We start from the raw sequence: 72089 nt of genomic DNA on the forward strand, positions 1-72089 counted from the left end.
TCGATTCCGGTCAAGAGCATGTACGTTGGTTGCAGACCCATCCCCAGTAGGAGATGTGCAGGAGGTGGCTGATTGATGTTTCTGTCTCTCTGTCCCTCTCTCTTCCTCTCTGTAAAAAATCAATAAAATATATTCCAAAAAAAAGGTAGTCAAAGTGTTTAGAGGTAGGAAGTGAAGGAAATCATCTTATTTTTCCAATAATCTTTATAAAACTTTATTTTTTTACTTTCTATTTTCTCTAAATATCATATAATATTACTTTCTTCTTTGTAAGTATTTAAATACTTGGAAGGAATATTCATTCTGTCAATACAATGATATACTTTTGAGTACAACTATTAACCTTAGGCTTACCTTTGGAGCTGGATAATATTACTTTGCCCTGATCTTTATTATGTCATTTACCTACTGAAAAACTTCTTGGTTACTTCCAAATTTTGGAAATTATGAATAAAGCTGCCATGAACATCTATATGCAGTTTTTGTATGAACCTAAATTTTCTACTCATTGAGTAATAAGGAGCTCAATTGCTGAATAGTATGGTAAGAGTATGTTTAATTTTGTAAAAAACTATCTTCCCAAGTGGTTAGATCATTTTGCATTAGAATGAAAGTTTTTGTTGCCCATATCATCAGTATTTGGTATTTTAAGTGCTTTAGAGGGTAGTCATTCTAATGAGTCAGTAGTGGTATTGCATTGGTGTTTTAATTTACACCATAGTTTAGTCTTGGTGTTGTACATTTTGCAGGTTTGGACAAATGTATAATGACATATATCTGTTATTATAGTAAACAGCATATTTTTCCTGCCCTAAAAAGTCTGTGCTCTGCCTATTGCACACACCTCCCCACCTCCTGACAACTACTGACCTTTTTACTATTACCATAATTTTGCCTTTTTCATAATGTCATATGGTTGAAATCATAAAGTATGTAAACTTTTTAGATTGGCTTCTTTCACTTAGTAATATGCATCAAAAAATTCATTTTTCCCCCCAAGGATGTTCAGTTGTTCCAGCTTCGTTTGTATTAAGAACCACCCTTTCTCCATTAAGTTGCTTTTGATCCTTTGTCAAAGATTAGGCCACTCCGTTTGTATGGGTCTATTTTTATGCTCTCTATTCTATTGACCTGTCTGTTCTTTCCCCATTACTTTTTATTTTATTTTCTAGAAGGTCATTTCTTTAAAGCATCATTTTTATTATCAGTTTCTGGAATAGTAATGTTCTCATATCAGCACATTTATGGAATGCATTCAGTATGTCCATTTTGGATTTCTTCATCTAGAACCTAAATATAGACACTAAGTAACTAAACTAAAATTACTTTTATTTCACACATCTCTATTTGCAGTAAGTCTAAATCATGATAATTACAGCTTAATATTAATTATAAAAGATAAATACCGTCATTAAGCTCATACAGATTAGCTATTTATTTAGAACAAAAACCCGTTAGATTTTTACTTTATATATTTTTCTAAAATAAATTACAGATAGATTAAATATAATAAATGAAACCAGAAAATTGCTTTTTTAAAATAAATATTTTTATTTATTTCAGAGAGGAAGAAGAGGTAGAGAGAGATAGAAATATCAATGATGAGAGAGAATCATTGATTGGCTGCCTCCTGCACACCCCACACTGGGGATCGAGCCCACAACCTGGGCATGTGCCCTTAACTGGAATCGAACCTGGGACCCTTCAGTCCGCAGGCCAACGCTCTATCCACCGAGCCAAACCGGCTAGGACCAGAAAATTGTTTTTAAAGTGTATAGGAAAATATATATCTGATCTTCCTGGGCAAGTTCTTCCTAAGTATTTCAGCAAGGAAAGACTTAATTATTCTGAAGTAAAAAGAAAAAGATGTCATAAACAAATGGTAAATGTTAGCTGTATATGTTAATTAAAGGCTTTATAATCACCTCCTATAAAACTTTTTAAGAAATGAAAAATCGAGGGATAAAAACCTCAATTAGAAAATTAAAGGAGAGAGACCCATGCAAGCAAAGAAGTATGACTAGTTAATAAATCTATAGAAAATGTGTTTAATGGCAAATAAATGCTAATTAAAACAATAATAAAATAACTTATTTTACTTTTCACATTGAAAAAAATTTTTAGTGTTAAATGTTGGCAAGATTGCAAAGAAGTTAATAAAAGGAGCTGACACTCACTGAGCATTAACTTTGAACCAGGAAATCTTACTTATATTTGGCATAAGTAAAATTTTTTAACTTTATAAAAATATATTTTATTTTTAACTTCATAAATATATATTAGAATGATGCTTGAATTTTTTTAACCCTAGACTTAAGATTCTTTTGATTAGGCATGAACAACATATATTAGTCCTAAGGCTCATAAATTTAACTTCTCCTTTGTAAAGTAGCAGTACTAAATTTAATTTCTACACTGCTATTTGTTTAGTTTCTCTACCTTTAAAACAGAATAAGGTGATGATGTTTCTTCATGTTTCTCTATTTCCATAATGTTTAGTGCCCTAATGAAGTAACTTTTGTGCTTTCTCTCAATCTAAATAATTATACTTTTTGCAATTTCCCAGACTTGTGTCAGAATCTGTATAGTTATAGCGCTAGCCAGTTTGTCTCAGTGGATAGAGTATCGGACTACACACCAAAGGGTCCTGGGTTTGATTTTGATCAAGGGCCCGTGCAGAAGGCAACCAGTGGATGTGTTTTGCTCAGATTGATATTTCTCTCTTTCTTTCCCTCTCTCTTCCACTCTCTAAAAATCAATGAGCCGAAACCGGTTTGGCTCAGTGGATAGAGCGTCGGCCTGCGGACTGAAAGGTCCCAGGTTCGATTCCGGTCAAGGGCATGTACCTTGGTTGCGGGCACATCCCCAGTCGGGTGTGTGCAAGAGGCAGCTGATCAATGTTTCTCTCTCATCAATGTTTCTAACTCTCTATCCTTCTCTCTTCCTCTCTGTAAAAAATCAATAAAATTTTTTAAAAAAAAACAATGAAAAAATATCCTTGGGTGAGGATTAAAAAAAAAAGATTCTGTATAGTTACAACATATAGGACACTGTGTGATATAATCATATAATAAAAATTGAGACAAGGTTGTTTAAAAGAAAAATAGAAAGCTGTAATCTGAAACTTGCTAAATATTTTTATAAGAGGGGCAAGAAAATGTGCTGCAAACAGTGGAGACACATTTACTGTAAATGACTTCCACAGCGGGCTTGTATTTCCTGTCTTCAGTAAGAAAGCATTGCTAATCAGTTCCAACATGGTTTTTAAAACAAAGTTCACTTCTATCTGAGACCCTAAATATGCCTAGGTCACAGTCAACAGTATTTTCTAAACTTACATCATACGAGGAAGCGTTTTATCCTACTGGTTCACTCTGGAACATGAAATATGCTTTTATTAAGAAAAGCCTAGGAGCAGCACAGCCTGACCATGAATTATGTATGTAACTCCGTATGCTTTGTCTTCTTCCACAGAATATTTGAGGGAATTTCATTCATCATTCATAAACTAATATTTATTGAGCACTGATTATGTGTGAATTTACTGTTCTAGGTGCTTAGAAACATCAATGAAACAACAGACCAAAATCCCCTTGTTGATTTTAAATTATAGCAAAGGAATAAAGACTCTCTCTGCACAGAAAATTATCTAGTGTGTTAGAAGGTGATCAGTAGTATGCAAACAAGTATTCCAGGTATGCTTTAGGATCATGGAAAACAGGGTGGCTGGAGCAGGATGTGTGGAGAGAACGAGGTCGGAGAGATAGTGAGGATGGGGGTGTTAAATCATGTTGGACTCTATAGGCCACTCTAAAGACTGGAATTTACTCACTGAAATGTGGAGCCATTAGAGACGTTTGAGTGAAAAATTTAAATATTGATTTTTAAAAGCAATTTCATTTTGTGTTACAAATAAACTGTGGATAGGTGAGGGGGTGAGGTGGAAGGAGGAAAATTGTAGTAACCCAGATAAATGGTCATGGAACATAGTGTCAACCACAGAAATATGGAGAAACTGTTAGATTGTGGATATATTTTTAAGGTAGAGCTAGCATTTTCTGATGGATTGGAGCTGGGGTATGAGAGAGAGAACAGTTATGGATAACCTGTCCTCTGCTGTGGAGAGAGACATTAATTTTATGTTCCAAGGCTGTTCACTACATACACATCTTTGAAAACATACTTTGAAAGAGAGGGCAGTCAGTGCCTTGCTCTCAAGATATGCAAAAATGTGACCCATGGAAAAGTTTCTCTCATCAATGGATTTTCCTCTCATATAATTAACTTTATTTGGCAAAATAGTACTGCTGTATTTCTTTGCATACACATTTCCCAAGTCAGAAACTTGAGTAATTTTTAAGCTCTTCATTTTGCTGGGAATATTGCAGCAACCGTATGCGTTCTTCCTGCTGCAGCTAGCATAAAAGATTCTTGCACCCATGTTGGGACCTTGAGTGAAGCCAGCCTTAAAAGGAAGTCAGCTCTGAGAAGACAAGTAGACAGATGCAGAGTAATTGGACTTTGATAACACTGTTTAACAGGACTTTCAGGCCTCACCCAAAGCCACACTAATCTAAACTTTGTTGTTCCTATACTGCTTATAGATTTGAGTCAGATTTTCAGATTTTTATAATCAAAACTGTACTCTTTTCATTCTTCAGGATAAAACTTAAACTGTACTTCCTCCTATAATATTTTCTTAATCATTAAAAGGCATTTTGATCTTCTTTAACCCATAATGATTGTTTTAGCATAAATTCCATGACAATGTCATAAACCACTTAGCATTCTTAGGTAGAAAATATATCTCTGCTCTGACATAGAAGTGATTATCACTGATAATAATATTTGGTAACTATAAATAAGATTTTTCCATTAATGCTACTTTTTAAAAACTACATCTGCCAAAGTGACGTCTCCAAAATCGTGGAGGAGATGGCAGTGTCCGTCCACTCACAAAGATTACTCCCCAAAATTGTTAAATCAGAAAGCTATTCACAAACAAGAACAGCTCTGGGATTTCTCAGGATTCTAGCTGAGAAATTTCAGCAACATAGTGGAGCAAAAAACAACGCAATAGAGAGAAAGGAAGTATAGCTTAATTCTGCCTGCATCATCCCATCTGCCAGGCCAGAAGAGACTTCCTGAGGAAGAAAGACCCCTCCTCACCTGACAGGGAGAAGAAGGTGAGTGACCAGCTTCCTCGGCCTGTGGGGGTTCATAAAGGACTTGCCCAGAGACTGGCAAAGCTGAGACATAGAGATGGTTCGGAACAAAGAAGAAGAGCTGAGGCTGCCGGTGCCCGCCACACGGCGGGAATGGGTGTGGGACCCAGTGACCCCCTCTGTAGAAGGCCCCACTGCTCTCACCACTGGAGAAACCAATGGGCAGCCCGGCTACTGTAGACCGTCCCCCGTTTTTACCCCCCCAACTGGTATTCTCATTCGTTTGCAGACACCAGCCTTCTGAGCTTCTCCCTGTGCCCTCGCCCTCCCAGGCTGCTGGAGCCAGCCCAGGCTCTGCACCAGCAGACAGCTCAGGCTACTATGGCAGCGTGAGTGCAAGGCACCAACCTAGACCCCCGTGGCTGGTCCCCACTGCTGTGTCTGCACTCGGGGCTAGACCTTCCAGCTGTGCACATGCACACTATAGGCCAGACTCCCATCACTGGGTCCACTGCCACGTGCATGCTTGTGGTGAGATCCTGAAACCACAGAAGTCAAGGCCTGCACAGCTGCGTGTGGGCCTGGATTTCATTCTCTGTCCTGTCACTGGCCTGTACCGCTGAGTCACCTGGAGCAAGTTCCCCAGCTACAAACCCGCACGTCATTGGCCTAATTCCCATCGCCAGCCTCCACTGCCATGGGGATACACTGCCACCTCGGAAATGTACACTGACAGACAGGGCCCCTAAGCTGCTTGTGGGTGCAGATTAGACCCTATTCCCTCTCACTTGTCTGCACCACGGGGCCCACCAGCTTTAAACCTGCACACCCCCATCCAACTTCCTTCACTGGATTTCACTACATGAGCGTGTTCACAGGGAGACCCTGCAGGAATGCATGTTTACTGCGAGGGCCTCCGCAGCTTTTTGTGGGTCCCGCTCTGGCCTTGTCTCCTGTCCCTGGCCTGTGGTGCTGGGGTTGCTTACAGCGAGACCCTGTGGCTGTGTACCTGCTTCTTGCTTGGCCGACTTCTATAGCCAATGCCCATGGCAATACCCTTCATGCCAGAGTCCTTGCAATTGCCAGCGTTACCATAGTTAGCCTGTGCTTTTACTACTGGCCTTGATCCCGCAACTGACCGCTGTCACTACATAAGCATCTATACTGACACGCATAGCAAAATGTGTGCACACCACTGACTCTGAACATCACTGCTGCCTGCCTCAGTCCCAAGCCACTGGTCTTAGAGGACATGCTGAGAACCCCAGTAGCTTTTGCAGCTACTGATGAACCCCTGCAGTGTTCTCCAAGGATCACACACTTGATGTTGTCAATCCCACTGGCCTGAGCTAACAAACATCACAGTCCCCTCCTAGAGCCATCATATGTCTCTTAGCTCCCTGCACCACTAGACCTGGGGTCATAGTACACTCCATTGTGCCCCCACCAGAAGGTGAAGTTGTTCCCCTACCATAGTCAATCCATCAAATCTTGAAAAGATGTCTGCTTATTTAGACGTGCAGACACCAATATAAGGCTATACGGATCTCAAAGAATCAGGGAAACATGATACCATCAAAGGAACACATTCAACTTCCAGTAACTGAAGCTGCCAAAATGGAGATACATGAATTGCCTGACAAAGAATTAAAAATAATTGCTCAGAAGATGCTCAGGGAGCTACAAGAGAACCCAAATATACAGCATGTTAATAGTATCACACACCTTGATCAAATGAGATTTATCCCTGGGAAGCAAGAATAGTTCAATAAAAGCAAATCAATAACTGTGAGAAACTACATTAGTAGAATGAAAGGCAACAATCATAGTCATCTCAATAAATGCAGAAGAGCATCTGATAAAATTCAGTAAACTTTCATTATAAAAATGTTCAACAACTTGAGCCTAAAAGGAATGCAAGTCAACATAATATAGGCAATGTATGACATCCACAGCAAACATCATACTCAGTGGTGAAAGGTTGAAAGCCTTGCCTTAAGATCAGGAACAAGACAAGGATGACCACTCTTCTATTTAATACAGTTCTGGAAGTCCTAGCCAAAGCAAGTAGGCAAAATAATGTAATAAAAGGCATCCAAATTGATTAAAGAAAGAAGTAAAATTGTTCCTTTCTATTGATGACATATCTTGTATATAGAAAATCCTAAAGGCCCACAAAAAAAAAAAAAATGTTAGAACTAATTAACGAGTTAAGTAAAGTTTCAATATAGAAAACCAAAACACAAAAATCAGTTGCATTTCTATTCAGTAACAACAAAAATACCTGAGAAAGTAACATAGGCAACAATCCCGTTTACAATTCATAAAAAAATAGTAACAAACTCCAAGACTTTGATGGGAAAAAATTGAAGAAGATACAAATAAATGAAATAATATCATTTGTTCATGTATCAAAAGAGTTAATATTGTTAAAATGTCCATACTACCCAAAGTAACCTACAGATTTAATGCAACATGGGACCATAAAACAAGCAAAATAAAAGGCATCACACTTTATTATTATGGCAAAATTATAGTAATTAAAGCAACATGGTACTGAAATAAAAACAGAAACAAAGGCAACTGGAACAGAATCAAGAGCCCAGAAGTAAACCCATGCATATACATGGTCAACAATTATTAACAAGGGAGCAAGAATATTCAGTGGAAAGAAAACAATATCTGTAATAAAGTGTTCATTTAAAACTGGGTATTCACATGCAAAAGAATGAAAGTGGACTTCTGTTTTACCCTACTCACAAAAACTGATTAGAAATGCAACGAAGGATTAAACATAGACATGAAACTATAAAACACTTAGAAGAAATAATAGGGGGAAAGCTCCTAGACTACTACAAATCTTGTGCACAGCAAAAGATACTATCAACAAAATGAAAAGGCAACCTACAGAATGGGAGAAAATATTTGCAAAACATATGTCTGATAAGGGGGTCATTATTCTAAATATACAGGAAAAACTCATACATCTCATTGGAAAAACAAACAAAACAAAACAAAAAACCGCATACATAATCCAAGTAAAAATAGGCAGAGAACTTGAATAGACGTTTCCCTCTTTCCCCCCCAAAAAAACAAAACAAAACATGTAAAGGACAACAGTACATGAAAAGGAGTTCAATATCACTAACCCTTAGGGAAATGCTAATCATAACCAGACACCTCGCACCTGTTAGGAAGGCTATTATCAAAAAGGCAAGAGGTGATAAATATTGGGAGGATGTAGAAAAAAGGGAATCCTTTTGCAGTGTTAGTGGAACTGTAAATTGGTGTAGCCACTATGAAGAACAGTATCTAGAGAAAAACAAAAACTTTTTTCCCCCTATCGATCCCTGACAGTCCACGGGCTTAGGATATAAGAATAAAATTTTTAAAAATCAATTTGCAATGTATTCAGGGACAGGAAAAAGTCTCATTTAGTGTACATATGCTCAAAAGTGAATCTACAAAAGTGGCCCGGAGAAAGGAAGTAGTGGAGGACAGGTTGTTGCATTCTCTCTTTAATAAGGGAAGGGTCAACTGTAATTCTAAGTCTGGAAAACTATGAAGAAATGGTAGCTTATTTTTTAATGGCATGTTTCCAAATGCCAGGTATTGTTCTTTCTCAACACATACTGACTCAGTTAATCCTTAGCACAGCATCATGAGTTAGGCATGTTTGTTAGACCGGATCACTAAGACACCAGGAGGAAGTCAGTCAGGGTTGTGCAAAATTCACGCCCAGGGTCCCTGCTTCAACCCCTCCATGTATTGTCTGTTATCCATCATGGTGCATTCTGCTTCTTCTAATTTCATAAACTAGCTTGAGAGTATTATATCATTGTGTTTTGTTATCACTTTTCATTGCATTTAATTTGTTATGTTTTATACTAGTATGTACCTGCAATGGGAGAAATACATGTCTAAGTGATGGAACACAAGTTTTTATGTTAAAGAAAAAGTGAGAGTTTACCAGCTTTGAGCTTGAACTTTCAATGTACTCAGAGGTATTTTGCAGAAAAGTTTCAATACAAAATAATTATAAGGATTATCTTTTCATTTTGTTGATGGTTTCCTTTGCTGTGCAAAACCTCTTTAGTTTATGTAGTCCCATGTATTTATTTTTTCTTTTGTTTCCCTTGCCTGAGGAGATATATTAGAAATGTTGCTGTGAGAAATGTCTGCGATTTTACTGCCTATGCTTTCTTCTAGGATTTTTATGTTTTCAAGTCTAACATTTAAGTATTTAATCCATTTTTAGTTTATTCTTGTGTATGGTGTAAGAAAGTGGTCTAGTTTCATTTTTTTCATGTATCTGTCCAATTTTCCCAACATTACTTATTGAATAGACTATCTTGAGTTCATTGTATGTTTGTGCCTCTTTTGTCTTTACCCTTTGCGACAGCATGGATGGACCTAGAGAACATTATGCTAAGTGAACTAAGCCTGACAGAGCGGGACAAGTACCATACAATTTCACTCATATGTGAAATGTAATGAACAAACTGAACTATCATGCAAAATAGAGACAGACTCATAGATAGAGAGCAGGCACACAGCTCTGGGGTGAGTGTATGTGTAGGGTATTTGGGGGTGGAGGGATTGAGCAAAAAAAGAAAAAGAGAGAGAACTCATAGACGTGGACAACAGTGTGGTGATTATGGGGGGGCAGGGTGTGGGTGGAGGTGGAAGAGGGCATAGAGGGGATAAATGGTGATGGAAAAAAATAAAATAAAAATAGTTATAAGGATTAAGATGAGACTCCAGAGTGGGTCTCATGGTTACAGTACACTATCAGGCTATTCTATCAGTAGAGTAACACTGACAATCCTCACAGGAAACAGCTAACATTTTTGTGCCTGTCAAATGAATGGGAAACTTAGAAGCCAAAGAAATGAAATCACAGAATGATAAGAGAATTCTGACAACCTGTGTTTATCATTGATGTGAATTTAAGACTCTATAAAGCAACGATATTCTCTCATCCATACACCCAATGTTGCCTGTATCACTGCAATAAATGTATATTAGTGATTTAAAATATCTGAAGAATAGACTAAAAAATAATTGGCGACACTGTATTACCAGCTTTCAGTTTTGCCTGGAGTTAATAGTGAGCACATAAACCTTATTTGTGTCCTTCTAGAACCTCTCACCTAAGGGAAATAATAACACGTTGCAGGTTGCAACTCCTTTTATCTTTTAAACCACCCTGTCTCAGTTGTTATTATATCATAGTATTGTATCTCCCTTAATGACACAGCTCCTGACATTACTTGAGGAAACAGAAATAACTGTATAATTATTTGGTTTTGAAGACAAAAGCCCTGGAGGCTATTTTATTAAGAAATTTTAAGTTAAAGGTGTGGAGAGCGTGATTAGCTTATCATAAAAGAGTTAAATTGTGGTTAACAAGCAATACAAAACACATATTTACACAGGCAAAAAGGTTAGTGAAATCACTACACAAAAGCAGACAGAAGAGGCGCAGTGCTGATGCTGTGTCAGTACCTAGCAGTGGGGCCAAACAGCCTCCTTTATCTACCTGTTTAGGTCCAGGCTCTACCTCAGAGGCGGAGGCTGCTGCAGCGCTGAATTCAGCTGTTAGATAGAATTTGGGACCATGTGTGAGAGTGTGTGTGTGTGTGTGTGTGTGTGTGTGTGTGTGTGTGTGTTAAATGGAAATCATGAATTGTGATCCTGTGGTAGTATATAATTATAATCTATACCCCAATTTCTTTTTCTTATCATATAAAAGTTCTGATATTTGGAAAACAAAACAAAGCAATTACAACAATAAAAATATAGTTTTTCCTAAACCAACTGCCTATAGATGCCAAAGATTTTTGAAAGAGAAAGATGCAGAATCTGTAGCTAAACAACCTGGTACATTGGCACAAAATATATTTATTTGATTCCATAATATAAATTAAACTTCTTGTGGGAGTGGCTATAACTTGAGGGAGTTGGTGCTGGAAATAAGGTCTGTTGCAGCATTGCTAGTTTTCCGAACCTTACTATTATTCCTTTTGTCTCTCTAAAGGTATAAAGCAAAAAGGATAAAGGAGAGGGTACTTCCTTCCAAGTGGAGGTCCTCTGGCCTCCTACTAAGAACAACCAGTGCTCTAGAAAAAAATTCAAGGGGCCAATTCTCAGCCATAGAATAAAAATATCGTGTGTATAGCGTTTTTGCACTTGATGGACATAGTTCTCACTAAGTTTGTGAAGTATAGATTTGAACTAACTGCATTAACCTCAAGATACTGCACATATACTTGAACTGACAAGTTAAGGACATGGGTTTACATTTCTTATCACAGAAGAATTTGCTTTGGTATGCAAATTACAAAATGCATGAATATATGGGTCTTAGCCAAAAAGATTAATCAATAAAACACAACAGGGTGCAATTTTCATAATTACAAGCTGCACTAAGCAGTACAGCAATATTTCAGGTAGTCTTGATTGATAGTTTATGATAAATGCATGCCCTTCCGTTGTCTTTTATGAAGCATAAATACAGTTACTGTGGGGTACATTTTTTTGGTTAAGTTTGTTTGTTTGTTTTTTAGTAACAATAAAACTGGACATTTTGCTTCTCAGACAACATACTAGAAAATATTGAGGAATACGATTTTATTGCTGTAGAATCATTATTACCATCTGTGGTTTTGGCTAAATCATCATGCCAATGAGCAAAGGTGGATTAGAGACAGAGTGGTTCCAGGGAGGCCCACCTATAGATTTTGAGAAGGTTTCTGGGGGAGTGGGCAAGGGCCTGGACCAGGGCATTGACAGTCAGATGGTCCTGAGGCGGGAGCTGTGCAGCATTGGAACGTAGGCGGTGAGCCTAGCACATCACTCCATCCAAGCAGAAAGGCAGTGACTCCTTCCCCAGATAATTTTTCATGGGGACACAAATCTGTTTAGTCTTTTCTGTAGTACAGTATAACAATGATATCAGCACATAAATTATGTATAATCTTTCAACCAGTAATCCTCCTTTAGGAATTTATTCAAGGAAATAAATTGAGGAAATAGAAGTAAAGAGGACTCCAAAATGTGTGATAGGCCCAACCCAATACTGGAGTCCTGAGTTCCTCTTCCATCTTATAGAATAGGGACAGCTCTTGTCTATTGCCTGATGATTTCATTACTGTTATGGAATTGTGCATGTGTGATGTCTGGTCATTTTTTTCAAGTGTGGAAAGAAAGTAAGAAGGTGTCAGTGGCATAGTAAGAATTTATATTCAGAATACAGATGTTAGAGTCAGTCAACATGGGTTGCTAAAGGCATTATAACAAGTAATTATCACAGAGTTTCAGGATTACCTGGTTGGACATTGAGCTGTGGGAAAGCTACACTCAATATTTCCCACAATCTTGCAGAAATTCAGCATGGATAAGTTGAAGCTAAACTCCACTGACTTAAGTGTCTTTCTCATATGGATCTTGAAAAACAGGAGTACTGATTGAGTAACCCAAGTTTAATGTCTTTTTATTACAATGAATCTGCCCAGCTATTGCAGATAACTATCTGATCTAATAATAGACAAATATGCAAATTGACCATACCTCTGACACACCCACAAGCCACGCCCACCATCCAATCAGAACAAGTATGCAAATTAACCCAAACCAAGATGGCTACAGCCACAAAGAGCAAGGTTTCCTAGGTAACAGAGGAAGCCAAGCTTTGCACCTGCCCTGGCCAGGGCTAAGCCTCCACTCAAGCTACAAAGTTTCAATTATACAAGGTAAATAAATTCAAACAAATGGCAGCAGATTGGAGCTTGAGAGAGCAGGCCAGGGTTGCCGGCAGCAACAGGGGAAGCAAAGCTTTCCAAACACCCTGGCCAGGCCCACCCGCTTAAGGCAACAAAGTTTCAATTATAACCCCAACACAAATGGCTACTGGCCTCCTCAGAGGGAGCCCCAGGCTTGGCTCTGCTCCAGGCTACAAAGTTTCAATTGTAGAAGGAAAATAAATTCCAGATACCAGGGCCTCTGCTTGGGTTGCCAGGGGGCGTGGCCGGCCTGCAAACCACCACAGGCCCCTCACTCAGGCCGCCCCACACCCCAAGGGAACCCCCACCTGATCCCGGATGCCCTTCAGGGCAAACCAACTGGCCCCCACCCCTGTACCAGGCCTCTATCCTATCTAATAAAAGAGTACTATGCAGATTGATCATCACTGCAACACACAATATCACTGCCCCCATGTGGTCAAAGATCCTGCCCCCATGTGGACACAAGTTGGCTACCACAAGATGGCCAGCAGGAGAGGGCAGTTGGGAGGCACCTGGCCTGCAAGGGAGGGCAGTTGGAGGTGATCAGCCCTGCAGGAGAGGGCAGTTAGGGGTAACCACGCTGGCAGAGGAGGGAAGTTGGGGGCAAACAGGCTGGCAGCAGAGTGGTTAGGGGGTGATCAGGCTGGCAGGCAGAAGTGGTTAGGGGCAATCAGGAAGGCAGGCAGGCAAGCAGTTGGGAGCCAGCAGTCCTGGATTGTGAGAGGGGTCCCAGATTGGAGAGGGTACAGGCTGGGCTGAGGGACAACCCCCCTCCGTGCACGAATTTCGTGCACCGGGCCTCTAGTTATGTATAAAAGTCCATGTCATAGTGTTTTATGTTTTTCCCAAGGGACATAAAACTATCCTCTGTGGTAACCATATCAAGTATACCTGAAATGTTAAAAACCAAAATATGAATACTTAAATAATATCAATTATCATTGTTTAAAAATGACAATTATAGTCACAGTGGATTTAAAAACAACAATAATAGCAGTTAACATTTATTGAACACACAAGAGCATGCAAAGTTTATATTTTAAAGTTTTTACATACAATAACACATTGAACCCTTATGATAAGCCCTTAAGGTTAGTACTATATCTATCCCTATTTTACAGTGTTTGGGACCAGGTTTGATTCTATGTAGATTGACTTTAAATCCAGGACTTCACTTCATGTCACTCCATTCATTACTAAAGGAGAGCACAATGGACATGTAGTTCTGTAAGTGCTGCTTTGTATCTATACTAGAGGCCCGGTGCACGAAATTCGTGAACTCAGCCCGGCCTACACCCTCTCGCAGTCTAGGAGCCTTTGAGGGATGTCTGACTGACGGCTTAGGCCCGCTTCCCCTAGGAAAATGGGCCTAAGCCGATAGTTGGACATCCTTAGTGCTGCCACAGAGGCAGGAGAGGTTCCTGCCACCACTGCTGTGCTCGCCAGCCTTGAGCCCAGCTTCTGGCTAAGCGGCACTCCCCCTGTGGGAGTACACTGACCACCAGGGGGAAGCTCCTGTGTTGAGCATCTGCCCCCTGGTGGTAAGTTTGTGTCATAGCGACCGGTTGTTAGGTCGATTTGCATATTAGCCTTTTATTATATAGGACTAGAGGCCTGGTGCACGAAATTCTTGCATGGAAGCGGGGGGCCCTCAGCCTGGCCTGTACCATTGACAATCTGGGACCTGTCAGGGGATGTCTGACTGCCGGTTTAGGGATCAGGGCTAAACCGGCAGTCGGACATCCCTCTCGCAATCCAGGACCGCTGGATCCTAACCCCTTGCCTGCCTGCCTGCCTGCCTGATTGCCCCTAACCACCTCTGCCTACCTGTCTGATTGCCTCTAACATCTCTGCCTGTATGCCTGATCCCCCTAACTGCTCTCCCCTGCCGGCCTGGTCCCCCTAACTGCTCTCCCCTGCTGGCCTGATCTCCTAACTGCTCTCCCCTGCCGGCCTGGTCCCCCTAACTGCTCTCCCCTGCTGGGCTGATCACCCCTAACTGCCTCTGCCTTGGCCCCACCACCATGGCTTTGTCTGGAAGGATGTCTGGAAGGTCACCTTGAAGATGGTATAGATTAGAGCACTCACTGTGCTCTTTCTAAATGTTCATGCTTATTTTTATCTTGGACTAGAGGTTCAGTGCACGAAATTCATGCATGGAAGGGCCCTCAGCCCGGCCTGCACCCCTGTTGCAATCCAGGAGCCTGCGGGGATGTCTGACTGCAGTTTAGGCCTGATCCCGCAGGAATTCCTGCGGGATCAGGCCTAAACTGGCAGTCAGACATCCCTCTCGCAATCTGGCATCACTGGGTCCTAACTGCTGGCCTGCATGCCTTCCTGATCACCCCTAACTGCTCACCTGCCAGCCTTATCACCTTTAACCACTCTCCTGCCTGCCTGGTCGCTCCTAACTGCTTACTTGCCTGCCTGATAGCCCCTAACTGCTTGCCTGTCTGCCTGATCACCCCTAACCACTCTGTCTGCCTGCCTCAGCCCCTGCCACCGTGGCTTCGTCTGGAAGGATGTCCAGAATGACGTCTGGAAGGTCATTTGGCTGTCCAGTCTAATTAACATATTATACTTTTATTATTATAGATTACACCCTTTGCTCTCTGAAGGCAAATGTATCACCTAACTTATTTCCACTTCTTCCTGCTTTCAGGGCCAGAGGCCTCATTAGACTTTTTATTTAGTCCATCCTAAGTGAGAGACATTCCCTTCAGCACTGAGTCTGTTCTGGAGAAATCATTCACAGTGATTCACTTGTGTCACATATATGCAGTGCTTGGTTTTGACTAGAGAATAGTGACGTACAATTTTTTTTAGTATATTTTATTGATTTTTTACAGAGAGGAAGGGAGAGGGAATAGAGAGCTAGAAACATCGATGAGAGAGAAACATCGACCAGCTGCCTCCTGCACACCCCCTACCGGGGATGTGCCTGCAACCAATGTACATGCCCTTGACCGGAATGGAGCCTGGGACCTTTCAGTCCGCAGGCTGACGCTCTATCCACTGAGCCAAACCGGCTTCGGCAGTGACGTACAATTTTGAGTAAAATTATGAAATTGAGTTGGTAAAACCATTTTATGCTCAATGTCATATTTGTGCTTAGTACTAAAAAATATTTCTCATAGAAATCTTGAGGTCGGATAGAAATAGCATTGGAACAGAGTCTAAGTTGGCTCTGAGACATCAGTGTTAGACTGCCTGCATTTCTAAAACAGGATGTAATAGGTTGGGGATCATATAAGATGACATGTGTAGAAAATTTCCCCAAAGTACAGTTTCACTAAATAACAGTTAATTTTAAACTTATGCCTGAAATGCAAATAACCACTACAAAGATCTTCTGTTGTTTTTCATGAATTGGGCTTTGGAAATCAAATATCATCATAATTGTAATCAGCGTTATCATTGTTATCATCCTAAAGATAACAATAACAGCAATTACATGCATTTAGTGATGGTTTACTATGTGCTAGGAATGGTTTCTTATACTTACAATATCTCTAATATTTTCTATTGTGAAAATTGATATTATTCTCTCAGTTTAACAGATGAGAAAACAGGCTCAAATGGGAGGGCTTTAAGCAGCACAACACAGACAGGATGTGACAGAGACTAAAATAGAATTCCAAACCATACATCCTCATCTGCATTCACAAGGTGACTGGAAAGATAACACAGATACATTGGCTTTTCTTACAAATATAATGCTTTGATCAAAACACATGTGGATAAAGGGCAAGCAATTGGAGAGCACTTCTAGATCTGCTATTTGGGATTCTGCATGCACCAGCTGTCCACCCATTCTCTGAAGAATTACTCATCCCTCTGCCAGGGTCTCAGCTTGTGTACTTGGGATAGATGAGTTGCTTGGCACAGGAGTAACCCAGCTGGTCTTGAAGGGACCAAGTTTAAGCTCACAAATTACTCAAGAATTACCTTCTTCATCGACTTACAACTTATTTTTAATAATAGAATTAAATTGAAATTGGATTTTATCATTTGATTTGACAACACAACAGGACTTCTTTAATGTTTTAACCATCAACATTTAGTTTTGCTAAGGTCAATATTGGCAACTATAATTGGTATAGATTCCATGTAAACATTCTCCTGCCATTTATGTGATACTTATTATTAAAAATCGCCTTCATAATCTCCAGAACAATACTCATAGCTTTATATCACCATTATTTCAGGAAACATTTACTCTTCCAGAATTTCATTCCTAATTGTATGATTTACAAGAAATTTTATTAATTGTACTAGCTTCAAGATTCACATGTATAAAATTTAGACAATAGTACTCTCATAAACTTTTTTAAATGAATCAATTTATGCAGAATACTAGCAGAATGCTTCATATGTACAACTGCTTGTTAAATTATTATTCTTTTTCTATTTTCACCCACCTAGAATGAGTCAAACTTTAGAGAAGATAAGGGCAGTAAAAGACTATGTGTCAGATTGTATATATGTATGAGTTTAAGTACAGTATTTTTATGTATAACACATCAATCTGATACGAACATTTTTCTTATAGAAAATTTAAAAATAGTTCATATTTAACATGAACTGAGGCTATACATAAAGAAATCTCCCTAAGAATGAATACAGGCTTATTGAAACTAGGTCTTGCTTGAGCCCTCTTTAGAGGTTTGGGAATCTAGCATAGCTTCACTTCATCCTTTTTAACCACATCCACTTAACTTCTGTCAAGTAGTTCTGCCTCATTTGACCCAGGGACTCTTAACCCTAATTCAATTCTATAATAATAATAATAACACCTGTCTTATCCCTCAGAGGGTTGTTGTAGGCAGCAAAATGAGAATGAATGAAAGTGAAAGTACATTAACATGCTGAAAATGTTGAAATAAATGTTACAATTATTATAAGCTGCCTTGAGTGGATAGTTCTTTTAATTACAGATTTCAATGTCTAAAAAACTGAGGAAGAGATTACTATATACATCACACAAATCTATGTTTTCTACTTTTTGTGGGCAAGTTGCTAGAATATATTTCTAGGTCTTCCATTATGTGTGACCGAATGACTAAGTCATAATAAGCAGAGTGTGAGCAGAATGATGTACCTGACACCTAGATCTTGCCCATAAAAACCTTCCATGTAGACTCCTGTATAGTTTTTGTTGTTGTTGTTTCTTCGTCAAAATGATAGAATGGAAACAAGCTGCAAGGGGGACTCGGGCATTCTTTGTTCAAAGTGTCTAGGTCTCTGTCTGGATCAGTCCATGAATGAAAGAGAGATGCATCATTGACATGTGAAGAAAAATAAAGCTTGTATTGTATATAAGCCATTACACAGGTTTGGGTCACTTTGTTATTGCAGCCAGAATAAACCTAACCAAGATATAAATCAACTCTAATTGTGTTGAGAATAATCTACTTTTAGATATTTTGATTCAATTAAGTCCTTCTATTGAAAACTTGAAATAAATTGCTGAAATCAAAATAGTACATTTGTTGCCAACAACGAAGCCATACAAATATTTCTCAGTACTCATATATGGAAACTATAGATTTGAATAATGCCTATAGTGCTCATAAAATTTACAATGTTATGAGTATTATTTTTCATATTTTATGCAAAGTGATTATTATATTAACAGGCTTACAGTTAGAATTCATTAAAATTGGATTAAAATGAAAGGGACTCATTGGGTTTTCAATCTTTCCTGGTGGTGCTGATAACATAAGTATGTACTTGTAATATTTTAAAATTTTCACATGCATTTTCTCATTTAATTCACATAACAACCCCCAGGGTACATACTATTATTACTCTCATTTTTTAGAACAGGAAACTGAGGAGCTAAGAGGTCAGGCAATTTGCCCAATGTCTCACACAAGGTCTGCAAAAGTTAGGTTGTGCTGTGATAAACGCAAACTTAAGGGACTTGAGAAAACAAAATGATCTTCCTAAAACTACATATTAGTAGGTGTACAGGGTTTTTGATCACTATTGTTGCTCAGGGACCTAAGTTGGCCAAGTCCCCATTTTGACAGCAGCTCCCTCTCTCACTTTGACAAGAGAAAACAACTATGACAAATCATACACTGGACCCTAAAGCTTCTTACCATAAGTGACACATGTTCAGTTTACATTTCTTAAGTCAAATCATGTCACAGGGACACACCAACTTTCCAAAGGGAAAATGCAGTTCTACCCTATACCTGAGAGACATGCTTTCTTATGGACAGCCTTAGCATCCTAAGGTTACAGATAGTAAGTGGTTGAGACAGGATGCATATTCAGGCAGTTAGGACTCTTAGCCACTAATCTCTATTCACTAGATAATAGGAGTCTTGTGTGTAGTGGAATGAGATTCCAACAAGGAGCCAGTAAATATTGTCCTCCTGACAGGAATCTGGTAATTTCTTTGTGACTGAGACCAATGAACTCAGCCCATAGGGTTTCAGCTTGTTCTATATACCTTGATGAGCTAGGATTGAAGGCATCCAGAGACTCTTTCTTTTGCTGTCAAATATCTTCTCAAGAAACAATTATAAAATATAGCCATTTTTTCCAGGAATCCTTCTACTATTGGTTGTATAGAATGTTCTCATTGAATTTAACAATAAAATCCTTGTTTTGATTCATATCCTTTCTTCAGGTGGCTGAGTAATAATGTCACCTTGCATTTTAATATTATTTTTCACAATCCCACCTGCTACCATGCCCATATGTTTTGAAGGTGCAGGAGAAAGGAGAAAGTAATTTATAAGCTACTAGAGGCCCGGTGCACGAAATTTGTGCACGGATGGGGTTGTCCCTCAGCCCAGCCTGTACCCTCTCCAATATGGGACATCCCTCTCACAATCCAGGACTGCTGGCTCCCAACTGCTTGCCTGCCTTCCTGATTGCCCCTAACCACTTCTGCTTGCCAGCCTGATCACCCCCTAAACCACTCTGCTGCCAGCCTGTTTGCCCCCAACTTCCCTCCTCTGCCGGCCTGGTCACCCCTAACTGCCCTCTCCTGCAGGGTTGATCACCTCCAACTGCCCTCTCTTGCAGGCTTGGTCCCTCTCAACAGCCCTCCCTTGCAGGACGGGTGCCTCCCAACTGCCCTCTCCTGCTGGCCATCTTGTGGTGGCCATCTTGTGTCCACATGGGGGCAGCGATATTGTGTGTTTCAGTGATGATCAATCTGCATATTACTCTTTTATTAGATAGGATAGAGGCCTGGTACAGGGGTGGGGGCCAGCTAGTTTGCCCTGAAGGGCGTCTGGGATCAGGTGGGGTTTCCCTTGGGGTGTGGGGCGGCCTGAGTGAGGGGCCTGTGGTGGTTTGCAGGCCGGCCACACCCCCTGGCGACCCAAGCAGAGGCCCTGGTATCTGGAATTTATTTTCCTTCTACAATTGAAACTTTGTAGCCTGGAGCGGAGCCAAGCCTGGGGCTCCCTCCGAGGAGGCCGGTAGCCATTTGTGTTGGGGTTATAATTGAAACTTTGTTGCCTTAAGCGGGTGGGCCTGGACAGGGTGTGCGAAAAGTTTTGCTTCCCCTGTTGCCGGCGGCAACCCTGGCCTGCTCTCTCAAGCTCCATTCTGCAGCCATTTGTTTGAATTTGTTTACCTTCTATAAACATCTCAACTCAGCTTTCCCCATTCACCCCTTCCTTCGCCTCCCCCCAAATCACTAAAATGATGGAATTTTAAAATTTTTTAAATAGTTTTATTTAATTTTGTCTTTAAATATATATATATATATATATATATATATATATATATATATATATATATATAATTTTTCAGTTATAGATGATGTACAATATTATATTAATTTCAGGTGTAAAATCCAGTGATGAGACATTATTTAATTTACTAAGTGATAATTCAAATAAATATCATACCCATCTGACATCATACATAGTTGTTACAATATTATTGACTATATTCCCTATGCTGTACTTTACATCCCCATTACTATTCTCTATCAATTTTTACTTCTTAACCACTTCATCTTTTTACCTATTCCCTCAACCTCCCTCCCATCTATCATCCATCAACATGTTCCCTGTATCTATGAGTCTGTTTCTGTTCTGCTTGTTCATTTATTTTGATTTTTAAATTCAATTGTTGATAGATATGTATTTATTGCCATTTTAATCATATTTTTATCTTTATTTTTCTTCTTCCTCTTAAAGAAGACCCTATAACATTTCATGTATTACTGGTTTCATGGTGATGAACTTCTTCAGCTTTTTTTTTGTCTGGGAATCTCTTTATATGTCCTTTGATTCTAAATGATAGTTTTGCTGGGTAGAGTAATCTTGGTTGTAGGTCCTTGCTTTTCATCACTTTGAATATTTCTTGATACTCCCTTCTGGCCTGCAAATGTTCTGTTGAGAAATCAGTTTACAGTCTGATGGGAGCTCCCTTGTAGGTAACAAACTGTGTTTCTCTTTCTGCTTTAGGAGTTTATCTTTGTCTTTAACCTTTAGTATTTTAATTATGATGTTTCTTGGTGTGGGCCTCTTTGAGTTCATCTTGTTTGAGACACTCTGTGCTATCTAGACTTGTATGTATTTTTCTTTCACCAAGTTAGGGAATTTTTCTGACATTTTTTTACATAGATTTTCAATTCCTTGCTCTCTCTCTCTTTTTTCCAGTACCCTTATGATGTGACTATAGGTATGCTTGAAGTTGTCCCAGAAGCTCCTTTTACTATCCTCATTATTTGGATTTGGATTTTTTTTTTCTTTTTGCTGTTTTGATTGGGTATTTTTTTTTTCCTTCTTCTTCCTTATCTTCCAAATCACTGATTTCACCCTCTGATTCATCTACTCTAATGTCAATTCTCTAAAATGTATTCTTCATTGCAGTTCATGTAGTTGCCATTTCATACTGGTTCTTTTTTATGTTTTCTAGTTCTGTTTTTGTTTCCTATCTCTTTGTTGAAGTTCTCACTCAGTTCATCTACTATTCTCCTAAGTTCACAGGGCAATCTTATAAGCAGTGTTAGGGAACTTAGCATCTGTTAGATTGCTTGTTATTTTATTTAGTTCTTTGTTTTTGGATTTTTGTTCTGTTCTTTCATTTGGGACATGTTTCTTTGTATCCTGATTTGGCTGCCTTTCTGAATTTGTTTTAAGTATTAGGTAGAGTTGCTATGTTTCTCGGGCTTGGTAGAGTGGCCTCATAAGTAGGTATCCTGTAGGGTCTAGTGGCACAGCCTCCCAGCTTACCCAAGCTGGGCACTCCAAGTGTTTCCCCCATGTGGGCTGTGTACATTCCCCTTTTGTAGTTGAGCCTTGATTGTTATTTGTACATAAATAGAAGGAATTTACACCCCGGGATGAACAGCTTCATGGTCTGGCTGCAACAACTGTGGAGGCTCAGGTTTTCAGGGGCCCATCCCAAGGAGCAATGTTCTAGTAGGGTACTAGTTCCCGCTAATTCTACCCCTAGAGTGTGTTGCTTATGGAGGTGGTTGGGTGGTGCTTCAACATGGTGTGAAACTGTCCACTGGTGGCTCTGGGGCCTCCTGGAAGGTACAGGTCAAGGTCTGCTACTGCCCGTGTTCTTCCCAATGACACTCAGCATTAGCTATAAAGCCATCTTCAGATGGCTGCTACTTTTGCTGGGCTTGGAGGTACCCAGGAAAGGCCAAGCTGCAAAATATGGCCAGCTGCTGCTAGTGCCAGGCCTGGTGTCATTTAGTGAGAGGTACAGGCATACCAAGGCCAGATGCTGCTTTTTGAGAAATTATAGGAAAATCTGAACAATGAGCCAAGACAGGCCATTTGTATGAAAAAGCTACAAATAGTTGGGTGGGGCAGGGTCTCAGGGAATCCCAAGGCAGGGCAAACAGTAATAGCCAGGTTGATGGACTCAGATATGGCACACACCTGCCACTTCTGTGGGAGGGGGGGTTAAGAAAAGGAACAATGGCCTCTGCCAACACTTCTGTCTGGGAGAAAGCTGCCCTTCCTGCTTTCACCCTGATGCCAGACAATTCATTTCCTCACTGTATCTACATGGTGCCTTTCAAGCTGCTGCCCTAGTGCTGGAGCTCAGAGTGAGTCCCAGTAAGTCTGTACGTGAGTCATTTAAGAGGAATCCTAGGACTCCACGAGCTCTCTGTCTCATTCAGCCATATCCCTGTTGGTCTTCACAGCTAGAAGTTATAGGGACTTTTTTTCCTGGCCCTGGAACCCTAGACTTGGGGGGCCCAGTGTGGGGCTGGGACCCCTGCTCCTCAGGGGACCTCCACAGCCCAGAAATCCCTCCTGATTTTTACTCACCACATGAGGGTGTGGGAGGAGACCCTTTTGCATCTCTGCTCCTCCTACCAGTGTCAGTGTGGTTTCTTGTGGGGAAGTATGGGACTTGGTTGGAAAGTCTGTAAGGAGAAATCTCCAAAAGGTCGGGGCCTCTAGGGGGACCTTGCCAAAGGTGGAAGACCCTGTCTTCACTTTTCCAAACAAGTCTAAGTCCCTGGGTGTTTACTAGAATCTTTATGATTAGTCTTCAGACTTCCTTGCTTAAAGGACACTGCAGATACATGTGTCTTCTCAGGGATGTTTACCCTACTGATAGTATCTAATAGTTAATTTTAGTTCCAGCTGTTGTTACAATAAAAGCCTAAGAAGGCAGGCGAACAGAGCTGTTTGGTTTCTCAAGCCAAGCAGTCCCTTAGCCTCTCTTTCACAGAAACATGTGTCAGAGTCATCATTCATCCATTGCTAAGGGTCTGCCAGTCAGCCCCAGCAGTTTCTTCCTTATATCCTTGATCATAGGACTTCTGTTCAGCTAGATGTCAGGCAGTCTGAATGATGGTTGTTCTGTAGTTTAGTTGTAATTTTGATTTGGTTGTAAGAGGATGTGCGTATCACATTTACCTATGCTGCCATCTTGACCAGAAGCCCCTAAAATGATGGAATTTTTGTTGTGTTGTTAATCCTCACCCAAGAATTTTTAGAGGAAGTGGAAGGGAATGGGAGATACACACAGAGAGAAACATCAATATGAGAGAGACACACCAATTGGTTGCCTGTTGTATATGCCTCGGACCAGGGCCAGGGATCAAGTCTGCAACCAAGGTAAATGCCCTTGATCAGAATCAAACCTGGGCCCTGGCTGGTTTGGCTCTGCGGATAGAGGGTTGGCCTGTGGACCCAAGGATCTGGATTTGATTCCAGTCAAGGGCACATACCTCAGTTGCAGACTCCGCCCCAGCCTGGGCCTGGTTGGGGCTCATGCAGGAGGCAACCAATTGATGTGTTTCTTTCACATTGATATTCTCTCTGTCTTTCTCTCTTTCTTTCACTCTCTCTAAAAATCAATGGAAAAAAATATCCTTGGGTAAGGATTAAAAAGACAAAAACAAACAAACAAAAACAGCTGGGACCCTCCAGTCCACAAGTGGATGCTCTATCCACTGAGCCAAACTGCTAGGGAAATGATGGAATTTTAAACAGCAATACTTTATAAAAACAAAGGGAACAGGAGAGTGAATACTTTTTTCTTACTTTTATTGGCTTGTTTAGCACTGTGCATAAAATCTGAAACATTTTGACATCTGTATACAATTAAGATTCATTATCATAATCTAGATAGTGACTTTATACATCACCAAAACGTCCTTGTGTTCCTTTGTAATATTTCTCTCCCTTATGGCCCTGCTACCACTTCAATCAATCACATTTCTGCTTTCTATCACTAGATTAGTTTGCATTTTCTTGGAATTTATATGGGTTCAATCATAAAATATACTGCTTTTTAACCTGGGCTTTAATAGCATAAAAGATTCACCTATGTTGTTGCTGTATATTTATTCTTTGACTTGCTAAATTGTTTTCCAGTGTATGGATATACCAAATTTATCTGTTGACTATTTGATGGATATATTTTTTTTTAATTTGGGCTTTTATAAATTAAGCAGCTAGGAACATTGATGCATGAGTTTTGATATGGGCACGTGCTATCATTTCCCTTGAATAGATATCAAAAATAAAATGGCAGGTTTATCTGGCAGATGATTGTTTAACAATTTAAAATGCCGAACTCTTTTTTGAAGTGACATTTTCATTGTCATCAGTATAATATGTGAGCTCAAGGTATTCCCCATTTTGACAATTACTTCCATTTTACCCATTCTAATACGAACTTAGTGGTATCTAATTGTGATTTTAATTTTCATTTTCTTAATGACTAATGATGTCAAGTATCCTTTAATATGTTTATTTGTCTTCTTTGCTTAAGTGTTAGTTCAAAAACTTCCAATTTTCTTATATTGGATTTTTATAGCTTGATTTTCTATGATTATTGAGAGATCTCTTTCTCCATGTCTCACTATTGCTCAATATATTTATCTTTTATTATTTATCCATAATATATGTTATATATTACATATAAATTTATATACATATTCAAGTTTATATATATGAATTTTTAAATTTTGACAACCTTCGTTTTATCTATTTTCTCTTATCAATCAGACTTTTGGAACTGTATCCAACAAATCTGTTTAATCCAAGTCCCTTATGTTATCTTGAATCCTATCTAATAATAGACAAATATGCAAATTGACCATACCTCCGACACACCCACAAGCCATGCCCACAAGCCACGCCCATCATCCAATCAGAGCGAGTATGCAAATTAACCCAAACCAAGATGGGTACAGCCACAGAGAGCAAGGTTTCCTAGGTAACAGAGGAAGCCAAGTTTTCTACCTGCCATTGCCAGGCCTAAGCCTCCACTCAAGCTACAAAGTTTCAATTATAGAAGGTAAACAAATTCAAACAAATGGCGGCAGAATAGAGCTTGAGAGAGCAGGCCAGGGTTGCCGCCGGCAACAGGGGAAGCAAAACTTTCCACCTACCCTGGCCGGGCCCACCTGCTTAAGGCAACAAAGTTTCAATTATAACCCCAACACAAATGGCTACCGGCCTGAGGGAGCCCCAGGCTTGGCTCCGCTCCAGGCTACAAAGTTTCAATTGTAGAAGGAAAATAAATTCCAGATACCAGGGCCTCTTTTTGGGTTGCCATGGGGCGTGGACCTCCTGCAAACCACCACAGGCCCCTCGCTCAGGCCACCCCACACCCCAAGGGAACCCCCACCTGATCCCAGATGCCCTTCAGGGAAAACCAGCTGGCCCCCACCCCTGTACCAGGCCTCTATCCTCTCTAATAAAAGAGTACTATGCAGATTGATCATTACTGCAACACACAATATAGCTGCCCACATGTGGTCAAAGATCCTGCCCCCATGTGGACACAAGATGGCCACCACAAGATGGCCAGCAGGAGAGGGCAGTTGGGAGGCACCTGGCCTGCAAGGGAGGGCAGTTGGAGGTGATCAACCCTGCAGGAGAGGGCAGTTATGGGTAACCAGGCTGGCAGAGGAGGGAAGTTGGGGGCAAACAGGCTGGCAGCAGAGTGGTTAGGGGGTGATCAGGCTGGCAGGCAGAAGTGGTTAGGGGCAATCAGGAAGGCAGGCAGGCAAGCAGTTGGGAGCCAGCAGTCCTGGATTGTGAGAGGGATGTCCGACTGCCCGTTTAGGCCCGATCCCACCGGGAACGGGCCTAAACGGGCAGTTGGACATCCCTCGAGGGGTCCCAGATTGGAGAGGGTACAGGCTGGGCTGAGGGACAACCCCCTTTGTGCACGAATTTCGTGCACTGGTCCTCTAGTAATTTTTATAGTTTTACATTTTGCCTTTAGGGCTATAATTTATTTTGGAATTTCTATATGGTAAAAAGTAGAGATCAAAGTTAATTTTTTATGTTTGCATATTTAAATATATCAGCATCAAAAATTGAAATCATTTTTCTGTCTCCACTGATTATCTTTGTAATTGTATCAAAAATCAATTGTATATATGTGTGAAGGAGCCTATTTCCAGACTCTTTATTATTCCATTGACATGTGTTTATTTTTTGTCAGTACCATAATATGTTTATTACCTGTAGCTCTATATTAAGTCTATAAATCAGTTATTGTTAGCCCTCAATGTTGTTATTTTTCAAAGATGTTTTGGTATTTACTGACCCTTTGCCTTTCTCTATGAATGTTCAAATCAGTTTGTCAATTTATATCAAAACAAAAAAAGCCATATGGAATTTTAATTTAGGATATATATTGAAGGTATAGATCAATCTGGAGACTTAATATCTAAATAATATTGGATCTTCTGATCACAAACAAGGTAAATATCTTCATTTATTTAGATTTTGTTAATATTCACCTGAGGACATTTTTTCCATTGATTTTATTTATTTTTTTTATTTATTTTTTTAGAGAAAGTGCAAGGGAGGGAAGTAGGAAGAAGGGAGGGAGAGAGAGAGAAAAAGAGAAACATCCATGTGAGAAAGACACTGATTGGTTGCCTTCCCGCACTCACCCAAACCTGCAACTGGGGCAGGAGCGAACCTGCAATCCAGGCATGTAACCTTGACCAGGAATCAAACCTGTGAGCCTTCGGTGCATGAGCCAGTGCTCTAACCATGGAGCAACATTGGACTGGACAGTTTTATCTGTAAGCTTTTGTATTTTTTCTATTATACGTGTATTATTTTTTATTTTCAATTTTTTTTGTTAGTATATAGAAACATGATTGCTCATTTTATTAATCTCTCATTTCTGTATAGTTATAGTTCTCTCAATTACTTTCTTGTAAGTCTAGTTACTTTGGTCCCCTCAGGCTCTCAGCTCTGACTACTCAACTCAGAGGTCTAATAGACCCATCTGTTTTTATCAATATCCCTGGCATGCAAATATATATATATATATATATATATATATATATATATATATATAGTTTAGCAGAAGACAGAAAGCTGAAATCTATGCTTATAAGTATGAGAGTTGGTGTGAGAGAGAAAGAAAGCTATCATTTCTGTTTACATCACTATCCTTAGGAATGCTGGGGATTTGGTGATACCAGGTACTTTTGAAGGTGGCTTGCTTTTGAGGATGTTGTTGAAAACTGAAGAATTCATTGTAAGTCTTTACAAAGACTATGATCAAACCCAGACAAAGAGGAGACAGCCACTCATAATCATAGTGAAAGGATTTCCGGTGACAGGTGACCATTCAGTTCAGGTCAGTGCAGGAAAGAAGACAATTCCAATAAATGGGTGTCTCCAGAGATAGGATATAAGAGTGCTGGACAGATTAACTGTGTGTATTACTATATTGCAAGGAAATCTGTAATTTATCAGAATTCTTGAGAATTAATTAATGACAGATACCTAGAAATCTAAGGGAATGAAATAATTAGCAACTTCAGGAAAAATGAAAAGTTGTACAAGAATGAATATGTAATATCTGTGGCTGCTTACCCAGGCCAAAGATTTACATAATATGATGTCATTATGCATAATTATTATAACAAAATAGGTGAAATATCATTAGTGGGATAACAGGAGTGGTTGCATCCATGTGTGTCTATGGTTTAAAGCACTGACTCTCATCTCTTTGTAGCTGTTAGACAATGGCATGCACTTAAAAATCAAGAAAAAATAATAGTATAAGCAGGTTTTGTTTTATTTTTGCTATTACAGAGATAAATGACAAAAAACATGAATATTAAAAGTGGTTGCTTTGAGTCAGTAAGAATCTGATGAGCAGTAGTGAGTGGGAGGCTACTAGTAATTATTTAGTTAGAAGGTCTGTACATGTATTATTTTGATTAAAAGTATAAATCATAAACAAAAGTGATCACATTGTCAAAGCTTATACTCAGAAGCTTCAATGTGTCTGGTTAAAGCTAAGAATCTGAATACAGATTGCCTGGTTTGGAATCTCAGCTCTGCCACTGAGTAAGTTATATTTGAATATGTTACTTAACTTCTTGATGCCTAATTTCCTAATATTCAATAAGGAAACAGTATTTGTAACTGCCCCATAAGGCTGTTAAGAGGATTCAAATAGGTAATATTTGTGAAGTGCTTAGTACTGGTACACAGTAAGTGCTATCTTGCAGGCTATTATAGTAAAAAAAAAAAAAAAAAGTGATATTGGAATCAAAAGAATGTTACCTTGGCTTCATTTTAAAATGTGTACTGAAGAATCAGTGATAAGAACACAGAAACATCACACTTCCTTCAACATTTTCATTGATTTTTCCTAGATTTAAACTATAAAAAGATATTTTGAAAAGTCAGTGCTCTTATATCTGCTTAAATAAATGTTTCCTAGCATATTAGTCAAATTCTGTTTGCCCATTTAGTTCAAACTACATATATTCAATTTTTTTTTTTCCCCAAAGCACTCAACACATTGCAATATGATTTTTCAAAACCAGCAGTGTGGAGAAACAGCTGGCCTGGCCAAGCTTCCTGGCCTAGTTGTGAGCCTGAGTCGGAGATGGATTACCAGAAGAAAAGTTGGCCTACTTTGAATCTTTCGATAGGAGGAATTTGTTAAAGCAAAAATGACCCTTAAGGACGTTACCGGTGTAAAGAATAGTTTATTCCAGTTTCCACTTATTTGTCAGGCACTAGGGAAAATACAAACTATATTAGCCTCAAGGCATCAGCTTATCCTATGGAACCACAGCAAAATTATTCCAAAATATGTATTAAAACCAGCAACAGAATATAATCAACCTTTTCCTATCTTTTCCTTATTTTAGTAACCTTTTTGAGATTTTTTTTCCTTTGTGAATATATATTGCTGTGAGGAATTCAGTATTGTAAAAGGAACATTATTACCTTGAGGAAAATATATCTCATTAACTCAGAAAAAAAAATTTTAAATAGCAACATAACAATGATAATTTCATACTACATATTTTAAAAAGATATTTGGTATATCATGAACTCCTTAAGGGCAGTGACTTTGACTTTTATTTGTGTGCTTCTCTCACTCTGTAGAATGTCCAGGATACATTCAATGTTCAATAAATGTTTATTTCATTGAGTTAAATATTGGTTAAAAATCTTTTCTGGGGACATTTGGTTTTTTATTGTGAGTCTGAGGTTATCTAGATGAATATTCAGTTTACTCCTAGTTTTGTACTGTAAAGGTCACCATGACAGGACAGTGGAGAAAATATGAATAGAGGGGCTTGAAGATGAGTTGATTCATTTCACCAAGGCAAACAACAAATGCTGCTTAAGCGCCTGCTTTTAATTAGCTTGTCCAAAGATTTTGACAAAGGCCTCCAGCGGGTTACTAAACAAACCTGGATGCAGATTACTTCTATTGAATCATTTCTTGTCTTTCATGGCTTTTAATAGAATTGATCTAATCATGTCTATTATATTCTCTTACCTAGTTTACACTCCTCTTTTGTTTACATTTGCAACCAAAAGGATTTGCAGGGATAATTTTGCCTTCCCCATGCTTGCTATAACTGCTCTCAGGTTGAACACATACTTTAGATATCTCCTGATATTTTTACTTGGGATGATGTTTCCAGTACTATTTATACTTTTATTTCTCTCCCTTGGTTTTTTATAAACACTTTTATAGAAGCCATTTCCTTCTTCCATTTACTATTTTAACAAAATAAAATTATGGTACTTATTAAAAAAGAAACTCAGGAAGATAATGCCTTTAGTATAATATCCAATTTCCTTGATCTTTTCTTTCTCATAAATCTTTTCCATCCCTCTCTCCCTCATTACAAAAAAAAAAAAAAAAAGAATGAAATGTTCTGAAATTGGCAAGTTATCTACAGAATGAGATGATCTGATACAAATCAATTTTCATCTTCAGAGTATTAAATGAATTAATTCACCAAAGTAACTTGCAAGATAATGAAAGCAAAATGCAAGCAAAGAAATTGAATGACCTTTAACAAGCCTCAAATAGGATTAAATGTCAGTGTCTTGAGAAGGAGTTCCCTCTGTTTAGTTCTGGCAGCTACACATTTGAGTCTAGTGACAGGATCGTGAGGACTTGCTGAGTTTTTCTAATAACTTGGATTTCATTTTTGGTGAAATTTTACCATTTCTAACAGGACCACAAATTATTTTTATTTGAATTATTCCTTTTTGTTGAACCCTTAAAGTATTAATTTTTCCAAAAAAGAACTGTTTTGTTAGGTACGTCTTTTTACTTGGTATAGTAAAAAAAAAACTTTATGTTTACGTCAATGTTACAGATATTTCAATATGTCACAAAAATTAGAGCTATTTTTGTGATCAATAGTCAGACTAGACAAGCAGGTAAGGTGCTAAGGAAATCAGCTGCAATTGTCCACATCAAAATGAGGAATCTTAGAAACTTCAACTTACAAAGATCATTTCAAGAGGATGGGGAAAGAACAGAAATGAATAGAAGCAGACATAATAATACTAACCTAGATATGTTTGATGAATAAAATGGAGCCAGACTCTAACATCAAATTATTAATACTCCTCCAACATATTATAATTGATTGCATACTATATAGTATGTGAATAGTTACTTATGACCCCATCAATCAATTTTATTATGCATTTGGAAATTTATATAACATCCTTCACTGGTTCCTCATTCTCAATTATAAAGAGATGAAATGGGAAAAAATACGGAGAAATCCAAGTTAGCGTTTCAAAAAATCATGCAATGTAAGAAATCCTATTTATGTACTGTTGATCTAAATACATAGAGACATAACAACTTCACTCAGTTAGCATAGATCATCAAAGGAAGGCACTTAAACTATTATTTTGATCCACATAACAGAGAACAAGGTATCCTATATAATAAAAGCCTAATATGCTAAGTGTCCCACTGTTCGTTTGACCATTTGACCAGTCACTATGAAGCACACTGACTACCAGGGGACAGACGCTCTGACCAGTAGGTTAGCTTGCTGCTGGGGTTCGGTCGATCAGGACTGGGCAAGATAGGCTGGACACGCCCCGGAGCCCTCCTACGGTCCCTCCCTGGCCCTGATCATGCACCGGTGGTGTCCCTTGGTCTGGCCTGTGCCCTCTCGCAATCCAGGACCCCTCGGGGGATGTTGGAGAGCTGGTTTCAACCCAATCCCTGCAGGCCAGGCCAAGGGACACCACTGGTGCACAAATCTGTGCACTGGGCCTCTAGTTATATATAAAAGTAGAACAACCAACAGTTTTCTGTGTAAAAAAAACACAATGCTAGAATAAGAATAAAACTATAGAGAATCAGGCATTAAGCCACTGGATATGAAGAGAAAAAAAATGGTGTCTACCAATGCATGGTCAGTTACATTTATTTTTTTCTAAGATCTAAAGCGCTTATACTCCCACAGCTATATGAAAAATAAAAATGTGTTAAACACTAGAACTATAATACATAGAGCAATTATCTTTATGTTACCTACTTAGTAACTGGATTACAAAAACTTAGTTATTTCATTATGTTAAAATATATTAGGATAGATGATATGCAGATTAACACTCCAGAGTAAATGCTACTAATTGGCAGTATAGACGTATATAAGGAAATGTGTGTGCTTTTTTGTCTATTTGATTATTTTTTTCTAATGTAGCAAGATGCCTACCTAAATTAACTCCTGATATGTTTTTGATTAAAAAATAAAAAATAAATATGTATATTGAGAACATAATATATAAAAATCACTGTGCAAGCACATAAAGGATACAGTTAAATGCAGGATCAGGACATAGTCCTCTTCTTTAAGATTTTTTAAAAAATATCAATAGCATATGCATATAAGAAGCAATTATTATTATAATTATATTACTGTAATAGTGTATGAAAATTACATTCATATATTAACTTAGCAAATATTACCAATCTCTCTCTTTTTTTGTTTGTTTTACTTTGTTAATCTTCACCTAAGGTTATTTTTCCGTTGATTTTAGAGAGAGTGGAAATAAGGAGGACAGACAGAAACATCAATGAGAGAGAGACACATCGATTGATTACCTCCTGCAGAGGCTCCAAACAGGGATGGGTATGGAGCCTGCAACAGAGATACATGCCCTTGACCAGAATCAAATCCAGGACTCCTCAGCCTGTGGGCTGAAGCTCTATCCTCTGAGTCAAACCGGCTAGGGCTGTATCGATCTCTTGCTCTTTCACATTGTGTATGAATCCAGTTGTGAATATGACTTTTGTGGTTATAGATTTTGGAGCTATTAGACAAATGAGCATAGTGTAATAGATGTAATGGGTTAAATATTGTAACAATGGTCCAAGAAAGAGACATAACTTTTAATTGCCATGGATCAAGGCTTTAACCTTCTCCTCCACAGCTGACTTGACTTCCTTACACAAGTTTGATGCCATTACCACATTCTAAGAGCTGACAGCTTAAGAAGAATATGTTTGCCCTGACCGGTTTGGCTCAGTGGATAGAGCGTTGGCCTGCAAACTAAAAGGTCCCAGGTTCGATTCCGGTCAAGGGCATGTACCTTGGTTGCGGGCACATCCCTGGTGGGAGGTGTGCAGGAGGCAGCTGATCGATGTTTCTAATTCTCTTTTCCTCTCCCTTCCTCTCTGTAAAAAAAATCAGTAAGATATATTTAAAAAAAAAAAGAAGAAGAAGAAGAATATGTTCTTAGACCCAAACTTGGACATTTGTAGTAACATTTGGATTCAGTGAAATTAGTTACTCAGTGTAGTTTTGTGTTCTGCAAGTTCTAACATTCATATATCAGGATTATTTGCACATGTAAAAATACACATATATTAACTGCCAAGACGTGTCTTAGAATATGAAAACATTTGAAAGGAAATGCCCTGACAATAAAAATTTGAAATGGATCCAGTCAATATTAACATCCCATTTCACTTCTAAAATCATATCTTCTCTACCCAGGTTTGATTTTGGAGATAGAAGAAAGCATTGTGTATTTCTCAGGGCTGAGAGCAAAGGGATTTTTTTTTTTTTTTTTACTAAACTCAATAATTTCAGCAGCAGGCACCTAATCTGGATATTACATTTTTGTGTGAAGGTGCCTTTTCTGCATCTCCTGCAGTAGGCATTTAGTCCTAATGGATGCTATTTGCAGACACTGCTTCACCATAAATAACTGTTCCGATGAGGTCAGGACCCTTTGTGTTCAACTTGTAGTCAATGTTCCAGCTGAATGGCATCTGTACTTATATACTGCTTCAGGGGAAAACAAACGCATATGCACACAAAATCTCAACCATTCCACAAACCACATCTCCATTCTACACATCATTATTTGTGTCAAGGAAGTTTTGGTCAGAACGAAGAAAGGTAAATTGAAGATGACAAAATTTCCCATGTTTTCTAGTCAACAATCAAAATGTATTGTGCTCTGCTGCATATCTGCTTGCATCCATCGTACATATTTTATTTATTTTCTCATTTAGTTCTAAATAACTAGACCTACATTTAAATTCACAGATATAGAGTATGGAGCCTCTGGGCACATTTAAAATACAAGGAAATAAATATGCATTCTTACAAAAATGCTGTAAAAATTATAATAGAGCTCAATTTTCTTTATGTAGTGAGAAAAGAGAGGAAAAAGAAACCCAAGCCTGAAGAGACCAACTAAAGATTTAACCATATTGAAGTAAAATTGTGCCTTCATAAAAGAAACTGTTTTACAGAGAAGGGGAATGGCTGTGTAGTAGAAGAGTATGGAGAAATACATGCTTTCATAATGATATCAAACTCATTTACCACATAGTAAATATGCCTATTATTATCACTTTTTTATTATTACTGCTATTATAATTATTTTAATTGCTAAGATGAGTCATTAAAATCCCTAGATAAGTTAATTATCTTTGAAGGATTCATTAATATCTTTTGAATTTATTTCATATAGTAATTGTAAGACAATACATATTTTCACAATTGAATCATAATTGAACAAGCATCATAATTGGCAAAACAAATGTAATAGATCTTATTTTAAGGTAACATGCTATTCAAATTCATGTATGAATGAATATTGGACCTCAGGCTATTTCTAGGAAGAAGAGAATTTTAAAAGAACAATTTGCCAAGCTAAATCGATTGTACTCTGTAGTATAATAATAATGAGAAAACAATGATACCAAAGCTGTAGTGAAGAGTAGAATAGTTTGGCACACAGGAAATGTTAATTTTTTTCCATCTGGTTCATTAAAATTATTGCAGAGTTTAATGATTTTCCTAGAAACTATTAGCATCTCTTAGAGTCCATTATATATAACTAGAGGCCTGGTGCACAAAAATTCATGCACTTGGGGGGGTCTCTCAGCCCAGCCTGCACGCTTTCACAATCCAGGACCCCTCAGGTAGGGCCCAGTCCCATCATAGTCCCTCAAGAGGGACCAAAGGCCAATTCGATTGCAGCATGGCTCTGGTTCCCCAGAGCCTGCAGGAGGACGGAGGGACCCAGAGTCCAGTCCAATGGCAGCATGGCTTCGTTCCCACAGCTCTTTCCCACCGCCGCACCGTGGGCGGCCGGGACCCAGGACTGACTCCCGCCGTGGTCCGCTGGGACCCTAGCCTGGTGTTTGGTTATCCGTCCAGATGTTGAGGTCATGACGGACCCTGGCTCTTTATATATTAGAATAATTTTAAACAAACTTGCCATAATTTAATAAACATAATATAATATCAATACTCTAATTATTATGAATAATGGACTTCTGAGTGTTTGCAGTAAAAAGAGAATTTTACAAAGATAACTTTTCTAGGTTAATTAATTGTAATGTGAGTGGAAGAATTGAAGAGACTCATAAACATGAAAATATTTCTTTCAAGATTTTTTTAAAAATATGTTAGTCTTTGATTGGGTTCAAATTAAATGGGGGAAATGACCACACTCATTCATAAATGTTTTACTTTATAACTAAAATTATACTGTGCAGTAAATTTTAAATTGTATCTTTATAAAAAATAAACTATAGGCAACTAAATGTAAAAAATTATAAATTTAAATGTATATTCTTTCTGACAAAGAAATAATTGGGAAATATATAGATTGGGAAATTTCTGGGACCCTTGTCCCTAGGAAAAACAAGTAATATTCTTTTTTAAAGCTATAGTTCTTTTGTAATTATTCTAGGTATGAATTATTAAAAATTTACAGTTTGCAGTACTTATTAATGTCTTGATTTGGATAAAAATGGTCATGTATGATCAACTTGATGTTTTATCTCTAATTACATTTTCCCCATAATTGAAAAGTGCATAAAAGAAGACAAATGTATCCTATGGTTTAAAGGTTTTCAATTTCAAAATTATCAGTATTTCAAAATTTTTCAGTTCCAGAGAAAAAGAGCACCCTGGATACTAATGAATAGGAAAAAAAAAATTGTAAAAGCTAGATAATTTTTAACAGTAATTTAGAAAACAAAGTTTTGTGCTAAAACAAAGTTTTGTGCTAATAAGTAGGTATTTATCTTCAATTACCCTAGATGATTTGCATTCCTTAGCTGCAGGAAACTAGTTTTAAGTAATTAATATTGCCTTAAAATTTATCTAGATCTTCTGCCTAAGGAATTCTTCTAAATGCCATAGAATTTAAAAATTAATGACCCAACTTAGAAAAAAATACCACTTTCAAATCCTTAATTTAGATTATTATTGGAGTTATCTCAGAGGAAACATACAGAGTAAACAAGAAAGCATGATAATAATTAAAATTAAATAAAATCATTTAAGTATGTGTGTGTATCCTCTATATGTACATTTTTTTTCTTCCTGGTTTGAGTGTTGTAGTGGGCAGCCCATTCCTTTCATTCTATTGAGAATTCAACTGACTTCAAAAGGAAATAGTGTTTTATAAGAAATGATTGTCAAGGCAGAGAATTCAAAATATATCATAATATACACAGCTATAATTCTGCTTTTGTAATTTCCCCGTCTTAATGATTTAAGAAGCATGTTGATAGGTAATCTAGTTCCTTCTTCATCAATGTGCGAATCTTGAACCAGCAACACTGTGTAACCTAAAACTCAAAACCGTAAACCCTACCCCAAGCCTACTGACTCAAATATTGCATTCTAACAAGGTCACAGATGATTATTATTTATACCTTGGTGTTTTAGACAATTTAATTTAAACCATAATCCCAAAAAGTAAGGGATACAGAGATGAGGTTAAAAAGCAGGAGCAGATTCAGGGAAGACCTTGTCTGGCATGTTGTAATGAGATAGGTAAGAAAAACCCTCACTTAGTAAATTTTAATTAAATAAAGACATTTGCTCAATGTCCAGAGTCAAGGTGTCCTACAGTCTTGGGAACTTTAGGATCTGGGTTAAGTTTTACTGAAATTTGTGTTGACTTTAATCTTCAGCTGATTGAATAATGGGTATAGCTTTCCCAGGCACCACATCAAGAGGTGTCATCTCATATCTTTCTTAAGAGCAAAGAAAATTTTTCTAAGATTTCCCTTAAAAGACACTGTTTCTCATTTGCCAGAACTGGACCACATGCCTATCCCTAAAACCATTAGTAGCAAGGGAATAACAGATTACCATTATTTGCTCAGATAATTAACATCAGTCCAGGGGCCCAACTTGGGGTAATTTTCCCCTCAGTCATTATAGGGTTAGGTTGAAAACTTGAAAAATGGTGTTTTGTTGAGATAGAAGAAAGAGAAAGGTGTTTTGTCAACAACTTTTTCCTGTAGTCAAAATAGAATCACTGAAAAAATTTTAATTGGGAATTGACATGATCAAATCTGTTTTTAAAAAATATATGTATATCTTTAAAATCTTTTTAAAACTAGCTCAATGAAACTAAGCTGATTTTTTGAAGAAATAAACAAATTGACAAACTTTTTCATAGAATCTCCAAGAAAGAAAAGACAGGACTCAATTTTAAAAAATCAGAACTGAAAAAGATATTATATTTGATACCACAGAAATACAAAGAATCATTAGACTAATATGAATATATGCTAACAAGTTGGACAACCTAGAAGACATGGATAATTTCTAGAAATATATAACAAATCAAGACTGAACCATGATGAAATAGAAAATCCCACGAAATCAACAGATCAATTTCCAAAACCTTCTTATCTTTTACTGTAATACCACCTTCATAACACTGTTAGAATACTTATTTTTGTTTTTCCTTACTATATTTGAATGGTTTGTCTTAATTATTTCAGTCTTTTTACAGTACATGCATATTAGACCTCTAATAAAGGTTTCTTGAGTGGATAGATAAGAATACCTCTATAAAACCAACTTTTCTTGTGCTAAATATCTATTTCACAATTCACCAGGTTGTTAGTCTTGAAGTCAAGACCTGTGATTTCTTTAGTGTTGCACTAAATTATTCAGTGATTACACACACACACACACACTCACACACACACACACACACACATATCCTTCAGTATGTTTATAGATTGTATTAAAGATAAATGGGATAGGAGATTAATTCTGCTTTTTAAAAATACATTAGGAAAAAAGCCTTATTTTCAATATTTTATACTTATAATATAATTAGATATATTCCTTTTTCACTTGGGAAAAAATAGATGAATTAATGCAATAGCTCCTAGATTTCAGCCTTCTCTATTACCATTTTTATATACTCTTTCAAGATCTTCCCCATATTCTAAGGAAATTAAGGTAAAATAAATGACCATTTTCACTTGCTTGGGTAGTTTTGATAACACCTAATAGCCCATTTGCATATATTTCTGTTACAGAATCTATTGACCTAATACAGATGTTAGATTAACCTTCAGGTAGACTCAATAGAAAAAGCTATTAAGCATGCATGGATGGCTAAAACCGGATATACAAGCAAAGTTTATAAACCAGATCGAATGAGAAACACCAGACTTATTAATCAAAGCTGTCTTCCCATTCCATCTAGATAGCAAACACTTAATAAATTATATTCTGTGTTTTAAAATACTTCATTCAATGATTTTGCAGAACATTGCACAAGCAATAGCCTTGTCAGACTCTCTGAAAAGTTCCTGGAAAGTGTTAATTGACAGGAATCTATGAAGTTCAGAATTCAGTCTTGAATATTGTGCAGACTAGTTATTGATCTAGCACTACATAAACTAGAGCAGAGCAAAATATTAAATTATCTTAAGAAGCAGATTAAGTTTAGCAGGTGAGGTCACTATGGACTTAATTTTTTTAAAAGCTTTGTGAAGTTATCTTATATTTTTCCTTACCCTACATTTTATAAAAGTTACATCCAAAATGATGTGATAGAAAAAATTGAGATTTTGGAGAAAAATGGTCTGGTCCTTAGTTTGAATCTCTGTTCACCCACTTATTAGTTAGATAACCTTGGGTAAATTATACCTTTATACTTTCTCTCTTGTCCAAGGTGAGTTGATAATTCCTACTTTACAGTGTTGTAGGGATTAAAACAATAAATAACAAGAGTAAGAGAAAGACAAAGATAGGTATGGTGTCAAGCAGTGTGCACTTAACCAATGAAAGCTTTATTATTATTGCCAAATATATATGAACTGAGAGTCTTGATTCACCTTGGACACTATCGATTTCCTGAGTAGGGCCCATTAGCATATAACATAAATGAAATCTTGTTCTTGTTACATCAGGGGGTATTTGAGAAAGTCATTTGATTTATTCATAACTTTGATTTCTATGTGAAAATCTGTTAAAATAAAAATGAGAGAAAAATGTGGTTTTGTTAAAATAGCTTACTAGGATTCTGTTGTTTATGTTGTTTAACAGCTTAACAATAATAATGGCAAACTACCATGATACTTATTCGATATTAGGCACTCATTGTTCTAAGTACTTTGCATATACTAGTAACTAATAAATTTAATAATCAAAAAGCCTCTCTCAGAGAATTAATCTGATTATTCCTATTTTGGATTTGAGGAGATTGAGCCATAAAGCTAAAGAGTTGGCCATGGTCACACAGTTACTAAGTGGTAGTACCAACATTGATTGTCAGTTGCAAAGTGATGCTTTCCCCCAGCGATTTTCAACTCTTTCATCAAAACACATTAATTTTTTGCCTATCTGACAAAAAAAAAAGTAGGTATAATTTTGATTCATTTATACCAGATGACGGTTGCTGTATTAGCTGTTGTCATTTTCTTATTTGACACTCTAAGGGAAAAGAGGTTAGTGCACTGGACTAAATAGGCAGGTATTGCATGTTCTAAAAATCCTTGCAGCACACTGGTTGAAAAATCACTGCTTTAATCATTATACAGCACTACCTTTCAAGTGTGCTTTGTTTCTATAAGTAATTTTACAATCAATGTGTGTGCCTGGTTTTTTTCAATGTAAATAACCCAAGAGGTCATTATAATTCTTGTCAATAGATTCATGTTTAAAATTTTATATACATTCATTTAAAGAGACTTACTAGGGTGCTTTCAGTATTTATATGATTCATTCAATTTATTTGCAAAAATGTGAAATAGATAATCTCAGATTGGGTCTCAACAGGAATGCATCATCTCATATTTATATATACACTTTAAAATTTTAAGTTCTCATTAGTTTTAATTTCATAAAGATTTCAGGGAATGGATTGTTATTAATAATTTGGAAATTATTCAGTTTTGGCAAAGGCCATTTATGGAACAAAGATCATTTATCTCAGTGAATATCTTATGCAAGCAAAATTTTTATTTTTTTAATTTATAAGCTAGACATCTAACTCTAAACTGGTCTTATGAATGAAAGTAAGACATTTAGTTACTTATAAACCACAGAGCAATGGGATCTTATTTTGGCAGTTTTCTCTGTTAGAAATTATTTATTTTCTCAGAAAAAAAATTTCAAGTGAATTATTCTATATTTATAACTGGTCACCCAGTGCATGGATTTGTGCACATTGAAAGGAAATTAATTAGAAAGTGGCTGGTGGGGTGGGAAGGGGCAAGATGTACCAGACATAGCCAGGAGGCAACTTCCCTCTGTCCCTCCCGGGCCTGCCACACCTAGGGTGGCACCGTGGCTGGAAGGGCATCTGCGGAGTGAGTGGGGTCCCTCTGGCAGGTGGGATCCCTCAGCCTGGCCTCCAGGGATTGGGCTAAAACCAGCTCTCTGACATGCCCTGAGGGGTCCCAGAGTGCAAGAGGGCACTCTGCAAAGTGGCTGTCATACAGGGTATAGAACGCAAATGCAAGTGTGCAGTAAACCAGATTTGGGGCTGACAGTGCCCCAGCAACAACATAACCCACGGCTGAAGGTGGAATCGCACAGGCCAGAGAGGAACTGGGCTCCCTCCTCTCTGGTTCTGAGGTGCATCACCAGAGAACTGCAGCTGCCAAGTCACTGCATCTCGGCAGCTCCTGTATTGAGCATCTGCCCCCTTGTGGTCAGTGCATGTCATAGCTACCAGTCAGATGGACACAGCATATTAGCCTTATATATATATATAGACTAGAGGCCCGGTGCACGAAAATTCATGCACTTGGGGGAGTCCCTCAGCACAGCCTGAACTTCCTTGCAGTCCAGGACCCCTTGGGGGATGTCCAACTGACAGCTTAGGCCTGCTCCCTGGGGGATTGGGCCTAAGCTGGCAATCAGACATCCCTCTGGAAGCCCGGGAGCCCGTGGGTGATGTCCGACTAATGGCTTAGGCCCACTTCCCGTGGCCTAAGCCATTAGTCGGACATCCTTAGTGCTGCCGCGGAGGCAGGAGAGACTCCTACCACCACCGCTGTCCTGGCCAGCCATGAGCCAGCTTCTGGCTGAGCGGCGCTCCCCCTGCATTGAGCGTCTGCCCCCTAGTGGTCCATGCACATCATAGCAACTGGTCATTCCTGGTCATTCTGCCATTGGGTCAATTTGCATATTACCATTTTATTACATAGGATTATTATATAGGATGGGAATCAAATGAAATATATTTAATAGTAAATTAAATTATAAAATTATTCTACTTTAAAAGCAGCAAATCTTTTGAATGATGATCCTACCTAATAATAGACAAATATGCAAATTGACCATACCTCTGACACACCCACAAGCCACGCCCACAAGCCACACCCACCATTCAATCAGAGCGAGTATGCAAATTAACCCAACCAAGATGGCTACAGCCACAGAGAGCAAGGTTTCCTAGGTAACAGAGGAAGCCAAGCTTTCCGCCTGCCCTTGCCAGGCCTAAGCCTCCACTCAAGCTACAAAGTTTCAATTATAGAAGGTAAACAAATTCAAACAGAAATGGTGGCAGAATAGAGCTTGAGAGAGCAGGCCAGGGTTGTTCCCGGCAACAGGGGAAGCAAAGCTTTCCGCACATCCTTGCTGGGCCCACCCGCTTAAGGCTACAAAGTTTTAATTATAACCACGACAGAAACAGCTGCCAGCCGTGGAGGGAGCCCCAGGCTTGGCTCCACTCCAGGCTACAAAGTTTCAATTGTAGAAGGAAAATAAATTCCAGATACCAGGGCCTCCTTTTGGGTTGCCAGGGGGTGTGGCCAGCCTGCAAACCACCACAGGCCCCTCGCTCAAGTCGCCCCACGCCCCAAGGGAACCCCACCCTGATCTGGGACACCCTTCAGGGCAAACCAGCTGGCCCCCACCCCTGTACCAGGCCTCTATCCTATCTAATAAAAGATTAATATGCAGATTGATCATCACTGCAACACACAATATAGCTGCTCCCATGTGGTCAAAGATCCTGCCCCCATGTGGACACAAGATGGCCACCACAAGATGGCCAGCAGAAGAGGGCAGTTGGGAGGCACCCAGCCTGCAAGGGAGGACAGTTGAGAAGGACCAGGCCTGCAAGGGAGGGCTTTTGATAGGGACCAGGCCTGCAAGGGAGGGCAGTTGGAGGTGATCAACCCTGCAGGAGAGGGAATTTAGGGGTGATCAGGCCAGCAGAGGAGGGAAGTTGGGGGCAAACAGGCTGGCAGCAGATTGGTTAGGGGCAATAAGGAAGGCAGGCAGGCAGGCAAGCAGTTGGGAGCCAGCAGTCCTGGATTGTGAGAGGGATGTCCGACTGCCCATTTAGGCCTGATCGGGCCTAAACGGGCAGTCAGACATCCCTTGAGGGGTCCCATATTGGAGAGGTTACAGGCTGGGCTGAGGGACAACCCCCCTCCGTGCACGAATTTCATGCACCGGGCCTCTAGTAAACACATAAATTGAATCTGGAATTGAAATGCTGCAAATTAATCCTTTCATATTTGTATATAGCTAATTATTCTTTTTCTTACAGTTTCAACAATATTTGAATATTTTTTCAAACTTTTACTGTTTCTATATGCTTTTGCACAATCCTTTTCTAAATACTCTAAAATATTTTTAAATTGATTGCTGCAGGTATGTTTTAGTGAGATGAATATACATGTTTTGAGGCATCACAGATTAGTCAGCTTGGGCTTGTTGAAAATAAGTATCATAGAGAAATTATTAAGAAACCAGAGGCCCAATGCATGAAATTCAAGCAAGGAGTTCAGCCCTCGTAGCCGTGGAGGCTGCCTTGGCCCTCACAGCTCTGGCTTCCTCCGAAGGTCATTTGGCTGTCCGGTATAATTTGCATATTAAATTTTATTATTATAGACTAGAGGCCAGGTGCACGGAATTCATGCACGGTAGAGTCCCTAGGCCTGGCTGCCAGTCTCCTTCCTCTGCTGGTGACCAGCAGGGCAATCGGGGGGCCCCTCTGGCAACCGCCTTGGCTGGCCTGGGGCCTGCGGGCTGGGGGCAGCTCCTGCACTGAGCGTCTGCCCCCTGGTGGTCAGGGCATGTCATAGCAACCAGTCCTTCCATAGGTCATTCTTGCTGTTTGGTCTATTTGCATATTAGGCTTTTATTATGAAGGATTGAATGAAAGGGTTTATATAATAAAGACCTAGGCTTTATAAATGGAATAAAAATATATACATCTGAAGATAAGAAAATATTGCAAATATAGTTCATTCTAAGAACTTAAAAATGTATGGAATAAATGGAAAGAATCACATGGATATTGTAAGAGGATTGCCATATGGTTATATGTCCCTAAGAATGAAACTGCCTTATTTATATATAATTTACTTTTTATTTAATTTACTAGAGGCCCGGTGCACAAAATTCGTGCACTGGGGAGGGTGTCCCTCAGCCCAGCCTGCACCATCTCCAATATGGGACCCCTTGGGGGATGTCCAACTGCAGGTTTAGGCCCGATCCCTGTGGAATCGGGCCTAAACCTGCAGGTGGACATCCCTCTCACAATATGGGACCGCTGGCTCCTAACCACTCACCTACCTGCCTGATTGCCCCCTAACTGCTCCCTTCCTGGCCTGATTGACACCTAACTGCTCCTCTGCGGGCCTGATTGCCCCCAAGGCTTTTATTAGTATAGATATAACCCTGCACAGAAAATTTTACTAACCCTGCTTTATAATAAGGGCTTGACAATTGAATCATTAGGACCAGACACCAAGATTTCTTTTCTTTGAATAGTGGAGGGAATAATTATCTTGTCTTTAAGTTGCCCAGAAATTAAAATGAGATAATGACTTAGAAAAGTATAAAACCACCATATAAAGACAACTGTCTTTTTAATGAAGTGGTAAAATGAAAAACACTATTTTTATTCTCCCCTTCCTTCCTTTATAGCTTTTATTTAAACTTTGAAATTTATAAAAATTTCACTCCAATTTTCATTTCTTTACGTTCAATATTATTTTGTATTGATTTCAGGTTTTATATTAGTTACAGAATACTGGTTAGACAATCATATACTTTACAAAGTGTTCCCCGATATTTCTAGTACCCACCTGGCATCATACCATCATTACAACACTATTGACTATATTCCCTATTTAAGTGACAATGGGTTTACAGGTTCCTTTCAGTCTTTCTTTTGTGTTGCTCGTCCTTCCTTTTCTTTCTCACTTCTTCCCTCATTTTCTTTATATAGTATCTCAATTGGCCATCAAAGCTCAGTGAAGGCACTGGGACACGCTTAATCCATTTTACAGAACAGGAAACTGAGGCCAATTCCAGTTGGCTGTGGAACTTGACTCAGCACACAGGAAGCCCTCAGAGTCATGCTCTTTGCGCTTCCTAAGGGGCAGCAGCCCGGCAAACAGAACAAACCTTCCAGTCAGGCTTCCAAGCCTCTTTCTCAAGCACCTCTTCATTGCGGATGCTCCACATTCTTTCCTCTCCCCGTCCCCTGCCCCCCATTATTTACTGCCCCTGCTTCTCCGGAGCAGGTGGAAGGCTTCGCACTCACTGCCTAGGCATGCTTTGCCATGGGGCAGGATATCCTGGGCTTGCTTTTGGGTCAAGGCAGGAGCAGGAGTCACTGCCTCTGAAGTGTGAAGGCCGCCTGAGCGAGGCCCATTAGCACTGGGAGCTTCTCTGAATCACGTCAGTCAGTCCAGTACCCTGCAGTGCAGCACCCCTTCACGGAGGTGGCTCCACCCCTCAACCCCCACCTCAGGAGTGAGGGTCCTTGCCCCTCTGCCCAGGAGTCCTTCCATGCCCCTTGATCCCTGGCTGGGCCCACCCATGTCTTGGGGGCACTGCAGAACCTCTGTCTCTCTGCAGATGAGGCAGATCCCTGCCCTAGGCCTCCGCGAAGCTATGAATCTGTGGCCAGAGGCCCATGTCTGTGTCTCAGCAACCCCATGCCTGCGATGTTCCCAGGGACCTCCGGGAGCAGCTAGGCGGGTCCCAACTCGCCTCCCTGGGGTGGCACTGTTCCCAGGGACCCCCGGGAGTGGCTAGGCAGTCCGGCCTCACCTCCCCGGGGCCACGATCGTCCCAGGGGCTCCTGGGAGCTGGTAGGCATCCGGCCTCGCCTCCCCGGGGCCGCGATCATCCCAGGGACCCCCTGGAGCGGCTAGGTGGGTCCGGCCTCGCATCCCAGGGACCCCCGGGAACTGGTAGGTGTCCGGCCTTGCCTCCCCGGGGCTGCGATCTTCCCAGGGACCCCCCAGGAGCAGCTAGGCTGTCCGCCCTCGCCTCCCCCGGGCAGCGCTGTTCCCCAGGACCCCCGGGAGCCGCTAGGCGCGTCTGGCCTTGCCTCTCCGGTGCCACGATCGTCCCAGGGGCCCCCGGGAGCTGGTAGGTGGTCCAGCCTCGCCTCCCCGGGGCCGCGATCATCCCAGGGACCCCCGGGAGCGGCTAGGCAGGCCGTTGCCCCTCTGGGGCCTGCGATGGACCCGGACCCCTCCTGTGCCGTCTGGCGCTGCCCACCCCACCACCTCCCTGCAGATACCTTGTGGGCAGTGTCTGGCGCTGCTTTCAGGGCCTCCTCCACCTCCGATGGACCCGTACCCCCGAAGCAGGCCGGGGTGCTGCCTGCCCTGCCTTTGTATGCAAATTAACTGCCATCTTTGGTGGGTTAATTTGCATACTCTCTCACTCTGATTGGCTCTGGGCATAGCAAAGGTACAGGCAATTTACATATTTGTCTATTATTAGGTAAGATAATACTATCAAAGTATAACAAGTATTGATTTAAAGTATAGAATAATATTTTTCAACATATAATCTGTTACTTAAGGTAACTTTCTCTTCCATTTTACTTTATATTTTAGCTCAGAAAAAAATATTTTCCCTCAAATTTGAAAGGGGAAAGAAGTCTATGTTTCCAAATTTTAAATTTGCAGTAAATAGTATTAAACCACATAAAATATTAAAAATGATAAATTTGCCTGAATTTATAAATTTTCTATCCCACATTTAGCTGAAATGAAGGCCATGTCAGGAGTAGAACTATACTACTTGCAGTGATGAATAACTTGCTAACAGCAGCTACAGGGGCAGAGCCATTAGAGAGATGGATGAATGTATCAGAAAGTAGAGGCACACATATCTGCTGATGGGAAGGTCACAAAGCAAACATTAACAATTAAGAACATCAATACATACACCCACACCAAAGTTTTCTCTATAGTGACTTTTGACAGGTACGTTCTGGCTCCCATATGTCTCCTGCTAAACCTCAGGGACAATTTTAGTTTAGTACGCAAACATGTCCACAGATTTACCTTTCAAGATGGTAGAAACAACACAGACAAATATGTTTAGCTTTTTTGTGTTTTGTATACATTAAAACTAGTCTTTCCTGAGTAGACAAATGAGACTGGTCTTTGAAGGACTATGTCACATGACACATGTAAAAGAACCTCATTTTTTGTCAGTAATTATGTGTGTTGCTACCTATTGGCATTGCATATATAGAGATAGAGTGATCTCAGATTTTTTTTTTTAAGCGGTCATGATTAGTAAATAGGTAAGCCACTCTTACACTTTTGGGAGCAAGGAGAAAAATAAACAGACAAAGAAAATGAAAAAACGACAGATTCCCAACTAATATATTACTTGTTTTATTGTTTTATTTAAGGGCTCTGAGCAGTCCCTACACTAGTTATTAATACAGCTCTCAGGACAAATGACATCTAGGCACTAATGAGTATGTGGGGAAAAAAAAAAAAAAGTCTTTACTTACATTGTAAACAGCAAAGGATTCTCCAAAGAGAATGGCTCAGGTTGTCTGGAGTGAAACATGAGAGCTGGAGGTGGGAGACTGATTTTTATTTTGGCTAAGAGGTGGGGCTGTCTTTCATGCAGGCTTGCTCAGATGTGGGGTGAAAGGGGTAGGGGAAGCAAGGGGCTTGAAAGCTATTAATGGACAAGCATCATATATTAAGTTTTCTCTTTATTAAACTTATTTTAAGGATATCAGAATTAATCAACATAATATCAACATCTTAACTGTTGAGATAAAATATTGTGAAATTTTGTAAATATTGTAAAATATTGTGTGTAATTTTTTCATTAGAATAATTATACTTGCTTTTCAATAACATTTCTAAGAGATTTTGTCTATGTTACCTTATTTTACCCATCAGTAAATCTGAGGAGGACTCAGATCTAAAATTATTTTTGTCAGTAATTAATATTTTTTTCATAATATCAATGCATAACTTCCAGTTTTCTAAAAAAGCACTTAGCAATTATCATTCCCTTGAACAAGAATTGATTTTTATCAGAATTCTGTTGTTAAGGAATTGTCCATTAAAATTATTTGCATTTATAGAAACTGAGGTTAAACCTTATAACAAACATGTTTCACAGAAAATGGTAGAGATATTTTGAGGAAATATATGCAAAATATACAGATCATAGTCATAATTTTAAAACTAGGTATGTTAGCATGTTTAATATGGAGTGAAGGGCATGGTAAGAAAAAAAACATGACATGCATTAAATGTCATGATGTGTCAGAAACCATGTCAGGTATTTTATCTATTTTTCATTCCTCCTCCATAGTAGAAGTGTGTGATTTTTCACGATTTATCTTTGATAATACTAGGATGCAGAGAGATTAAGAAATGTTCTCAAGGTTGCTCATCTACAAAGTTAAAACAAGGATCCATGAAAATTCAAAAATCCATACTCTTTATGTTTTTTTAATGTTCATTATGCCAAACATACTAGTACAATTAACATACAATCTATGAAATGATATTTCAATAAAAGGCATAGGATAATTATGTATGTAACTTATGTAACTTAAACACACACATACACACACAATTTTGTTGTAATACTATTCCATGTCCTATGTAATCTGTTTTAATCTTAGCTTAATTGCAATTATCTGAATTTCCACAACAGGATCTACATTCTTAATATGCTCCCTCACTATTCTTAATATGCTCCAAGCTGTTGTTATATTTCTTTCAGAACATCATGTTCTCTGTATATTTTTTCAACTTTATATTATTCTAGGTGATCATAATGAACTCTATCGAATTATCGTAAACTATCTATATTATTTAATAATACTATCAGTGTCTAGTTCTTAAATTCTGTGAAATTCAGCAATTTATTTGATATTTCCTATTATGTTGAATTCCTATTGTTATAACAAGTTACCACAAACTTAGTAACTTGAAACAACACAAGTTTATTATCTTACATTCTTCAGGTTAGAAGCCTGAAATTCATGGGCTAAAATCAAGATGTGCACGTGACTGTATTCCTTTGGGAAGCTCTAGCTTTTTGTTTCTGTTTTTGTTTTCATGCTTTTTTCAGTATCAAGAGGCCACCTCCTTTTCTTGGCTCATGGCCTTTTCCTCCATCTTTAAAACCTGCAGTTACACCATTCCTACTTGTACTTTCCTCATCAGGTATCTTCTCTGACTGACTCTCCTCCTTTCTTCTGTCATTTATAAGGAGCCTTTTGGGTATGTTCGGCACACAAGATAATCCAGGACAATCTCATCATCTCAGAACCCTTAACTTAATACAAAGTCCCTTTTGCCATAGCAGACAATATGTTTACTGGTTCTGGAAATTAGTATGTAGTCATCTTTGGAGGGGGAATAGATATTATTCTACTTACCACACAAGGTAAATATTTAATATATTTTTGGATGTATTAATTTTAATACATAAAATATAATTATTGTGGTGGGGGGAGTGATTAACCTGGACACTTATGTGCATACTAGAGGCCTGGTGCACAAAATTAGGCTCTGCGCCTGCAGGGATCGGGCCTAAACTGACAGTCGGACATCCCTTTCACAATCCAGGATGCTTCATGTACCAGTGACCATACTTTACATACAGGTGAAAAGGCATCGTGCTATTGTATGGGCAGCTACATTTTTTTTTTTGCCCTGATTATAAAAAGTAGTACATAACATGATCCTTCTGAGGCAGTAGTACCATTTCCCCCATCTTATGGGTGGAAAAACTGAAGCAGAGAGAAGTTAAGTAACTGGCTTTATCACACAGTTATAAGTGTTAGAATCAGGGCCGACCACAAAATGTGCAATCCAGAGTCCATGCATGTCATCGCTGCATCATCCCGTTTTTTTCAGTGTTAGAGTAGCCTTGCCTGGTTTTAATTTTTAAATCTAAGAGACTGTTCCCAATATATAGGGTATGGTCCCTAGGCCTGGCCCGTGATCAGGGCTGATCTGTGGGGTGACTGGCAGGCGGAGTGCTCAGTGGCCCCCCACTGGCACCTGCCTTGGCTGGTGACCTGGTGCCACCTGCTGGGCTGGACCCACAACCTGATTGCAACCACTGGTTGCCCCTTCTCAGGGGGCAGATGCTCAACACAGGAGCTGCGGCAGCTCCTGCTTTGAGTGTCTGCCCCCTGGTGGTCAGTGTGTGTCATAGCGACCTGTTGTTCTGCTGCTTATTCAGCTGTTTGGTTGATTTGCATATTAGGGTTTTAGTATATAGGATATGCATAGCCCATGGACACATAATAGTGTAGTGAAGGCTTGGGAGGGACAGGTGTGGGGTGCAAAGGGTCAATGGGGGGAAAAATGGAGCATCTGCAATACTTTCAAAATTAAAGATAAATTTAAAAAATTTATATGTATATATATGTAAAATTATATATATATGTATGTATATACACACATACATATATATATAATTTTTGCCTATGATGTTGATATATTTGACCACTATATAACCATGATATTAAAAATAGATATCCATCTTTACTGTCCAAATGAGACAGATGGGTTTCTGAAAAGTGTGCTGGACTAGAGAGTGAGGATACTTAAGTTGTTATCCAAGAGCTTCTACTGAACTCTTCTTGTCTAGATTAGTGAATATCAAGGAGTTTTAGTTTACGCATAGATTAAACTAGTTCTGAAATCCTTTCACAGTAATATATTTTAAATCTAAAAATGTAATGTTTTCTATGTTTATCATTGTACTGATACCAATATCATAAAATAGGTTATCACACTTATCTGGCATTTATGATCTGCCTTCAGTTGGCTTAATAAAAACTGTAGTTACATCTCATGGCCTTTAACCCTTTGCACTCGCTTGCTTTTTTCTCTATTCCTGCTACCGATGCTAATCGTGTCGAGTCACACTCGACATCCGAGTGCAAAAGGTTAATACAAGTATATATTTAGAAGCAACACACATTGCATTTCAATTTCTTCTGGCAAAGTAAGTCACTAGTATCAATATGGTTCCTCCTGAAAGGAACATGACTCCTTTGCAAGAAACATTTTAAGATGCCTAACAGAGACAGATAGGGATAGGGCAGAGGTATGTATTTGTATATAGAACTTGCAAATATTTGGAAAAGTCATACAGTCTATCTTACTATAAGAAACGTTTCTCCATTAATTGATTATCAGAGATTCTTCTACTTTACTTAGATTACAAGTTTTTGTTTCTTTTTTCATAAAGATATAATAAACTTGTAAATCTTTAAATGTAGGACAGAATTTTAGGCAAAAATAATGATGTATTAACAATAATTATATAAGCTATATCAGAAAATAATTTTACTTCTGTCTTCCTGTCACTATCTTATCTTAATTTTACCCTGGTCTCTTTTATTTATTCATTTTTCCCAGTTTGAAAATTGAGACACAATTTACATCCTATCTAATAAAAGAGTAATACACAAATTGACTGTCACTCCAACACACAAGATGGCCGCCCCCATGTGGTCAAAGATGGCTGTCCCCATGTGGACACAAGATGGCTGCCACAAAATGGCCAGCCAGGGAGGGCAGTTGTGGGTGATCAGGCCTACAGGGGAGGGCAGTTGGGGATGATCAGGCCAGCAGGGGAGGGCAGTTAGGGGCCATCAGGCCTGTAGGGGAGGGAAGTTAGGGGGGACCAGGCGTGCAGGGGAGGGCAGTTAGGGGCGACCAGGCCTGCAGGGGAGGGAAGTTGGGGGTGACCAGGCCTTCAGGGGAGGGCAGTTGGGGGCAACTAGGCCAGCAGGGGAGGGCAGTTAGGGGCAATCGGACTGGCAGGTGAGCAGTTAGGTGTCAATCAGGCTGGCAGGGGAGTGGTTAGGGGGTGATCAGTCTGGCAGGCAGAAGCGGTTAGGGGCAATTAGGCAGGCAGACATATGAGCGGTTGGGAGTCAGCAGTCCTGGATTGTGAGAGGGATGTCCGATAGCCCTTGAAGGGTCCCAGATTGGAGAGGGTGCAGGCTGGGCTGAGGAACACACACACACTTTCGTGCATGAATTTTGTGCACCGGGCCTCTAGTACAATATAATTTTCTAAGTTTAAGTGTACTGTTTGATGAGGTTAACAATTGCATAAATCTGTATAAATTTTAGCACAATAATAATAATAGTAATTTTTTCCAAAAATTTTTCTTGTGTTCCTCTGTAGTATCCTCTCCTGTATCACAGACCCTGACAATAAGTGCTCTGCTTCTTATCATCAGTTTACATTTATAAGTATATTAAATGAATGAATGAATAAATGAATTGTGTGTCTGACTTGTATGTCTCAATAGTCAATTCATTTATATTTCTGAGTTATAATTCATCCTATGGGGAAACATCAACTTGGTAATTCATTCTTCAATGGATGATTACTTGGGTTGTTTCTAGTTTGGGAATATTATGAATAAAAGTTCTCATTCAACTCTTTATATGGACATGTATTTTTATTTCTTTTACTTAAATACCTAGAAGTGAGATAAATGTATGCTTAACATATAAGAAACTGCAGAATTGTTTGTCAGTTTTGCTTCATATATATTGATGCCCTTTTATCAGGGAAATGTATGTTTATAATTGTTATATTGCTTGCTATATGGATTTATTATCATTATGGAGTTGCTCATAATAATTCTTGATTTTAAACTTATTTTCCCTGACATTTTTAGAACAACTTGAGTTTTCTTATTATTATTCTCTGTTTAGTATCCTTTTTCCAGTCTCTTACTATTATCTATTTGTGCCTTTGTATTTTAAATGCATGTTAGGCCACACATAGTTGGTTCTTGTTTTTTCACTCAGTCTGACAATCTCTATCTATTGATTGGAAGCATCAATTGCATTTAATGTACTAGTAATTTTGTTTTGTTTTGTTAATCCTCAACTGAGGATATTTTCCCCCCATTGCTTCTTCAGAGAGAGTGGAAGGGAGGAAGGGGAAGGAAGATAGAAACATAGAAGGGAGAGCCACATCAACTGGTTGCCTCCCACAAGTACCCTGACTGGGGCAGGGAGTGAACCCACAACCCAGGTACATGCTCTTGACCAGGAATCAAACCCGAGACACTTTGGTCCACGGCCTGGCACTCTAACCACTTAAACACACCAGTGAAGGCAATGTAATTCTTGATATTGTTTTGTTTATTATATCAGTTTACTATTTTTATTGTTTCAACTGTTTTCTTTCCTTTGTTTTTTGTCTTATTCGGTATTAATCATTTTTAATATTTATTTTTCATTTATCCTGTTTTACCTGTCTTTCTTTCCATGTTTATATGTATACTAACTTACTTAGTGTTAATGTTGAATTACATTGTAAATAATTTTCTCTAGTTTATAGCTTGTTTTCCACACTTGTTGATTATCATTTGCATAAAGAACACAAAACTTTTTAATGTTTAACACTTTTTTATATTTTAAGTAATTTGCCATATTTAAATTCATAAACATATTTATTCTGAGTTCATAAAAATATTTTTCTACAATTAAGACAGGAATTCATTTATGCTTGATTTTTAGTGTGATTTAAGAAAATCATTTTTGTGATTTTTCCATTAAAAATAATCAATTACATTACCACCCTTTCAGGATTAAGCTATTCTTACAACACAAATCTTCATCCAGCACCTGTGTTATATAAAAGTTTTGCATACATGAGTCTGTGCATGGACTCTATTCTGTTCCATTGATTTGTATGCCAATTCCTTCACCAATATTTCACTTTCTTAAGAACTCTTAACCCTTTCTACTCGCTTGCTTTTTTCTCGATTCCTTTATTCTACTCGGGATTTAATTTTTTAAATACCCCAGATTTTACAAAGCGCAGCAGTAGAATAAAAAACTGGAGTTTCTTTTCATACCAGCTTATTTATTTGGATTATTTTATATTTCAAATTATTGATACATTCAAAGAGTATAAAAGGAGCTACTACCGATGCTAACTGTGTCGAGTCACACTCGACATCCGAGTGCAAAAGGTTAATGTATTAGTAATACTCTTCCTTGGTCAACTTATCGGGAGTATGAGGATATAATATTCAGCTTGTTAAGACATTTAAATCCTCTTAGCCATAGACTTTTAAAATATCAATATTTTTACTACGGCCAATTATATATTTTTAAAAGTTTTATGCATTTTTTATAAAAGTCTAGTATGTGTTTTGTTAGAGATGATCCAATATATTTCAAATTTTGATACTGTCATAACACTATTTTCAACTTTAATGTTCTAAATATTTATGGCTTATCTATATATATGAAACCCTAATATGCAAATAGACCAAACGGCAGAACAAGCGAACAACTGGTTGCTATGATATGCGCTAACCACCAGGGGGCATGTGTGGAACATGGCAGGCATCAGCCATGGTGGGATGGTGGAGCAGGTGAGCAGGGCGTCAGACCAAGGCGGGGCGCCATTCGTTATCATCAGGGCGAGCCTCTGGTGGTTACTGAAAATTCTTTGCTCCTGCACTCCACAGTCCCACTGCTCCTGAGGGACAATTGGGGCTGGCAGCCGCTTCTCGCACCCACTGCCGGCAATGGCCCTGCTTGCTCCCGCCGCTGGTGCCAGAGCCGCTGCTCGCACCTGCTTCCAGCGCCCAGTGCCAGTCCTGATCGCTTGGCGCCATCAGTGGATGCAAGTGGCAGCTGCTGGCCCAGATCCCCCTGGGGGCTTCTCCACCTCCCTCTGCTCCTGAGGGTTAATCAGGGCTTGCACCCACTGATGGCACCAACCCCTCTCGCACCCGCTGCTGGCGCTGGCACCAATCGCTCCTTGCAGGCAGTGGGTGCTAGCAGGGCCGGCACCATAAGCACAGGGTAGCAGCAGAGGCGGCAGCAGGGCTGCCTGCACACATGGAACCAGGAGCCGGGGCAGGAGGGCTGGGCAGGGACACAGAGGTTGGGCCAAGACCCATCCCTGTGCCCACCGCAGCCTTGTAGCCCACAGTTCCTTTCAAGGTGCACAAATTTGTGCATTGGGCCCCTAGTATTATATACTAACTTAATGTGATTTTGTGTTTTATATTATATATTAGATTAATATGAGTCTAATTCTAATAAATTTCCTAAATGTGTTACTGTGTTTTTACATAGATAATTTTATCATCTTAGTATAAAGAAATTTATTATAACTAAACGTTTTTATTCTTATTTGAAGAATGTCTCATAAAATGCAGGAAATGAAAACATTATTCTCATTCCCGATTTTAGTGTTAATGTTATTTAACTTTTAAAAATTACATTTTAGAATTAGTATAATTTTTTTCAAAATTTATTCTTTATCTGGTTAAGAGAAATTGAGACATGAAGTTTATACTTTTTAAATGTGTTTTTTTTTTTTTTTTTTTTTTGCACCTATTGAGCAGTTTTTATTTCTTTGGTTTGGTTTGTTTTGTTAAATAATGCATGAAATTACATCAATAGGTCTTCTAATATTGGAGTAATCCATATTTTATACTAAAATCAAATGTGTCATAGAGTATGTTTATATATCTCTTCATTGACCTTGAGATAATAGGTTAATTATTTTTGTACTAGAGTCCCGGTGCACGAAATTCGTGCACAGAGGGGGGAGTGTCCCTCAGCCCAGCCTGCACCCTCTCCAATCTGGGACCCCTTGAGGGATGTCTGACTGCCCGTTTAGGCCCGATCCCAGATCAGTAGGACATCCCTCTCATAATCCAGGACTGCTGGCTCCCAACTGCTCACCTGCCTGCCTTCCTGATTGCCCCTAACCGCTTCTGCCTGCCAGCCTGATCACCCCTAACCACTCTGCTGCCAGCCTGATTGATGCCTAACTGCTCCCCAGCCAGCCTGTTTGCCCCCTACTTCCCTCCTCTACCATCCTGGTCGCCCCTAACTGCCCTCCCTTGCAGGCCTGATCCCTCCCAACTGCCCTCTCCTGCTGGCCATCTTGTAGTGGCCATCTTGTGTCCACATGAGGGCAGGATCTTTGACCACATGTGGGCAGCTATATTGTGTGTTGCAGTGATGGTCAATCTGCATATTACTCTTTTATTAGATAGGATAGAGGCCTGGTGCATGGGTGGGGGCTGACTGGTTTGCCCTGAAGGGTGGGGGTTCCCTTGGGGCGTGGGGCGGCCTGAGCGAGGGGCCTGTGGTGGTTTGCAGGCCGGCCATGACCCCTGGCGACCCAAGAGGAGACCCTGGTATCTAGAATTTATTTTCCTTCTACAATTGAAAGTTTGTAGCCGGGAGCAAAGCCAAGCCTGCTGCTCGCTCTGTGGCCAGCAGCGATTTCTGTTGGAGTTAATTCACCTTCTATAATTGAAACTTTGTAGCCTTGAGTGGAGGCTTAGGCTGGCAACAGGATGGCTTCTTTTGTTACTGCAAAAACCCAAGCCTCCCTCCCGCTCTCAGTGGCTGTAGCCATCTTGGTTGGGTTTATTTGCATATTTGCTCCTGATTGGCTTGTGGGCATGGCTTGGCTGGTGGGCGTGGCTTGGGCATAGCGAAGGTGTGGTCAGTTTGCATGTTACTCTATTATTAGGTAGGAAAACAATTTTATGAGTCAGAATAATTTGTAAAATTCTTTCTCTCTGAATATTGCTCTACATGATCTTTGTGATAAGCACTCATATTTGAAGGCATCAACAGTTTGGTCCTTTGCATAACTGGATGATATTCCATTTATAAATATATAAATATACAATATAGAAATTCTAGGGACTCAGATGAGCCAAAACAATCTTGAAATAATCTTGAAAAAGATGAACAAAGTTGGAGAACTTGTATTTCCAGATTTCAAAACTTACTATAAAACTGCAGTGACCAAAATAGTGGCGTACTGGCATAAGGATTGCCATAGAATTCAATGGAATAGAATTGAGAGTTCATAAAAAAACACGAATCTCTATTGCTAATGAATTTCCAACAAGAGTGCCAAGATAATTCAATTGGGAAATAATATTTCTTTTCAAGAAATTGTGTGGCAACAACTAGATATCCATAAAGGATTGAAATTGGAACCCTATCTCACACCATATGCAAAAATAATTCAAAATATACAAATGAATTTAATATAAAAGATAATGTTATAATATATTGGAAAAATTATAAGAATACATCTATATTTGGCAAGGTATTCTTAGATATTGCATCAAAGCATGAGCAACAAAAGAAAAAATAGATAAATTGATTAATAATGATAAAGAATAAATAAATTTCATCAAAATTAAAACTTTTTGCATCAAAGGATATTATCAATAAATTAAAAACAAACAAACAAACATAAAAAAAAACAACCCCTACAGAATAGGGAATTATTTGTACGTATATAACATAGATGATATCCTGAGTCATTAGGGAAATGAAAATCTAAACCACAATGAGATACCACTTCACACCCACTTGAATGGCAATAATAAAAAAGTGTGGGAAATAATCAGTGTTGACAAAGATATGGAGAAACTTCAACCCTCATATATTGCTGGTGGTAATATAAAAGCATGCTGCTATTATGGAAAATAGTTTGATAGTTCCTCAAAAAATTAAACATAGAAATACCATATGATCCAACAATGGTACTCCTGGGTATATAAGAACTGAACACACATATGGTGAACACAAGTACACAATTGAAAATAGTACAGAGCTGAACACAAATACATAAGTAAATACTGTACATGTGTGAATGTTCATAGCAAAATTATTCACAATAAGTATAAAGGGAAACAACACATATTTCCAAAAATGGATGAATGGAGAAACAAAATGTGACATATACATAACTATGAAATAGCATTCAGTCATAGGAAGACATACTGATACAAGCTACAGTGTGGTTGAACATGAAAACATACTAAGTATGAGAAGACAGACATTAAAGAACACACATTGTATGATTCCATTTATATTAAACTAGAGGCCTGGTGCATGAAAATTCATGCACTGGAGGGTAGTCCCTCAGCCTGGCCTGCCCCCTCTCACAGTCCGGTAGCCCTCAGGGGCAGGAGGCGACCCAGTAATCAGGGGAAGGCGACATCCCCATCACACCTCTGCTACTGCCATTGCTGGCAGCACAAGCCTTGGCCAGCCCTGGTTACCTGAGCCTCGGGCGGCCCTGGGCGGCTGGGCAGCCACCATCTGAGGCTTGCCTACACCTCAGGCTGGCCCTAGGTGGCTGGGGGCCTAAGGGGACTGGGGGACTCCGGAGGCAGGAGCACGGAGCAGCCGGACCTGCCTGGGGGGTGGGCTTGGCTGTGCCATGCACCTGCCACCCCAGTGGGGCTGAGAGGACTGGGCACTGCCATCCTGTGGCTGTGGACATGGCAGTAATTAGCATATTCCCTCCTTATTGGCTGTTGGTGCTGCCATCTTTGAGGGTGTGGCAGTCAATTAGCATATTCTCTCCTTATTGGCTGTGGGCACCGCCATCTTTAAGAGCATGGCAATCAATTAGCATATTCCCTCCTTATTGGCTGTGGGTGACACCATCCTTATGGGCATGGTAGTCAATTAGCATATTCCCTCCTAATTGGCTGTGGGTGCCACCATCTTTGCATCGGCATGAGAGTCAATTAGCATATTCCCTCTTTATTAGATAGGACTAGAGGCCTGGTTCACGTATTTGTGCATGGGTGGTCTCTCAACCTGGCCTGTGCACTTTCGCAACCTAGGACCCCTCGGGGGATGTAGCAGTGCCAAAGCAGCAGGCGGCCAGGGAGGAGCCTGAGCCAGGGCTAGGCGCCATGCTGCCCCCAGGTCCTACTGTGCCTGCCGCTGCCATGGAGGCGAGAGAGGCTCCCACTGCCACAGCTGCACTTGCCAGCTGTACTTGCCAGCCATGAACCAGGGCTATGGGAATGCACTGACCACCAGGAGGCAGCTCCTGCATTGAGCATCTGCCCCTTGGTGGTCAATGTGCATCATAGCGACTGGTCAACGGTTGTTCTGGTCGTTCTGATCATAATGGTCACTTAGGCTTTCATATATATATATAGATATATATATATATATATATATATATATCCAGAATAGGTAGATCCATAAATACAAAAAGTGGGTTGGTGTTTGCCAGGGAATAGAGGAAGTAGAGAATATGAAGTAACTTTAATGGCATGGGAAATTCTTTGGAAGTGATAAAACTGTTTTGGCACTCAATATAGATGATGGTTGTTTAACATTGTGATTAAACTAAATGCCACTGAGTTGTACATTTTAAAATGGTTTATTTTATGTTTTGAAGTGAAACTTTACTTCAAAAAAATATATTCCAAACCCAGTGTTTTTTCAAGTTAGTCATTTTTTCTTCCACAAAGTTATTTTCCCCCTTCACTCAGTTCTAAGAACAGGACACAAAAATTTCCTTAACATCTTTCTTAGTGTGGCAGTTTATTTGTTTTTCTTTCCCTAGAGCACTCAGTGTGGATCCTGCTTTACAGTGATTCCAGACTTATATTGATGTTTCCATTTGGGCAGGCCTTCAGGTGTTTGCTCTTTCCTCTGCATGGAGCCTGTAACAACCTGAGCTATAGGACACCAAGCATTATATTTTCCCTAGATCAAGTGCCAACTTTAGGCTTCATCCATCTAGATTTTGACCTTTGATATTTTTCTCTGACTCTATTGCCACCTCAGCTCTGATATATCTTGTGTTTTAAATAGCATTTTAGGTGTTTTATGCCAAGTTTTGTTTTAGGTTCTCTAGGCTACTAGATTGCCAAAAAAATAAAAAATAAATAAGTCATACTGCTTTGTCATTTACTTATTCTCAAACTTGATGCTGAAAATGGTATTTCCAGGATTATAATAATTTTTATTGCAAAATATGACTTTATATTGAAAAATTCAATTGGCAGTTTTCTTCTCTCTTTTTTTTCATCTTTCTCTGATATATGAAGATTTGCCTACACCTTCCATATCACCAAGATTCCCACTGTCTCCTAATTTTCTTTTCCTTTGTCTGAATGTTACCAATTGGGGTTACCAGCTGGGATCTTGGTTCTTTTCGATGAAGAAAAGATTTTAAGGTCAATGAAAATGAAAGTAAAGCAAAATGGGGTTTATTGAAGATACATTCCAAATATGGAGCAGGCAAGGAGAGAGAGAGACAGAGACAGAGAGAGACAGAAAGAGAAAGAGAGAGAGAGAGAGAGAGAGAGAGAGAGAGAGAGAGAGAGAGAGAGAGAGAGGAAGAAGAGAGAGAGAGAGAGAGAGAGAGAGAGAGAGAGAGAGAGAGAGAGAGAGAGAGAGAATGCCCTGGTTGTTTACATCCCAAAGAGGAGCAGGTCAGTCAAGAGAGAACATGGCCCCCAACTCAGGGTTTCAAAGAGGAATTTTCTGGGTGGAGACTTTCATTTGCATTCAGGGATGATTGACAGAAACTGTCTTTCTTCTGGGCATGACCTTACCCATAATGCATAAAGAAAAACCCACGGGTGGGCAGGGTGAAACCCAAAATGCAAATATTATTAAAATTAGTCCAACTCTGGTAAGGTCACATTGAGATCATGTCATTTTCCTCTGAGCTTGTGCCAAGACCCAACTGGCTCCAAACCCGTCTGCTGGCAGTCTGCTGGCTGCTGGGTCGCCCATGGAGAGGCGGTCTGAGGCAATGTTGAGCTGACCCCTGTTCAGACCCTAGGGCAGGCCCTACCCCAGCCACTCATGTCTAACTTCCTACCTGACATGCACACTGACATTTTTCTTATATCTGTGCTTCTTTCATCTATACCAGTGATTCTCAACTTTATGTCTTATAATCACCCGGAAACATTTAAATAATATCATTGTGAATACTTAATATGAGATGCCTTACTTCAGAACCTACAGTGTTATATCTGTGCATCTTTACTTATATTTGTAATCCCTAAGTGACTTTGATAAGCAGATCAAATATACCAAACATCTCTTCAATTTGATAATATTTACTCCTGGGTAATATTTATCTCATTACATACTTCAAGTTCAATAAGTGAAATGCTGAACTAATAAACTTTTAAGATCAACTATTGCTGTCTAGTTAATAGCAGCACTACTCATTCTATTATCTAAACCAAATATTTGGTGGTTTTATATGTATTTATTCTTATACATTAAGTGTATTTTATGGCCACTATTGGGCATCATGAAACAATGAGTCAATTTCTGAAGAGAGGAATTTAAAAATTTATGAAGTTTAAGAGTTAGTAATAAAAAAAAAATCCTCCAGATTAAAACTACCAAGTTAAATTGACATAGGAAGAGCCAGGAAAGCCAAGTGGAAAAGCAATAGTCCATGTGCATAGATAACTAATGGGTACATAGTGGGGTAACTCTGAGCTGTTGAACAAATGCCTCTTCAATGTATCAAACTTTGCGATAGTTATTTTTAGTAGTGTGACCTCAAATTTAATTAAGAGTAGGGTCAAAGAGAGAGACCAACTCCTCCTTCTGAAAAACTCATTCACTAAGGGCCCCTAGAGGCTCTCAGAATTTGCCTGATGTGAAAACATCGCTTGCCTTTTTATTTCTAGGTTTGAGGTTAGTCACCACTGTTAGACTATCTAATATGAATTTCAGGGTTTTATATTTCTAAGCAGGAGACAGTCTATAAAGAGATGAGGCAGCAGCAATCTCTTCAGTGTAGATTCATTGTCCCCATACGGAACATCTTTGTAGATGAGAAAGTTTATGATAAAGAATGGGATTTAGAAGTGGTACAATGTTTCTGTGGATGCTCATAGTGATGGTGAGGATAGAGAGAACAGGCCCAGAGGGCATGGGGTTTGTGGTATCTTTCTTCTTACAGCAGTTCAGGTAGTTATCCACCTGCTCCTGGCATAGTGGGGTGCCTTTCACCTGGATATTGCTTCCTGGTCAGCCTCTTTGGGGTATAACTGCTTGGAGCCCATGGTATCTTTGTGAGTCTGTGGGTATCATCTACATTCCGTAGCTGTTTTAGTTGCTTAGGAGTTGACAACTGTGAGGAATCAGAGGTCCATGGGAAAGTAACTGCAAAGACAATGTATCAGCCTTAAGGTTATGTTTCTGAGTGAAGAAGCACAATACAAATTATATTCCTCACTGGGTAAATGTTGTGCTAAGTCACCTGTATTTGCTCAGTACACCAGAGATACATCTTGGGATTTCTCATACAAAAAAATGCTAACAATAAAGCGTACCTTTTATCCCACTTTCTGTTATTCTTTGTCTGTCTCCATCCAGGATATCCTGGGGCAGGGTGATGATTCTGTCCAGATAAGATTAAGTAAGATGTCCCTATGCCCCTGCATAATCCCATCAAAATGCCAGGCAGTGGCACTCCAATTTTTTTGTCCTAATTTCTAACCTCTAAGAAATATAACCAACTGATCTTAGTGACCAACAAAATCTGCAAGAGTGGGTGAGAGAGTATCTAAAAATAACCTCCACATGGCAGATGTGAAAGGGAGAGTTGATGGCAGTGCCACCATAGGTACTATTGCAGAAGAACATATAACCTTGGGGGACATAGAAGAAAATTATTTTTTGTGGTATAGGATCTGCTCCTTTATACAAAACTGTAAATGTACATTTACCATTATCGACAATGTAGGATCACTACCAGTTTTGGTGATAGTATATATTATTCCATCTGTGCTCTCAGGGACAGAAACAAAGTTCTCTTTATTTCACAATTCAATGTGTAGGATATTTTGAAGTACAATATATATGATTTCTGTCACAGCTGAGTATCAATTTACTTCATCATCACACTCAGAGTATTAGAGTTTATGTACAGGAGACAAGTAGTAGATGAAACTGACTGGTCTGAGAATGATAACAGGCAGACGGATAGTAATTGGATATACTGAAAGGTGAAGGTTAGAAGAAATTTTATTGTGTTTTAAAAGCATTACAAGTTGAAACAAGCTATGTTCCAGCTTATTGGATGCTTTTTTTCCAAAAATAAGTATTAATAATTATTATTTAATCTCTCAACATTGAATGGGTCACCATGTTTCCAATATTTATCTCGATCGTCTATATATTCTAAATTTAATGTAACTTTAAACAAGATTTATTTTTCTCTCAAGATGCAAGTTTTAAATAAAACTGGCCATACGTATAGATTCTAATATAAACTAAAGGAAAAGCCCATTTTAAGTGTGTACTTTTTGCATTTGAATTGTCTCATGTACTTTAAGGATTGCAAGTGCTAAGCTGTTAGGGTGTTATTAGCATTTCTATTAGTGGTTTCAGTCATGAGAAAGCAGATAGCCTCGTTCTCCTGCTATTTATAAAGCAAACACTAAAAGTAAAATATACCCAATCCAAATATTTTTTAACTAAATTTAAGTACATATCAATGAAACATTGGCAAAAGTTTGTCCCAAATTTCTGGCACAAAACGGTACCCACACTGTTGTTTGGAAACCACAGCTTGTGAGCATTTACTAAGCCACAGGCTGCCTCATCTGCTGAAACATTTCTTCTAGTTATGTACAGTGTTTTTCTGTGCACTTAGAGGCAGTGACTCCCTCTCCACTCTAATCTTTTCACCCTTCCCTGTATCATAGTGATATCTTTTTTACAATTAAAAAAAAAACTTGCAATTTTAGAATGATTTGGAACTTACAGAAAAATTGCAAAAGTAGTTCATAGAATTATCATATACCCTCATCCAAATTCTCCTTTTACGAACTTCTAACACTAGTGTGGGAAACCTGTCACAATGAACCATAATGATACATTTTTATTAGCAAAATCTGCACTTTATTCAGATTTTCTTCGTTTATATTCTCTCCCAGGATATCATCCAGTGTTTCACATTGCATAGTCATAATATGCTCCTCTCAGATGTGAGTTTCTCAGTTTTTGGGATTGATGACCTTGACAATTTTGAGGAAGACTGGTTATATATTTTGTACAATGACTTTTAATTGGGAATTATCTGTTGCTTTCCTCAGGATAAGACTGGGAGTCCCACTAGGTGCTTTTTGGTAAGAAGACCACAGATGTAAAGTGTCATTTTCATTACATCATACTTTACCAGAGAATTAAATCCCCCTGTCACTGGAGGGAGTGAGGTAGAGGTTCTTGGGTGCCTGCTGAAATAAGCTTTTTCAGAAGCCCCCAAGGGAGGATGGGGTTGGAAGAAGGCTTTATTTGCATGGAGTTACATTTTCTGGGTCCCAAGTCCCTGTCCCTTAGGCCAGTCCTGGACAAGGTGCAGCTGGGGTTCCAGCAGAGCTAGAAGCAAGGCCAGTGTCCAGAGCTACCGTTCCATGTTGCAGCCGGGTCCAGTTCAGCATTCAGGGTAATTAAAGCCCATCAGTCCATGTGTGGGTCCCCCAGGACCAGGCACCAGGTGGGCACAAAGAGCGCATCTCCCTTCCCCAAGAGAGCCAGGAACCCAGCAAGCCAGAGATAGAAGAGAGAGAGAAAGAAGGAAGGACTGTCCTTTGTTTGGAAGTTTCTATATTTAGGTTTCCCATGCTTGCGTGGCCACGCCCATTCCGGCCACTAATTTGTTCCCAGGTATGACTGGTAGACAAGTAGGCACCGTCCCAGGTCAATCAGACCTTTACTGATGATGTATCTCATCGCTTTTGTCTAGTACTTTCCCCAACCATCATTGTGGAACAGACTTGGAGAATGTTAAATGCAGCTTTTTGGCAAAGCTGTATAAATGGCATGTCTATATCTATCAAGTCTTCCCTTACCTCCTGCTGTAAATAATAACCAGGTCACTACAATGTCATCAATACCAAGAGAACAAATTATCTACATAACTTATTGTTGTTGGTATTGACTTTTCTCAGCTGGCTGAAGTAGTGTTTGTCAGGTTCTCCACTATAAAATTACTTTATTTTTTATTTTTTTTACGTTTCCATACAAGATTCTTTGGAAGGAAGTCACCCCACTGAAGGAGTCAAGGGTTATTCCCTTCCACCTTGATTGTGGAGTATTTGGAATTCTCCTGCATGGGACATTGACCTAATTCACTACATTTATTTATTCATTTCTTAATTTATTTATATCAGTATGGAAAATGGATTTTTCTTTTACGCTTTCTGCATAATCCAATGCAACTTGTTTTTCCCCTCAAAATGCTTCAGTTTCGTACATTGGGGTTCATTTAGCAAGCTCTAATGTCCATTTGAGTTAACTCATCTTTGTTTCTTTTGTTTTCTCTTGTTTTTCATTTGTTTGTTTTTAGTGCCTTAACATTAGCATTGTAAGACACTTTAAGATCCTCTTGCATATTTCTTGTCCCAGTTCTAGAATTAGCCATTTCTCCTAGGGACTATAATTTCTTTTATTGGAGAATGATCCTAGAAACCAAGATGTGTCTGTTAGGATCATTGCTATCAGTAGCATTTTTTTTTTTACTTAAAAAAAAGCCATAAAATAATTTCATATATAATAAATAATGTTATATATATATATATATATATATATATATATATAGTCTGCAATACTTTGTTTCTTCATTGATTTTTCAGTTCAAGTTAATTACAAATGTTTTATGTCTCATTCAAAGACTCTTAGAGGTATAGTTCATATCTTTTCATTAATTTGATAATGAAAAGATAATTGCAAGGAATCAAAGGACAGGCATTATACCCAATATAGTGAGAGGTCTCTTGAGAAAATATATTGATTTTTTAAAAATGTTATACTGCTGTGTGTAAGTTATCATATAATTTATGCTTTAAAAAAACATTCATTTATCATCTCACAGTATCATCAGATCAGAAATCCAGTCACAACTACACTGGTCCCATGCTCAGGGTCTCACAATGCTAATGTAAAGTTATTGGACAGGCTGTGTTCCTATATGGAGTTTGAGATTCTTAGGCTTGTATTGGTTGGTGAAGCTCAGTTCCTTGAAGTTGTAGGACTGAGGTCCTATTCCAGCTGCCATCCAGGTGCCACTCTTAGCTTTTAGAGGTCATTCATATTCCTTTCCATATTGTCCCTCCGATTTCAAAGTCAGCAAAGGAAAAATCTCTCATGTTGAATTCCTCTCATGCTTTGAGTCCCCCACCCCCATCCCCATTTCCCCAGGAAAAGTCTAGTTTCTTTTAAGGTTTCAACTAATTAGATACTGCCTACTAAAAGATCAGTTCCCTTTCTTAATGTCAACTGTGTCATATCAAAAAAACTAATAATGGGAATGAAATCCATCATTTGTATAATCTCATGGATTATACAAAATGTGTAGACTGGTACAGAAATCTTGGAGACCATCTTAGAATTCTGCCTACTACAGGTTTGTATTTTGAAAAGTTGAGCCAGTTACAGAAATTGAGACAGCAGCCACTGGGAAGAAAGAGATAAGCAATAGCAAGATATGTAAAGAAAAATTATATGTAATTCTGGATTAATACAGTAAGAGATTTCTAGTCACGCATTATGGAATATGAGACTATATATACATGTTGGCTAGGATTATGAATGACTACATTTCATGATAAGCATTCTGTAATTTTTCTGTAGTTGGCAGAGCATTTTAATCAAGACAGTAACACAGTAAAATTTGTTACACTGTTAAAACACCTAGGCAACAGCAAAAGTGATAATTCTGCATAATACCAAGATAGAGTCAGAATCAGTAAATAGGTTTAAGCAAGAGTTGACAAAAGCCCAATATAGGAAAATTATAGTAGGAAAAAAGAAGCTTGAACTAGCCTTGAAAATTGGGTGCCTATAATGGCTTCAGTTGGGTAGGCCATGGAAAGATTGCCTAGGGAAAGGCATGATCAAAGACACAGGAGAGGGAAACTTTGGGATCTGTTAGGAGAATTTTAGTTATTGATTATGAATCACAGGATATATGTGAAAGTTTGTGGGAAGTGAGACTAGAAAGCTAGAACCAATCATTCTGTAAAGTATCTTGAATGAAAACATGATGGAAAAAGTAATCATTCTTGTGCATTTGATATTATTGAAGTATTCTAGTGAATTTTTTTTTAAGGAGAAACCCTGAAAACACTGGGATACCAAAAACTATAAAGTAGAAATAAGTACATAAACAATTACAGAATTGAAACATTCATTTTACTTAGGCTTCTGATGACCAGAATTGAAGTGTTTAATCTTCCAGTCAGTTTCTAAGCAATCATGTTCAAATTATTTAAGAAAATAGTCAGGTGACAGTTCGTATCATGAATTTTTGTATTCTGGCAAGAATAATATTAAATAGGTACTATTTTGTCTTTGAAACCTGCTGGAACCTCCCCCACAGCCTCAGCACACTCTTCCTCTGCCTCATCTGGGGGGCGGGAATGACGGGGGACAGACAAAGGAAACTTATAGGTAAACAGGGACAGGGGGGAGAACACACTACCCTCCTCCACATCTTCTTTTTCTTTCTTCAGCTGTAGAGCCAGCCAGAGATTATGCACAGATTTGCAAGAAAGGCTTCTCAGTTTTATAAATGACAGGTTTCTATCTGACAACCATCATGTCAAAACTGAAATAAACTTTGTCACTTATTAGAATGTTATATACATCCACATAGGAAATACATTTCTATTTTTATTTTTGGAAAGAAAGTTTCTGCGAGTGTACAAGCAACATGAAGTTCAGGCAGGCTGCAGAGACTATTACACATTGCAATGAAATTGCGAATAAATAAGCCTGATGTACACAGAGTGGAAAGAGAAGTGGGCATATGGCAACCATCCATTTCATTTTATCAGTCTAGATAACTTGCTTTTCTTTGTTTTGACATTGCCTGGCTATCTAGATGGCTCCACTTAACTGATAATAGTCAATTTCTATGTGGCTTTATGTTTATATTTAGCTTGAGCCCAGGAAGTGTTTTTGTCTTCTTTTGGGATATCTGCTTAGTAATCTGAATGAAGAGAGAATTGTCATGAAAAGACACAGCAGGGTCCTAGCTGGTTTGGCTCAGTGGATAGAGATCAGCCTGCGGACTGAAGAGTCTCAGGTTTAATTCCGATCAAGGACACATGCCCAGGTTGCAGGCTCAATCCCCGATGGGGGGTGTACAGGAGGCAGCCGATCAATGGTTTTCTCTCATCATTGATGTGTCTATCTCTCTTTCCCTGTCCCTTCCTCTCTGAAATCATCATATATATATATATATATATATATATATATATATATATTATTAAGAAAGAGAAAAAAAGTCACAGCAGGGTAGATAGTGGAAAAGGAATATGCATGGATATTTTAAGTTGACTTTAGAATGTACAACGAGGTAAAAAAAAATTAAAAACTATCAAAGATATAGATTATAGGCCTATTAGTAAGTACCTATCATCAGCAAAAGCATTATATAGAGAGAACTCTTTTATCAGAGCACAATTTTTTATGAGTACATTTCATAATCCACCTTCCTAAGCATTAAAGATAATACAAGTGTGAAATTTCTATTGTTTTCCAGAATGTCTTATGTTTACTTTACCTTTGATCTTGCTTTATAAAGTACTATATGTAAATCAGTATTTTATTTAAAATTTTAATAAGTAGAGGAAATGGGGTCTGAGTGAAAAATGAGGTGGAATCTTCAAGATTCAAAGATCATGTTAAAATTTTACTTATATTTTGCAGTTCATAAAGCATATTACCAGCCTCATTTGATTTGGTCATGATTGTCATAGAATTTGAGAAAATGCCCACTATTATTATTTTTAATTATTTATTGGGTAAGAATTTTATAATACTTTGAAGGAAAATCTTGAAGATATTGCCTCTATTCAAAATAAATAGATATGTAATTGAGAATTTGTCCCATAATTTCTGATCATCACGTTTCCAGAACCTTTTATTTCCTTCCCAATCTATTTGTACTTTGGTAGCAATTGTAGGTGGCAGCCTGTTTCAGATGTCTATACACCTGTACCTCCTTCACTTTCTCTTCTCTCTAGTAGTCCTTACCTAATCTCCTAAAATAGATATGGAAAATTGTAAGGGGCTTGTAATTCTAAATTTCAAGCCTGAATTTTTCTTGGGTTTGCTTTAAATCTGTAAACATTTTCTCTATTTCAAAAATCACACTCTTACAGAGTAAATGACTTGCATGTTAAGATTCTTGTCTATGCTTTCAAAATTCTCTCAGATGTGTAGGAGGTAGAATTAAAGTCAACCTGGCCAATTTTACTCTTGCCTGACTCAATGGGTTTCTTTGAATGAACGGGGGAGGTTCACATACTAGAGAGGGCAGGAAAACAATACAGAGATAAATATTTCAAGACACGATTCCAGTACAATAAGTTTACAAATGAGAAAAGTAAGGTTCACAGTAGTTGTCCTGCTTATGATTATAGAGATAGTTTAGCTTCCCTTGGTTAAATCTCATAGAACGATATTTTGATACAATGATCTGATTTATCTCATGGAGGAATATACTTAATTGGAGAAATGTGGTGTGTGTGCTCTTCTTTTGAAAACTAAATTTTTATTAGATGGAGGCTAAAATATATTTTAGAGCAGTGATTGATGCACAGTAGGCATGGGGACATTGAGAAAGTTATAACTCACAGCTTGCAGGTTGGGAATTTATGAAGGGCAAGTGGCATTTTCACAGAAGGGCAAACTCAGAAACTGGATAAATGGAGTTTCATATGCAATGGTATTCATATGCCAGGAGTCATCAGTAATTTGATTACAGGGTACATTTGGGCTGGGAAAGGGGAAAGGTAAGGAAGGACTGGTAAAAGTTGTGGGAAATGAGGCTTGTGTGTAGGTCAGGAATAATCTTATACATTATTCATTTCAAAGGCAAAAAATTATAATTTCAAGAGACAAAAATAATAACATGATTAAAGCTGTGATTTGGAAAGAGAATCAGTGATGGCAGAATGTTGAAATAAAACTTCTTGGCAGGAAGAGCAGTTAGGAAATAACCGAGTATCCCAAGAAGAAGTGAATGGTTTGTACTTGAAATAAGGGCAAGCTGTGTTATGAAGAAAGAAGGGCTGATCAAGGTATATTTAGTAGGAAAAACCACCAGGGTGTAATGGCTGATGGTATGAGAGATTGTGTGTGAAACATCTGATATCTGGCATATACAGCTATTCAATTAATATCCACTCTCCTCTTTCTTGCAATTTATGTTGAATTTCCTCTAACATGATTATTACTCAGACAAGTCTACCATGGATGTTATGTCAATATAGCACCTAAAGCAACTGATGTATGATTTGCAGAGGTCTTATATAAAAGGCCAGGAAAAAGAAAATAGTGTCCATTTACATGTTTGACTATATGGGCACTGGTTTACATACCAATGTTGAATTTCATGTACTTATACAGTATATATATTATGGTAGATTACCTGAAATGTGGATATTATTTCTATAAATTTAGAAAACCATGATGGTATCAAACTAGTGTGAAATTAATATTTGCAAAACCAAAGATTGGTAAATCTTGCTACTCTCTGTAGTTCTATATTTTGCAAGTAAAAAGCAGAATAGGATTTATAGTAATAAACACTAATAGTAGCCAACAAGCAAAATTGTACAAGTTTCTTTGTTATTTCTCACCCCCACTCTCTAGTTCATGCCTTTGTTTATATGTGTTTCCTTTTAATCTGGATTCATAACATTTTAAAAATATTTTTACTGATTTCAGATAGGAAGGGAGAGGGAAAGAGAGATAGAAACATCAATGATGAGAGAGAATCATTGATATTCTGCCTCCTGCATGCCCCCCACTCGGGACTGAGCCCACAACTGGGCATGTGCCCTTGACTGGAATCAAACCTGGGACCCTTCAGTCCACAGGCCTATACTCTATCCACTGAGACAAACCGACTAGGGCTCATAACAGTTTTAATGGCTTAAATTGATAAGTGCTATCAAAAATCTGAAAGCAATTTAAATAAGAAAGGATATAGGAATAAAAGAAAAGGAAAGGAATGTTAAATATGAACCATAAATTTCTCTCAGCCCCCTTGTATACTGTTCATTCTTAATGTCTTTTCAAATGTTCTCTGCTTCTCTGTAAATACTGTTGGTAGTTTCACTTCACTTGGGTTATTACTCTATACTCATAATATTAATACATTAGAGGCCTGTTGCATGAAAATTCATGCACTGAAGGGGTCCCTTATCCTGGCCTGCACCCTCTCACAGTCCGGGAGTCCTCAGGGGATGTCCTACTGATGGCTTAGGCCTGCTCCCTTTAGCGGGCCTAAGGCACAGTCTAGCCTCCCTCTGCGGGAGGTGACCAGACTGGTGATCAGGGGTCTGTGCTGCCACCATCACCCTGCTGCTACGCTGCTGCCATCAGGCCAATCAGGGGATGGCGCTGCCCCCATTAAACCACCGTTGCCGCCTGGCCTCCCTCTATGGGAGGCAACTGGACAGGCCGATCAGGGAACGGTGCCTGCTCCCCGCAATTGCCCCTCCGCCACCGCTGGTTGCCAACCCCCTCCTCATTGCCGTTCCCTCTCTCTGCCCCCTGGCACGTGTCTTGGCTGGCCTGGTGCCCCCTGCTCGCCGGCCCCACCCCACCTGCTGGTCGTTCTGCTGTTCGATTTATTTGCATATTATGCTTTTAATATATAGGATTGGAGAAATCCTGTTTATTTCACCTTTAAATATATCTCCGAATGGCATGGAAACACCTCTCAGAATGATGTATTCTGCTTTATATTGGTGAGACTGTAAATAAATTATATTAGGACATTTGATTGCATTACTATTATATCATTAGCATACTACCATATCATTTGTTGTTTGTTGTTGTGTTTTTTGCTTTAAAGGAGTGCTTTTAGTCTTTATTTGAAATCTCCTGCTCTCCTCCAGTTCACAGATGTGTCATACACTGAATGGAGAAATCAGACTACTATACTTAGGCCATTTCACTATCTTGTGTGATTAGTGTTTACAAACTATGGATTTTATCAGCAGGGAGCAGGTTGATCTGTGGTTTCTAATCTGCTTTTTCATTTGCATGCTAAGTATAGGAATACCAACAATTATGTGGGCCCAATTACTCCCACTTTCAGCACACACTATGTTCACTGATAAATTAGTTTGGAAAAATTATGTAGAAAACTTTAGGGTGAGAACTGGAGTCCCAAGAAAATTAAACCAAAATATAAGAAGAATTAAAGAGTTATAAAACTCATGCCAGATAATATAAAGTAATAAATATCCATGATTATGTTAATAAAATAATAAACAATGTATTAGGACTAGATAAACATTTATATTTTAAAACAATGGTTCTCATTAATAACTGTGCATCAAACTCATCTGTGAAACATTTAAAAATATAGGTTGGTGGGAATTCTCTCACCCAAAACATTCCCAGAGATTGCATATAAGTATAGGCAGGAGTCCTGGTAGTGGTTATGATTTCCTAGATTATAGTAAGTCAGCATCAACTCTGAGTATTACTGTTTTTAAGGAGGAGTTGCTTCTACTGTTTAGATCAGAGA

This window comes from Eptesicus fuscus, chromosome 10, assembly GCF_027574615.1.
Source record: "Eptesicus fuscus isolate TK198812 chromosome 10, DD_ASM_mEF_20220401, whole genome shotgun sequence".
NCBI lineage: Eukaryota > Metazoa > Chordata > Mammalia > Chiroptera > Vespertilionidae > Eptesicus > Eptesicus fuscus.